Below are 72,089 nucleotides of genomic sequence, written 5' to 3'. Positions count from 1 at the left end.
GACTTATTTTTTTCAAGCTTAATTTCTTTCTTAATGTATGATTTTTAAGGGGCTACATACTTACAAACCTTCCCAAAGCCTTGTCTTTTTGGTCTAGATGTTGATGTATCAAGCAATGAAAATGACAAACACTGGACACATCCATGTATGGTTTGTAACTTGTAAGTATTTGAAGATACTAGAACTTTTTGAAGAAAATTCTAGAATTTTATTTTTGTTATTTTATATACAAATGATGCCCCATGTATTCATCACAACACACACATTTAAATTTCTAATAGGTCATATCCGAACAAAAAAATTCAACGCTCCTTTGTAATTACTGTTACTTTCATGGAAAGTTGGTTCCCCATGTTCCATTGTCGATTTCAATAGAGCTTTAGATTGAATAAAATCAAAAACTCTTTTCGTTTCCAAGTGTGATTGCAATGTCATATATTTAAATAGTAAGTATCGTCATCGAGATAATTAAATGGGACAGATTAATCTCAAGACAGAATGCACTAAAGACAAAAAAAAAGTTAAACTTTTTTTCTTTTTTTTTTCCATATTCACGAAAATGTAGTCATTTTTTTCCAATTTTTTTGTTGTTTTCAACTACAAACAATGTAGATCATAAAGATCAAATTCTGAAATTTTTAGAAAAACCCATAATAATTTTTGAATTTTTTGAAAATTGATCAAAAGTTTATAGGGAGGATAGTCATGTCCTGTTTAAATAGCTTATTGAGACAAATAAACTATAATCTAATCGCATAGACAACTTTTAGTTACCTTTATCGTCGGCTCTAATGAATTGGTCCTACCATTTCACCTAAAGAATTTGTAAATTATTTGTTGAACCCACTTTTACCTTAAACATGGTTCATTGCAACAAAATAATCTTCACCGCCATGACTGGCTTTATCTTACTAGGATTTTCATGCTCTTTTTTACCATTTGTTCATTCACCTCCTTCAAGAAGCTATAAATTGCCTATTTCGAGAAAGGAGGGCCCACCAAATTAATTGGTGGGGAAGATTTGTTTCATCCTCTCAACCAATGTCAAATGCAATCTTTAGAAAATGATACAAATATCCACTCCATGAATATTTTCACATGTTGTAGTTATAATACCCTTGTATACATGTAGTTACAATACCCTTGCATACATGTATAAAAATATATAGGCATTGATATGAAAATCTTGGAACCATAGATAAGGCACCTCAATTATTGGGAAAAAAATGCCTCAAGGATAATTATTCTCTTGATTGTAAGATTATTTTGAAAAGGTCTAAGAAATGTGCAACCAAATGTAGTAACTTTACAACATTTGCTAACAACCTACTAATCTTTATTAGTTCATGTCAAAGGCATGAAACAATTGGAATCATTCAATCTAATTCTATAATTAAATCAACCAATTATATTAAAGAATTAAAACAACTTCTATAGTTCATATTTATTTTTAATTTTTAATGAATGTATAAATCTTATTTACTTTTCATTTGATTGGTCAATCCTATTTTTTGCAAGGAAAATTTTCAATTTTCTCTTACAAAAAATCTAGTTTTTTACAAAGTGTACTATACAAATGTGACAAGAAATAAATTTGATGAGACAATGGTCACTAATAACTTATCAATTAATAAATGTGACTAGACAAATGTGACAAGAAATAAATTCAATGAGATTAATAACCCTCAACTAATAAACATGACAAGAACTAATTTACATACAATTTCTTGGATTTTGCGGGATTATTATGTTTACTTTAGAACAATTGTTATTTTTTGGCACTTTTCCAAATTAGGTAGATTTGTTGGCTTTCAAGTGTGGATGTGAAATGATGATGAATCAATGATTTTTATTTTTATTAAGGTTTTTTTAATGATTTTATGAATTTTTTTAAAATATTAAATATTTTGTGTTATAAAAAAATCAGTTACTATTATTTAAATGGTTAATAATAATTGAATATTTATCAATAATTGTATTATTTAATTTTTTAAAAATTTAATTTATATTGATGAGTGATATTATGTCTTTTTTTATAATGGTTTTTTTTATCAATAAACGACCGAAGCCTTATGTTATATTGAATAAATTAAATTGAAATATAGAATTCTCCATTCAAATGAACACTGGTAGGAAAGAACAAAGCAAAAAAACCTTCAGTCTTGTATGGGACCGAAGTCCTATATTATACGATTTAAAAGGGGCATACCCCAGTTTTTAAATAAATAAAAAATATGATGAGACATGAAAATTAACACGAATTCTACCATGAAGAATTAATCTCCTTTCAATATTTGGTTTGTCTACTCACAACTTCTTATATCTTTTGCAATAATCCTTCTATTAGCTTGCAATCACATATATCTTTCTTTCCACAAATATTAATTTTGAATAATTGTTAATATAAGTTAGTGATATCATGTTAATCTTTCATGAATATATTTTTTTTGTAATCTTGATAGAGTTAGTTTTTGATTTTTTATTATTTCTTTCTATCATACAAAAAAAAGTTTGAAGAAAGGCATGAACTAACTTATGAGTATCTGGGAGGTTGGGGTTCGAGTCTAGTTGAGCTTAACATATAAACTTTTCTTTTGTCATGTTATTTTTGTGACAAAAATACATGCAATCAAATTAAAAAGAACAATGATTACAATTTAAAACAAAATAAAGACTAATAGATCAATATATTGAACAAAATGGAAGTAATTTGGCGGTGAACCTTTTATATTAATAATTTTAAATTCTCTATTACTTTAATTCATTCAAACTACCTTTCAAATCAGCATTTTTTTTCCCCTTGTTTTAAATTGGACATTATCAATCCTTACATTAGCCCATGCCATTCATCTATCACACCATATACTTATAATATAAAATTAAAGTTTGTCAAGTATACATATTTAATAATTTAATTCATAAAAAATATCAATTAGCTTATTATTTTAATATTTCATATAATTTATTTTAGATTTATTTGTAAAGTTATTTTATTTAAACAATACAATCATACTAATTTCACCAAATCTAAATTCAGACTATTGGCATGAACTTTGATGTTTTGTGTCTCTTGTTAAATGTGAGATTTCGAATAGGCTATGAGAATCCATCAAAGTATGAAGGATGAAGGATTTTTCTCAAAAAGTAGTTACTTCTATCAAATGTAATTGCATTTGTCTTCGTACAAATGTTGTAAATTATAATTATAATTCTAAGTCATCATAGATATTAGTGAAGATAAATGAAATTAATGAGTTAATGCAAGTTTAGGTAAGGTAAGTGTTTAGATCAAAACATATTGTGCTAATGATTCATGGATTCATATTATCTGTACTAGTACAACAAACCATGTTCATGTTAGAGTTATCAATGTGGTTGGTATGTGAATATGTCATTTTAATTTCTTTAAATCATAAATCTTATGGTCCTATGTCTAGTTTGGGATCCTTATATACAAGTTTTATTTAATATAAATGTGATTGAGTAGACAAGGAGGACTTTATAGCCTAAATTGTTAACGAATCTTTCAAGCCTTAATGAAGTTATATAGTATTCATTTTATAGGGATAATTAATCCATGATCATTCATCAATTTAAGACCAATGCACTTACAAGACCAACAAAATGAAAAGTCTTATAGGAATGTGATCTTACAGCTCAATAGGTCCAATATTAAATATTTGTTATGGAAATAAAACTATGTTGATAAAGAAATGTAACAAGTATACTTCAACTAATGATGACTGCCATTTTCAAAATGATACATATTAGATAGGTCATGTAGAATGAATAGCTTATATCATAGCAAAGGGATTAAACTAACCATGAGAAGTGAAGTGTAATTATTGGAGACTTTAAAGAAGATGCACTTAAGGTTGAATAATTTTAATCCATTAGATTGGTTTCAGCTCTAAGACCTTAGGAACTCCAGGAAAAATCATGTTTCACCAAATATAAGAGAAAAGCATTTTGAATATATGGTTTAAATGTGACCAACCATTTCCATATACAAGACCATATCCATCCATGAAATAGAAGGTTGCATAATAACCAAATGAGAGATGTGGACAACTATATTAGATGATGGGAGCTACTATGAATTTAGTGACATGTAACAACGGCATGGATAGTGGTAATTACAAATTGAAAGATTTATTGGAAATATGAGAATTATAGTAAAATAAAGTTCTAAAATCAAATAGAGTAGAGGATGCAAACTAAGCTAAGCAAATCATGAAGATAATAGTATGATATTTGCATACAAGAGGCATTTTTATTGATTGAAAATAACAAATAAAACATATGAACTTTATAGAGTTCTCTTAAATCTCTATTGTTTCCCACAATCTTGCTAGAAAGTAAAGTCAACTAATAAAACTAGGCGGGGGTGAATTAGTTATGCACTTTAAGCAACTTAAACAAAAACTATCAAATATATAACATATAACCAAAATATATAACAATCAAAAGATGATAACCATGCAAAGTGACATGAGACATGCTAACTAGGGAAACCCTTGATTAGTGATGATGTACTTCAATATAAAAGCTCCTTGTGAAAGAATGTGACCCTATTAAGAGTCAAATGAATACAATGAGTACATATGAGGGCCTGTTAGGAGACTTTGAATTCCTATCAGGAGGTTCCAACCTTGTTAGGAGCTATTCCAACCCTATTAGGAGTTGATAGGAAGTCAATTAAACCCACTATCCAAATAGCTTCAAAACTATTGTCACTAAATAATTCAAGATAATGTATCCAAGAAATTGAAGTAACGAAAGCAACAACTGATCTTTCTCATACAATTCCTTTGAAGTCCTCAATACATACTTAACATCATCCTTTGTGCTAATTTCATTAAATTTACATCTAAGTTCACATAACATTGCATTATATCGTATATGACCGCATATGGTAATTTACAGCCAAGGAAACATCATTCCTTTATACCAAGTCCTAAAAACTAATTGAGTTATCCTTGAGGCTTCCTTGATGTACAATGAATAATATAGGACCATCATAAGATATTACAATTAAGTTCCATACTATAATACAAATTACATCAATTACATAACACAACCGACCTCCAAGGAATAATTTGCACATTATCCTTCAGAAATCTTCATAGAATGAAAGCCAGATTCTGCCACCTTGAACATAGCATATTGAACATGTCACTAACAAGAACCCAAGCCTATTGAACAAGATTTAACCTTGCCAAAAACATACAAATCAATCTGCAACAAACTATACTCTATTTACAAGTATGTAGCCAATCCTCTACAAAAAAATTGTAACTCATATATAACTTCATAACTCTTTCCATGAACATAGATAAGTTATCTATAAACATGCGAGAACATACTTATAACCTTCCTGAGCATAATTCTACATCCATGAACAATGTTCAACAAAATTGTCTCTACTACTCTACCTGAACCATCTAGAAAGATGATAAGTTGACATCAATGAAAAACTAAGTCATGAATACAAAAATAAGCACTCGATAATCTTCCAAAGCATGCTAGCAATCCCCCCTAAGGAATTCATGGCAACAAATCCAATTACAAGGTAAGTTTTCTACAAGAACATAATCTTCACTAGTTATATATTTCAAAGACATTGGTTTAAGAAACTCTACATAGCTCTCCCAATTTGTTAAATTACACACCTTCTAACATTACATATTGTCTTCTTTCTCTTTATAACCATACTCAAGTGACTACATTACAAAAGTTGTATACATAAATGGGAAGATGAGGATAGAACATGATCAAATAATTTTCTCTCATTCTCTGCAAAGATAATGATACGAGTAAATATTAGAAACTAGATAATATTGGATTGGTAGTATAGAAGTTCAGTTGTGGAATTAAATGAAGCGAGGAAATTGAGTGAATCTATTATGTTGAAAAGTTGGTTAGTGGGAGAAATTACTTCCAACACTCCCACTTGATCTCATCCATGAATGCTTCAACATTTACAAAGTCCATGACTCTTGATAATTGTTTTTCATTTGTTTCTTCCCATTACCAAGTCTTCACACTTTCACAAATCCTTTCCCTATTTGATACATTCAAACAACCTATATAAACTTTAGATCTTTTCTAAACAATTATTCCTTTCTCTAGTTTTCAACCAATTATAGCAATATTTCTTGCAAAATGTCAAAGCTATGTTGTAGAGCTTCCTTCACTTTTTGTAGATGTTATCCTAGAAAATTCTTTCTTTGAACAAAAATATTTTCTATGCCTTTCAAACATTCAAATCTTCCACTTTATCATGCCAATAATCATTTGCCAACTCAATCCAAAATTCCATTCATAATTCATTTGCATGTATAATTTGTGAGATCAAAATGATTATATAAATTACATATATGCTACAACATTTAATATAGCAACACATTTATTTTTTGTGGCAATGTGGAGATTATATTATTTGAACTATTTTATTTGATTTTGCAGTGTCTATGGCAATATTTATACTCAACCTCACATTAAAAAAATACAAAAGCCTTATTCTTTGGTTTCATCACTAGATCAATTGGCTCTCTAATTCCTTCCCAATCCTTTACTTTTATAATTAGACCAATTTTACCATCAAAATAATTTGTATCTTTGTAATGCCGTACCAGGGAACCCAAAAAAAATTAACCTAAAGTTTAACAAAGTTTGTAAAACATTTTTTTTTTGAAAGATAATGACATCAACAGATAATATAGTGGAAACAATAACTCACATACATACAACCATCATAAATAGATTACATCTCTTAAGGGCCTCATGACATTGAATCACACACACACACACACACACACACACACACACACACACACACATAAATATAAGTACATTAATATTAAATCTAACACAACCAAAATCCACACCATGGAATAACCACAAGTATGAATTTAATTAAATAATATACAATTACATAAGATGCCACTTGGCATAACTAGAATGCATAATCATCCACTTGTTGAAAATATAAGAGTAACTAAGAGGGGAGGGGTGAATCAGTTACTACAAAAATAAATCCCAAATCCCTTCTGATGCCAGTACAAAATGCAAACAAATAACTAAATATTGTTGAAGCTCGGTAAACACATAGAGTGTTGTAACTTGGTAGTAACTGGATTAGCTTGGTAAAAGATTAACATAAGAACCATTAGATGTTATCTATGATTACCATTATTTTAACTTAGTTGAAAACACATAAAGAAAATAACATGAAGACATTTGACACCAGGATTTGACATGGAAACCCAATTTGGGAAAAACCACCAATAGCAACTAGTTATTGATTTTCACTCTTCTGAAGTGAGCCCTATTAGGAACCAACTCTATTAAAGGTTACAAAACACACTATTAGGTGTGACCCTATTAACAAATCTAATCACCTTGTTAGGAATGGTCTTGTTAGAGGTCTTGAGAATAATTCAATGGAATTGCCACCTTGTTAGAGGATTTGCAAATAGCTATTAAGCCAACTCTATTAGGAGATTTTAGATCACTGCTACAATAGTTAGAGAGTAACAATGAAATGACCTAATTTGAATACAACTTAATTCTGATTTTAGATCTCTCATCTGGCTTGTACTTGATCCTTCTTGATCAAATATGACTTTGTTGTACCTCAAGGATATTTTTCTTATCCTTCAAATTTGCTTCTTTTTCTTACCAATAGACCTTCAGTCACATCACCATAATTCACACATTCTCTTGCACTCACACTTGCACACTTTCTTGCACACTTTGAAATCACAACTTGACTTTATACTTATACCTTCCATTTGTCAAGTTGGCTCAAATACAACTTACAATAATCAATATTTGTCACCTTAGTCTGCTGGAATCAATAGATAATTCGATTAAACTCAATACAAAAAAATAGGAAAATCCTTTGCTAGCCGACCCTTCTCAATAGAAACTAACTCTAAAACAATTTCCTTCATTAACCAACAGAAGATTAGTTAACATTGCAAACTTAGGAAAATCTTTTGGCAACTGAGTGAGCTTGGTTAACACTGATTCGATCCAACTTTCCTTCATTACTTGAGTGAGCTCAGTCAACACTCGCTTTCTGCAACTTTTCGTTCAGTGCTTGAGTGAACTCGATAGACACTACCTTTTGAACTAGGAAAACACAGGAACGCTCAGTAGACACTAAGAACTGTCTTCACTACTTGAGTGAGCTCAACATATACTGACTAATAATGATTATGAAATTTGTGTAACATCAAAGACAACACACAATTAATCAATTGTATCGAACAATCTCCCTCTTTGGCATTGATGGCAACACATCATGTCATAACACAATAAAATTTTGGATTTGAGAACTCCCTCTATTAGTATGAGCTTTTCTTTTTCACTGATTCTGTCTGCAATAGCTATTACCAAGTTCATTCAGAACATTCTCCCTCTTTTAGCATACTTCATCTTTTAGAAGACTTCTCCCTCTCTAGTTTCTAACTTTATTCTGGTTCCAAAAATTTCTAAGAGATATGGCAATAAACTTCTCCCTCTTTGACAACACATGCCAAAGACAATAATTGCATAAATTCCAATGTACCTTAAGTACTTATTCATCTGAAATATGCCCTTGCCAATTCTGCACCAACTAATTGATCTTCAATAGGTTCTAGTTGATGCATTTAGTAAACTTCATTTAGTGAATTTCAGATAGGGGAATGACCCTTAGCTTACCTCTTAGTTATAGAAATGCATCCTTAGGTAATGGATTGGTGAATATGTCTGCAATTTTTTCCTTTGTATTCACATATTCCAATGTGACTTCTTTGTCTTGCACCAATTCACTTAAGAAGTGATATTTTTAGCAATATGCTTTATTTTGGAATGCATTACTGGATTCTTTGATATGTTGATTGCACTAGTGTTATCACAATATATAACAACTGGATCTTTGATTTCTACCTTCATTCCTTCCAATAGTTGTTTGAACCAAACAATGTTAGAGCAATTGACTGGTGCTGCTACATATTCTGCCTTTGCCATGGATTGAGAAGTACAATTTTGCTTCTTGCTTGTCCAAGATACTAGTCTTTTACCAAGAAAGAATGCTCGACCACTAGTGCTTTTTCTATCATCAAGACTTCATGCCCAATCAGCATTAGTAAATACTTTTTAGTCCACATTGCCTCCAAGTTTGTACCATAAACCATAGTCTTCAATACATTTCAGATACCTTGTGATTCTCTTGATTGCCATCATGTGATTTTCTTTGGGATTTGCTAAGAATCTTGCCACTATTCTGTCATGCCCTAAATTTAACAGGACACAAACACAACTAATAATTATTTTTTTAAGGGAAAGATAATAGACAAGTTTATGATATACTAACATCGAAAACTTGGTGGGAAGATGACATCTAAGTGTCGTTGAACATAATACATCTTAATTTTATCCTCTACAAAACAAGGTTCATCCTATATTATTTGAGATGACATTTACTCATTGCATATTATGTTGTTGAGATTCAAAAAAGTTCCATAGTATAAGTAATAACAAATCACTAGCACATAAGTTGAAGGACTCCTAATATATCTAAAGGCTAATTCAAGAACTAACTCAATGATCATGTATTATAAAGTGTTCACAATTTAATGTTTTTAAAGCATCCTAATACATCTTATGTATTAAGGGTGTTGGTTAAGATTTGTTAGATGAATTATTATATAAAGATTAGGTGCATGAATTATAGGATGATTATATATAACATACTTTGTCAATCTGATATATGAATACAACTAACATAGCGAAATGTGGTATCCATTAACATTTTATTACTACACAATTCAATACCATATGCTATTGTTAACACATTAAGAAAGTCTCATTCTAATTACCTTTAATTTCTGTTAAATTAAACCATAAGAACAATTATTAACATCTTCATTTTATTGAAAACTAAGCACTCATAAGTGAAGTAGAACTACTCAAACTAGATTTAAACATTTATTTAAAACTAACATTAAACCTTCTTGTAAAAATTTAAACTATCAATAACTAATGCAAGATCATAACGCATTCTTTAAACATAACTGTATTATCAAATAAGATTTTTAGATTATACCACATCTAACTTACATACTACCTAACTACTAACTAGAAGATTAAATCTAAAATAAAATCTTACTAATTAACTTTATTATTATTAGTAGAAAGGAACTAATTAAACTTACCCCTATCACATTAATTCTAAAATTCTATATAATACTTACTAACCCACTTTATTCAATTGCTCCTCACAAATTTCTCTCCTAGATACTCTATACTTATGTTACCATTTTTCCTACAAATCATATTTCCTAACATTATTTAATTAAATTCTACTTACTCCCTTTATTATCTTAACTCCTATTTACCTTGCCTTGAGCCACCTAAGACTTAACCCCTTTCCAATGCATATTTACTTTTCCCATGTCCTAAACTCCACTAACATAACTTAAACAAGCTATCCCTAAATACTAGCACTAAACAAAATGACCACCTGGCATATACAAAAACAAAATCTGCAATTTACCTTTTTGCTTTATTCCTACACTATCCCATTAGGGGAGAGGACCTAGTAGTTGAACACCCTAACTTCACGTTTATCAAAACCCTACGTAAAGATTTCAAATCGCTCCCAATTTTTTATAGTAGCTTACTTAGCGAGTCGCCTACTTATAACTAAGGTTTCAAGTCCACGTCACTTGTTATGATGCCACATCAGCATGCTTTTTGCCAAGTTGTCCAAAATAGGCCAAAAAAAATGTGAGACCAATAATAGCACATAAGCCCATGGCTATACAGCCACGAAAATGCACTTCCTTTACATTTCTTTTTGTAACTTTTCAAAAAAAATTCTAAGTCCTCTCCTTCGTAAGAAAGTGTATTTTCATGGCTGTATAGACGTTGCCAGCGCATAAAGGGTACCCATAGTTGAATAGTTGATGTGGCATCACATCATTGGTTACTTTTTAAAACAAAAGGTACATTTTCATTCAATTTTGGGTAATCATCATTGTACTAACAACTTTAAAATCACAAGTATTGGTACAATTTTTTCAAAAAAATTGGACATTAAGTGAACAATTACTATCACAACAATTGAAACCCGTTCAACTACTAGGTCCTCTCCCCTATCCCCTAAGTCCACACAACATTTTCATGTGTTAAATCTCCACATTCCCTCCCACGCGAATTTCTAGCTACATAAAGCCACGTGCCCACTTTTTCATTCCTCCCAAAATGTTTAAAATAAGAGCTACGCTACTTTTCTACAAAAATACCCAACTAATGTTTTGAGGACATTAATACATACAAATAATATGGATGACTTTACCTTTAAGGAGGCCTTAAAAGAACAGCAACTATGACACGTGGGACCTTTCCAAGTCATCCCATCTGCTCTCCCCAAGGCAAGGTACTTGGATCATGATAAGACATTAACCATTTCATGTTCCCCAACATTGGCCACCTCAGAAGGAGAGTTTTGACCTTGGTCAAATCAAGGGAAAAAAAAAATTCAATTACATCTCCTTGCGTCTAAGATGGAACAAGGGAGTATGGACGCATAGGAAAATTGGGAAAAGTGTTATGACAAAACTCTTTCCAAGGCAACGGCTACCCAACCAGTTTGATCGACATGGCTGGGTATGCCCATGACCATGGTAATATAAACCCAGTACTGTTAGAAACTGCACATCAATGTACTATTGGTAAAATAATCAGTGATGATGATGACAGTTGGGTACGGTGGTTTATGTCAGCTTTGCCTACCTTATGGGACGTTAATGTAAGTTAGAGACAAATATAATGATATTAAATGATATTTTAAAGTAACTTTTTTTTGTGCAAGTAATTTATTTTGTTTGAAATAATAAAGTAGTAGAGAGTAGAATATTATTTTGTAGATTACTTTTAATAATAAAATTTATTAATTACCTTACTTAGTTACTAATAAATATATTATATATTCAATATACATTCAAAATGTACAATATATAATATATTAAATTTTATAAAATAAGTTAGATTTTATTATTATTATCATGATTATCAACATTATTATCCAATCTATTTCTTATCTACTTTCTAATAAGCGACTTTAAAATAATCAAAATGATTATGTCAATATATGAAAAATAAAATGTTAATACAAATGATTAATTAAAAGAATTGTCTATTAAAATTGTTAAATATATAATTTAAACGATAAATATTTTTACCAAAAAACTTACTATTATATAGATATAGGGGAGAGGACCCAGTAGTTGTGCATGTATCAATTGTTGTGACAGTTGTTATGATCTTTTGATCCAATTATTGTAACAATACAACTTATTGATTGAGCAAAAAAAAATGACTTTCATGTCTTTATTTATCAGTATTTAACAGACATTAAATCATTGCAAATTTACAAAGCATATATCATTGATTTACTAAATTTGAAACAAGTTCTGCACAAGGTACATTCTTTATATACTTCACATCAAACAATGTAAAATGATAGTTTTCAAAAATAAAATTACTTTATACACAATATAAAGAAACAAGTTCAAAATATTATATTTAAATGTGTTCAGTTTTACAAAAAAAAATGCCCAAACATATGGACAAGACATAACTGATAACTTTCTTATAAGTATTAAGCAATGTTCTTTTTTTTATAACTTCCAATACCATTATAGATATAATCATATAAATCAATGTACAACTTATAGTCTTCCAAAAGTAAACTTGGAGTGTATGACAAGCAAACTGGAGTACTTGCGTTCAAAATATGGAGTACCTGCATTCAATATATGGAGTGGTGTGAGCTCATCAATCTAGTCAAATCAAGCAATGAATGAAACACATTTAAAAAAATTCTGACTCATATCAAACAATTAATGCTAACAAATCAAAATTCAAACAGAAGGTCATGGATCAAGCAAATTTTGCACCCAATCAAAATGTAGACTGAGAATGCCATAGATCAAGCAATTTCCAAAATCCAAACCATTAATGCAAATTTCTACAAAATCCAAACCATTAATGCAGATTTCTACAAAAAAGACATCGATGAAAGCTCTTTCCAAAATTCAAATTCAAATTCAAATTCTTGGAGGGAATAAAAAATCTATTAATATGGCATTTCATGAACGAGATATTTTACAATGCCAATTACAATCTCTGTGACCAAAAAGACTTGCAATGACATTTGTTGTGAGCAATTTGTGAGCACAGAATCCTTGTTTTAACACTGTTTATTCTCTCTGTGTCAACATTCTCTCTGTGGGCTTATTGAGCAATCTCTGAGCACATTTTTGTTAGCATTCTTTGTGTGTCAACATTCTCTCTATGGGCTTATTTTGGAATATCTGAAAAAGACTGCATAGAGGAACTAGATAAAAGAAAATATCCAAGTAGTTGACATATCAGGGCTTAAGATAATAATCCAGGTATTATACCAAATAATCATAGATCTATTTTTCAACGTTGTAGTTACTGAAGTAGTTTATAAGCCACATACTATATAAAATCTGTCATAATCCATAATATAACTTTGTTATAATCCACATATAGTATGCTATTATCTATGAAAATATAATCCATTCTATAAAATGCTATTATCTCTGAGAATATAATTCATTCTATAAAATCTGTTATAATCTATATAGTTTGATGTTATTTCTGAGAACATACTATTGTTATTGCAGCTATGAGTTTTGAATCTCTCAAAAGTGTTTTCAATAATAGAAAATGCTATTATTGCTGCTAAAAATGATATTTCTTCCAAAAATAACAACATACTATATAAATTATGCCACAATCCATTTTATATATTTGTTAAAATTCATAAGCCACATACTATATAAAATTTGTCATAATCGATAATATAACTTTGTTATAATCCACATATAGTATGCTATTATCTCTGAGAATATAATCCATTCTATAAAATCTGTTATAATCTATATAGTTTGTTGTCCATGTACTATATCATTGTATGCATGCTCCAAATTTTGCAAATTTTGCAATAGCATATATGAAAATGCCAACAGACTCCATTTCTGTGAAAAATGATAGCATATTACATTTCTCTGAAAAATGATAGCAAACTACATTTATGTCGACATACTAGATCATTGTATGTACAATCCATTGAATATTTAGATGATTAAGAAGTTTGAGTGCAAAATGGATTATGGAAGATCTATGGATATTAGTGTACTATTGTTCCCAAAAATAATAGCATAATATCTCATGGAATATAACTGAAAAAAATAGCATAATATATGATGGATTATAACTGAGCATATGATGGAATATGATAGAACTGTGAAAATTTCATTTCTAAGAGAGTTATTGAACAATTATCTTCTCTCAAATGCTATGTTAGTTGTGCCATATGGTGTAAGTGTAAACATATCATTTGTATGGAAAAAAAATGTTCAGTCTATCTCTTAGACATGATATTTTCTTTGCAAAACTATATTTAATAATTCAATCAAATATTGAAACTTTCCATAATATTTTTTATGCTAGTTAATATATGATGTTTTGTATTTAGGCATTATGACAGCAGGAAAGGGAAGAAGCAAAAGAACTACTCAAAAATTGAAACCTTGCTATCCAAGAGGTGTTAAATTACATGTGGTTAACTCTGATGATGGGGACCATTCTACCAAGCCAACTCCTATTAACACAAATCATGATCTTGTTGCCAAGAATGTAGATGGTCATAATGGAGCTGTCAAATCTTCTCAATGTCACAAAAATAAGAAAAAGTGCCAAGATAATCACTGGACAAAAGAGGATATGGAGCATGCCATTGAAGATGTTGAAGATAATTGCTTTTCAATAAGAGGGGCAGCAAAGAAGTGGGGTATCCCTATGAGCAGCTTATCATATTGGTTAGCAGGGCTCATAACAACAAGAATTAGGGGACCACCAACGATTCTCTCCTTGGAAGAAGAGCTAGAAGTTGTTCAGTGGTGTAAAGATTTAGCTCAATTGGGTCGTGGATTAGAGGTTATTCATCTTAAGTCACATGTGGCTCACATCTGCCAAACAAGGCCAAATTTATTCAAAAATAGTTTACCAGGTAGATCATGGTGGGTTGGATTCCACAAATGCCATCTAGATTTGACAATAAGGACTGTAAAGGGTCTAGATAGGGATAGAGCAGTGATGCTACAACCAAGTATTGTGGCAGATTTTTATGATAACCTGTCAACATTGTATGATTCTAATCATTATGAACCAACACACATATGGAACTATGATGAAACAAGGGTTCAAGTAGGAATAAACTATGGTATGAAAGTGATTGCAAAGTTGGGAAGTAGAAGTGTGCCTCAAGTCTTATCAAAAAGTAGAGAATGGATCATAGTAATCTACTGTATAAATGCAATAGGTAATAAAATACCAAGTTTCTATATTTTCAAAGCAAAAAGAAAACTTAAAAATTACATTGCAAATTGTGAACCAGGAGCTTGCATGGCAACACAAGAACATGCTTGGATGACAAAGGAGTTATTCTTAAATTGGCTACATCACTTTGCTAAATCTGTTCCAGGTGGTGCTTCACCTACAAATAGGCATCTCCTCATTTTTGATGGACATGGAAGCCATATTGCATTTGCCACAATTCAAGAGGCAAGATCTCTAGGCATTGATCTTCTTACACTGCCTACTCACACTAGTCATTGACTTCAACCTTTAGATATAAGTGTATTTTCTCCATTCAAAGGATATTTCAAATCTAAAAGGTCAAAATGGATGGCCAAACATCCACACATAGAAATAAGGAGAATGAAATTGGTAGAACTTGCAAGCAAAGCTTTCAAACTAGCCCTTGTGCCTGATAATATTATGGTTGGTTTTCAAAGGATTGGAATTTGGCCATTGAATAGAGATGCTCTTTGTAATGACATGAAGCCAAGTGATGCATTCAATGTTGAAGATGAAAATGATGTTGCAAACGATACTGCAAATGATATTGCAAATTATGCTAAAGAAATTGAAAGCATTTTACGAATAGCTGGTTATGAGGGTGATGCCATTGAAAAATGTGTGGCAGAAATGATACAAAAGAAAGAGCATCCAAATGCAGACATAAGTTCAGCAGTAGATGATGTGATGACACAACAGTAAGAGCATCCAAATGCAAACACAAGTTCAACAACAGATGACGTGATGACGCAACAGCAAGAGCATCCAAATGCAAACATAAGTTCAGCAGCAGATGATGTGATGACACAACAGCAAGAGCATCCAAATGCAAACACAAGTTTAGTAGCAGATGACGTGATGACACAACAACAAGAGCATCCAAATGCAAACACAAGTTCAGTAGCAGATGATGTGTTCTCACCAACACATATTAACCAAGCACAAATTGAAAATGATCTACATGATGAAATGAGTTTGCCAACACAGTTTGATCCACCTATTTGGATTAAAGAGGGAGCAAAGGAACTGGGAGTGCAGATTGAATTTCAAAATGAAGACATTTCACTATCCATTCCTTCTCTACCTCCAATGCCAAGAGATGAGGTGGTTCATTATTATGTTGAATTTTTTTTTGGGAAAATTCAGATTTGGAACCTAATGAAGATGAAGATGGCTACACTAAACATAATGTAGATGCATTTAAGACACCTATAGCTTTTGCTATCACAAAATAACAACAAAAAAATTTCAATGAATATTTTACAATTAATACTCTTGTTGGGCAAATAAAAAATGCAAGGATAAAATAACAAGATCTCCATCATGAGAGGATGTGGGATTCTTTTGGAATCAATACTATGTAAAAGCCCTTTCTAATTAATTGTAATAATACTCTTCTGTCTAATCTACATTAGATATTTTAATCATCCTAATTATTTGATTTTGAATTAATGTTCTGGAATCGTATGGCTGTATAAATTTGAAATCAAGTATGCTAGTTTTTCCCCCTAAAACAACCTAGTATATTTGGACTTGCTTCTATCATATAGAGCCTCTGTGAGTTTTTATTGTCATTCTGCCTCATACTAGTAACAAGGGGAGTCATCAAAAACTTGATAAAATTGTAACACAACTACGAAAACAAAGTAGCTTAACCTACAATATGCAACTTGAGCAAATTGGTATCGGTGTGAAGAAAGAAGTAAGAGAAAATTAACACAAAATTACAAGCTTAATAAGCTTAAAAAAAGTTTAAAATGCCAGAAAAAGGAAGCTAAAAATGTCATTCCAGTGCGGCAATGAAACCCTTCTTGGTTTATGAAAAATGCTAAATAGAGACCAAATGCATAGAGAAATGCAGCATCTAACAATTTAGAACCCCCAAAACAAACTAGAATTACTATCTGGAATGAAACCAATGCACTTTCAGTAATGGTTAAACAATCTACCTCATAGCAACTACACCATCGATTTGATGTGAATACCCTCAATCATGGCTAATTCCCACACCAATTCCAATTTATTCGAAATGCTACTCCCGTAGCAGGGGTAATGTTTTTGTAACATCACAACCATTCCTCACACAAACCCTAGTAGCCGGGGTAATGTTTTTGAGGATTTCTTTGCATAGAAAATATTTATCTTGTGTAATGAAATAAAAAACAAAACAAAACATTATGTAATTAAATGTTGAATTGAATAATTCTAGAAAATGAAACATTAAGTGGACAAATTTACTAGTTGTTGTTTCGTAGTGTGATGATGAAGGTGAGGGTGCTGATTTCAATGACTTCGAGCTTAGCACTGGCCAAAAAAAAGTGTTTCATGTCATATCTATGCAGCTTGAAGAAAAAACCAGAACTCTTGTCTTTGATGAACAACATTTCTCCAAAATTTTCCTTCCTTGCGACAAACATGTACATCTCTCATACTCGTGGGAACAACATTTACGAAAGGAAAAAAACCCTTCAAAAAGCCATACATCTATTGTGCCTGTGGTAAGAACATTTAAGAAAGGAAAAAACCCTAAAAAAAGCCATACATCTATTGTGCCCGTGGTAAGAATGTTTAAGAAATGAAAAAACCCTAGGAAAAAGCCACAATGGGAGATATCTGCCCTGAAGCTACATAATAACAAAACCCCAAGATGAAAGACAAGGATTAAATGCAGTCTCAAATACCAGAAGAGGAAAACATGCACTCATCTCACCTGTGATGAGTGGTAACAACTAAGAACGGCTACCACAGATAGCTTCGTTATCAAACGATTAATGGCAGCGGCTATCACCAACGTCATCCTTATCAAATGACCATTAGGAAAATGTATTTAGGGTTAGGTCAACTTCATTCAATTATAAATATTTATATAATTAATTATTACATTAAAAAATGTTAATGTTGGGATAACATATGGTTAATAATTAGATAGTTAGTAATTTAATAATGAATATAGTCATATAAATATAAATGGCAAATTGTACTTTTAATCAATAGTATATGTTCATATATTACTTCTATATGACAAAATTAGCATAATAAAATGTACAAGTATTGGGACGCACTAAACCAAAGATGGGGGGTAGTAATTGACTACGATAGGTAGGGGTTTCAAAAAATGAGATTATGAACCATTTTTACTACTAGACATATAAATAATATCAATTTTGATGGTGACGAGTCCAAACCTTAGTTATAAGTTGTTAACTAGGTGACCAAAATATTTTTAAAAAAAATAGTAAATTTTATGATTGTTATGATAGGATTTGAGAGGTCGGAAGTTAGGGTGCATGACTACTGGGTCCTCTCCTCTATGTATTTGTAAAATTCTAATATAATACCTTAAAACTCTTTAATTATATATTACATATATTGTCATAAAATTATAAGATAAATATGAATTTTAATATTAGAAAAATAATATATGTTTAGTTTTTGATAAATTTATTATTTTATTTTTATAATCTAGCAAATAAGAAATTCAAAATAAATCATTTAAAACATAAAAAACACATTAACATAAGTGAAAATAGTGTATTGAATGAAATATATTTTAAACTTAAATGTTATTATTATTAATTTGGCTGGTTTATTATGCCATTATTATTTTTATTTAGGTTTTTTAGGAGAAAATAAGTATTATAAAAGCACTTGACATTGTCTTTCTAGAAATTGTGAGGCATTAAGTTTGTGAAATTGTGTTTGTTGTCGAAGACTAGAGCATCTAGTATAGGGAGAGCCTGGTAAAGGTCACCACAAAAGATTGTGTCAAGGTTCCCAAAGTATGTAGTGGGCAATTGCTTAATATCCTGTAATCATTTGTCAATGTATCATAGAAATGTAGAGCCCACTAATGAAATTTTGTCTATGAGGAGTACATGTAGTTGAGCATAGTTCTTTGACATTGAGTCCATAATTTCTATGCTAAGTGGGACAAATTCAAATTTGTTGAAAGGTATGTGGAAGGTTGAGTGTAGTGTTGTTCCTCCAATGTTATATGATGCTTTGCCTGTGTATGTAGTTATTAGTCCTTTGGTTTATCTAGATCATTGTTTATGCAATTGCTATATAGATGTATTAGAGCTTCATAAATAACTTTTGCAGTAAATATCTTTCCTATTCTAGCACCTCCTATTAAGTGCAATGGAGTCTTTAAATCTTTCATTTTTTTTCATATTAACATCCTTGACAATTGCTTGTTGTTCTATATTTACCATTGTTCTCAATTTGTAGTAGTCATTATTATCCATTATTTGTGGGCATCGAGCAATTTCAAATCTATTTCGAGATATATTTTGCAGGGTTGTACGGAATGCAGTTGCATATCCTCCTGAATATTATAGTGGTCTTCTTGTTTGTTTAATTTATTTATATAGCGTGTATTTTCAATGTTGGGTTCATTTTCAATTAGTTCATTTATAGCTGTATCAATGTCACCCCATGCAGAATTTGTATTATAGCAGAAATTTGCTTGATTCAATCGAATAGTATTCTCTTGGTGGAAGTATGCCTTTTCCAAGGATTGAAAATTATGTTTCAATGTCTCTTCACTTAGTGTGAATGGCATGTACAATAGTAATTGTTCTCTAAAATCATTTTATGTGTCGATGTGTTTGTTGAAATTAATAAATTGTATAACTCTTGGTTTGTTGTTGAGTTGAATTTTTCTTCCATCTTTTTTGTATTTTGATACAAATTCTGCAAGGCATATGTGTTCAATAGTGTGAGGGTGTTTTAGGTAGTAGTCAATTACAGATTTGTGCATGACATTTTTAGAATGATCAGATTCTTTGTTTAAGTCTTTTGCAGATTTCAATATGAAAGTACAATTATCGTATGATCTTGTGTTAATAAAAATGCACTTTCTAGAGTTGTAATTTCAAGGGAGTGATAGAGCAAGATGTGTTGCTTGTTGAGCTGACATTTGTTGAAAGTTTAGGAAAGTATTTCCAAGCCTTGAAATCATTTTCAATGCATCAATATTGTCTTCTTAGTGGTCTTTACGAATTCAATGAAATGCAGTTGTCATTGTTTTATCAACTTTTATCATGTATGAGCTACAATACATTGCTATTGTGTATGCATTGAGGACAAATTGTGCATCTGTATTTGCCTTCCATATTTGGGGTATTTTTTTGGCAAATCTGTTGTTCCATATATCAGAAGGCTTTTGTTGAAGGTAAATAGTAGGTCGATTGATTGTTGATCTTAGGGCCATTATGTATTCGGGCTCATTGGTTGAGATATCATCCAAGAAATTTTGGAATGTATATGTAGTGTTGCAAGTTGCTTTTTCAATTTTTGTAAGAATGTTTTTTGCAAGTGAACGTGTAGTTTCGTTTGTTTCAAGTAGTGTCTCGAGTATTGTAGTCTTCCTTACTGGTGAAATTGGGAAGTTGAATCTACATTGTGTTTTTTTAATTTTTTGCATTGTTTTGTATGATGGTACTTATGCAATATAGCTATATGTGGCTCTAAATCATCTGTGGCACATGTGATATAGGTGTCTACAAAATGCACAATGCTTGAATTGGGTTGTTCTCCATAGATTGGTGAATCTTTTACCTATATGAGAAAATGGTCATGTTCATTTCCATGATTTTGGAATTCAGTTATAGAGAAATAGTCAATGATATTTCCAAAAATGGAGTTGTCTGCAAAGAGCAATTTTTTTAATGCATTTATCCTATGTCTATAATATCAAGCACAAGTTATTGGGTCTCTTTTAATTAGTCTATATGTATCATTTTGATTTTAGTTATTAATATTTTTTTTTGTTGATAATTGGTAAGAGTTATGAAGTTCTTCAAGCGTGGTGTTCAGAGGTAGCCAATTTTGTTTAGCACTAGTGAATGTGAGGAAAAAGGTGGGTGGCCCCAATTGTCATATCATTGCGAGAACATTTGTTTTTTATTGTTGTGTGTAGTCAGGAGATATTCGTATTTTTTTGAAGTTGACATAGCCAATATTTGATTTGAGTATTTTCTCTAGATTTGGTTTATGTTTGACATCTTTTACTAATAATTTTCTTCTTTTTAATTGTCCTTTTCATATTCTAATCCACATTGTTGATAGTACTTGTTGAATGAGTATCTTTATTGTTTTGAAAAATAGATTTGTTGTATGGTATGCAAAATTTCTATTTGATTGCACAATTTTTTGGTAGCTATAGTTGTTTAGAATATCTTCATTGCATGGCATGCCAAAAAATAGTGTTGGAAAATTCATTTCTTCTGCATATTTGTCTTTAAATATTCCAATGGGTAGTTGTCTTATGCAAGTGCAATCTCTATTACATTGTTTTCCATGTTGTGAATGTTGGATGATTCAGTGAATCCATGGACTAGAGTTTGAGATGGTTCATATTCACTGTCACTTTCAAAATCTGCTTCACTTGTGCTATTTTCTAGGTTTTCTTCAATGTCATTATTGGTTTGAAGAGCTTGTTTCCAGTTATCATTTATTTGTACATTTTGCAATTTGTATAAGTTTGTGGTTGTTAATTGTTGAAGTGCTTGCATGATCAAGGTTGGACACACCATGCCTTTTTGGAAGGCATTTTTGTATTCAATGCGCCTTTTTAGGGACACAACAATTATTGTTGTGGTATTAGTTAATAGAGGCAAAGTTGTTTGTACAATTTTTGTGTTGATCAGGACATTAATAATTGAACCTATCATGATCTCTTGTATCCAAGTTCCCATATTTGTGCAAATGCAATTCATAGTGAAACTAAATGCTCTTCTAATTGTGTTAATTGTTGTACATATTGTAATGGATTGTTCATTTTGATATTATGTGGAGTTGCATATTTAGGTACAGTGGAATGCTTTAATGAAATGTGATAATTTTGACAAATTGAATCTATTAGTAGATTGTCAAATGATTTGACCAATTTGCAATAGGTTTCTTTTTGTTTATTTTTGAATGCTCTAATGTATTTCTTGAAACACAATAGTTGACAAATAGAACACGTATACTTTGGTGTATCTTTAATTATTTCTTCGAACACTTGTATTGGGGATAATGTTTTTTTAATTTTTCTAGGTATGGATTATTTATGTTTTAAGTTAGAAGACGTTTTGATGTGGTATGGTTGGAATTTTTGTTGTTCCGACATTGTATCTAGACATATAGAGTCATGGGAATCAAGTTCATAATTTCCTCATATTTTTTGCTTTAGGTGACGTAGAGATGTATGTTCATTTGGTTTTTAATTTTTGGGCCATGCTAATTTGAGTTTTGATTTTATTAGTGCTTTGTGAATTTGGTTGATTTGTCATTGTTGCATCTTGTATATTTGATTTGAGTCAATTGTTTTCTTAAGCTCTTTGGGTGGCCATTGGATTTTTTTGTGTCATAGCATTTGTTGTAGATTCCATGAGAGGTTCAAAATGTCCAGACAGTGGATTAAGACCACTATTTGAATATTTGTTGAAATGCAAGTACTTTTTCCCTTTTGTTGATGACCAAATAAATATCTGTATATTCAACCACTTTGATAACCAATGTATACAGAATATATCTCTGCAAAGTCTAGTTTCTGTATTTGGTGTTGTTGATTTTGTAGATAATTACATTCTTGATAAATATGTTTGAACATTGTTGACTTTGTGCAACTCATATAGAGTTTGTGGATCTAATTCATGGTTGTAGGAGTCAATGGCTTCTAGTTCATGTCTTTCTAGGCAAGCTAAGAAATAGTGAACAATGCCATTCTGCAATTGTATTGACATATATATGTATTGTTGAACAAGAACTACAGCGAATCAAAAAGGTAGTCTCCTACATTATATCTAAATGTACATAATCTATAAAGTCCTTGTTCCCTAAGTATGTTATCAATGTTACAATCTCGAATTTCTCTATTCTTTTCATAGTTCTCAATGTCTTCAACTTCTATATTTTTCATTTTTAGTTTATGTGTTGTGGTGATACTAGAATAGGATGTGATCTACTTTTGTATAGCCTAAATTGAATAATACAAACAGAATATGTGTGTTTAATTTTTGGAGAACATGTAAGAGTAAGCTAAAGTCAATTGTGTTTTCCTTTCTAGGCAAAATCTAAAGCTATTGTATGCAAGATTGGAATAGTGCCAATGAAGTATATGTCAAACCAATATTTCCACAATAATATAAGCAGTCAAAAGTGAAAATAAAATATATATTTTGTGCAAAACGTAACAAAAAAGTAATTTCATTTATGGAAAAACAATAGGCACAAAATACATGGGAAAATGGAATTCATACCTTAAGTGTCATGTCTTCTTAACTGATTTGTTGACTTTGTTTTCTATGTGTGCTTTATGTTGTTTATATAGGCTACTATGTATCTATACCTGTCAAAAGCATCAAGTGTTATTAGCTAGGATTAGTTTGGAAAATGTGACATAAATAGTTACTGAAAAGATTGATTGACTCCTCATCCTAAAATACAAATATAGTAGTAGATGCAACATCTAACAATAAACTAAAATCAATTGTGTTCTCTTTTCTAGGCAAAATCTAAAGCTATTGCATGCAAAATTCAAATAGTATCAATGAAATGTATGTCAAACCAATATTGCTACAATAATATAAGTAGTAAAAAGTGGAAATGAACTATTTAAACTTATCATTGATGTTTTCATAGTTCATGGTTATATTTCACTATTTATAAAATGTAGTAGACTAACTACAAGTAGTATTTATATGTTCAAAAGCCTGTAGAAAATATCTATTGAATAGAATATGTGGTTGCATGAGTTAGTGTGAAGCCTACTATAATCTATACAAATGAGACAATGGGCTAGTAATACAACGAAAAGATAGGAAAAAGCTAAGACCCATAAACATAGATATCTTAGATAAAGGAGGAGACAATAATAGAAGACAAAATAATAATATGATAAATAAGTATATTTAAGATAGAGTGAATATTTATTACACTAATTTATTGTAATGCAAAATAGAAAATAAAAATGTATATAATTATAATTTTATCTAAGATAATTTTTCATTTTTCATTATATAGAAGGTATCAACATGTGTATTATAAATTTTTACTATCTAAAACAAATCATTTGACCTAAAAATACAATAAAAATATTTCCATTGTAAGTTCCAATATATATTATCTGTTCAAAAGTTGTTGGAAATCTGATTGAAAAGCTTATTGTTGTTGAAGATCAAAGAGGGAGATTCTTGTAAAAGATTGTTTTCAATCATTGTTTTGCCATTGATGTCAAACCTGCTATATGAAGGGATGATATTCTCTTACAAGATCCATGCACTATCACTTAGTTGATTGATGAAGAGGATTTGATCAACAAGATGTAACAAGAGCACCTAAAGGAAGGGTTGAGTTATGATATTGTAATGAAGTCCAAGAATTAGTTAAGACAATGGTCAAGTAATGTATTGATGACATACTCAAAGATATAGAGGTTGGTCACACTTAGATACATTGGAAGAAGAAGTTGTAACAAGGTTGACTACAAAGCTTTAACTTTGATCATCAGAAGATGTTGAGCAAGTTAGTTGAAGCCGAGAAAATTCTTAATGGAAGCCGAGTAACAAAATTTTAGTTAGTGCTGAGTGATCTTCAAGTGCCAAGTAAAAGATCAGGTGTTGAGCATCAGAAAAAATTTCAATTAGTGCCAAGTGATCTTTAGGCGTCGAGCATCAAGAAAAACATAGTTGATGCTGAGTAACATAGTATGTGCCAAGCACTAGTATTTCAATAGTGTCGAGCTGCTACATTATTTCAAATGATTAAGATTTGCCAAATTTGAGCCGACATATTGGTTGCATTGAATTTTGTGAACAAGTTGGAAGATAAGGATGGTGAGTTGTTGGCATAGAATCTTATGTAAACCATTTTTTGGGCAAATTCTAAAAGATTAATCAAGAAGTTTCTAGATGAAATAGAATATGGGATAAATACAATGTATCCTACCTAATCCATGCAAATTGAAATTGAAAAATGGAAGAATTGAGCGGGAAAAGGAACTTCAAGACTTCTATTTAAGAAGTCATAGACCAAGAAGCAAGAAGCATCTGATCCTATTGCTACAGAAGTGCCAAAATCTATGAAGTGATTGAAAGGGGTGTCAAGAAGGAGACATCTAGGAGAAGGAAGAGAACAAAGGCTCTACTTCTACAAGTGGTCATGAAGAGATGATTGTACTGGTACATTGAGTATGGAGACTCAAAAAGACAAAGCTTGAAAGAAGAGGCAAGCAGTTAAGAGTTGCAGAGATAGAAGGCCAGGCAAGAATATGAGCTGAGAAGTGATCTAAAATCTACAAGATAAGTTGTATGTTGTAGTCAGGTCAATATTTTCTAATACTCTCTAGCAATTGTATTAGATTTGAAAGTCCTATGGACTTAGGTTGGCCTAATAGCCATTTGTAAATAATTTAACAGGGTGGCATTCCAAGTGAATGTTCTAAAGTCCTTTTACTAGGCCCACTTCTAATAGGGCGGTTAAATCCTCCAACGAGGTCACATTTAACTGTGTGTGTTATAAGCCTTTACTAGGTTAGGCCTTTCACAAGGCATCACTTCAGAAGGGTGAGAATTGAGTAGCATGTTACTGGTGGTTTTTCCCAAATTGGGTTTCCACATAAATCACTATGTCATGTGTTGATTTCCTATGTGTTTTACTTGCATGTTGATTTATAGTAACTTGCTAATTAGAAAAGTTAAATTTTGCATCAATGAATGATTGAATGGATTTATCACACCCAGGAGAAAATTGGACAAGGGACATCTGGACCTTGAATAACTAATTCACCCCCACTCTTAGTTATTCTAAAGAAATTCTAACAATTGTTATCAGAGCCTCTTGCTGATTTAGTTTCAAGGTACTAGAAGCAAGAAGATCAAGATGTCCAAGAGAGAAGTTCCCAAGCTTAACAAAGACAACTTTGCTGCATGGTAGAGTTTGATGAAGTTGCACCTTGGATCAATAGGTGACTATGCACAAACATCAATTGGAATAGAACATGTAACTCCAGTAGGACCTCTTACTGCAGATGATTTGAACAAAAAGAAGGAGCACAATCAAGCAATGTTGGAGATTGCCTCTGCACTTAGCTATGCCGAATATGATGATGTCAAAGACTGTGACATTGCATTCAAGATGTGGAAAACTCTTTCAAAAATTTATGGAGGAGATCAGAATGTCCAGAGAGCAAAAAGAGAAAGCCTAAGAGGAAAGTTTGATGACATGAAGATGGAGGAAGGTGAGAATGTTGCTTAGTATGCTACAAGAATAAAAGATGTAGTGAGTGCAATAAGAAGTCTAGGTGGTCAATTGGAAGAAGAAACGTCCATCAAAAAATACTTGAGAACTCTGCTTCCTATCTATGCCATAAGAGTTTCAGCCATTTAAGAGCTGAGGTGTGTACAAGGGAACACACTAACTTTTGAAGGAATAGTTGGAAGACTAACTTCATTTGAGCTATCCAATTTTGACAATTATAGACCTGAGAACCTTGAATCTTCTTTCAAGGCCAAAATAACAATAAAAGATACTGAGGAGGATACATCAAGCAAAAAAAGAAGAAAAGGAAAACATGCATCTAGCGATAGCAGCATAGATGAGGAAGATGTGGAACAGTTAGAAGCACTACTGGCCAGGAGATTTCATAGAGGTAAAGATAAATTCAAAGGTAAGCTTCCTATCATATGTTTCAATTGTAATGAAATAGGTCATATAGCTGCAAGATGCCCACAAAAGAAAAACTTTAAAGAAGGAAGCAAGTTCAAGAACAAAAGAGAAGATGATAGCAAAGAGAAAGGCAAGAGATGCTACATTGTTGAAGAAGATTCTGATGAAAATGATGATGAAGTAGTCTATGTAGCCATGAAGGATGAATCAGACAAAGATGAAGATGAAGCAATAGCATTGGTTACTTGTGTGAGCAAGAATGACAAGTGGATCATAGACAGTGGGTGCTCACATTACATGACAGAAGATAAAAGTAAGTTCATTACCTTTACTCAATATAATGGAAATAGCATTAGATTAGGTAATGATGCCCCATGCCAAATCAAAGGAAAAGGCTCTATCAAACTTATAGAGAAAATTTCATGTGACAATGCATACTATGTTGAAGGATTGAACTACAACTTGTTGAGTGTATCTCAGTTAGGAAATGTAGGTTGCAAAGTTGAATTTGGAAACAAAATGGCCAAGATCTATGATATTGATGGAAATCTGATAGGAAAAGGTGAACAGACTAGGAGTAATCAGTTTTACCTAGATACGGAAGAAGTAAAATATCTTATTGTTAGACTTGATGATGTGTGGTTGTGGCATAAAAGGCTATGTCATGTTAATTTTGATAATCTGATCAACATTAGCAGAAAGAAAAAAGTTAGAGGATTGCCCAAGTTTAAGAAACCTAAAAACACAGTGTGTAAACAATGTCAACTAGGGAAGATGACTAAATCTAGTTTTAAAAGTAAAGCATACACTTCCAATGAAGTTCTAGAGTTAGTTCATACAGATTTATGTGGCCCAATAGAAGTACAAAGCTACCTAGGAGACAGATACATAATGCTATTTGTAGATGATTATTCTAGAATGGTGATTGCTATGTTCTTAAAACAAAAATCTGATGCATTTCAAATGTTCAAGTGGTATATAGCTAGAGTTGAGAAGGAAACAAGAAAGAACCTAAAATGCCTAAGGTCAAACAAATGAGGTGAGTTCACATCAAGATAATTTGAAGTATTTTGCAATGACAGAGGTATCAAAAGGAAAATGTTAGCACCAAGAACTCCACAATAGAATGGTATTGCTGAAAGGAGAAATAGGTTAGTGATTGACTATGCCAGAACCTTGATGATGGAGAAAAATGTTGTGCTTAAGTACTGGAGGGAAGTTGTAAGTACTACAGTCTACATACTAAATAGAGTTCAAGTCAAGAAAGGTACAAATGCAACACCCTTTGAATTATGGTATGGTCATTCACCTAATGTTAAACATTTCAAAGTGTTTGGTTGTAAATGCTATATTCTAAAAGACACTAGAAATGGCAAGTTTGATGCAAAAAGTAATGAAGGAATATTTCTTGGGTACTCCACTAAAAGTAAGGCAAATAAATGTTTGAATACCAACACCAACAGAGTTGTTGAGAGTGCAAATGTAAATTTTTATGAGCATGTAGAAGTCCAAGATGATGAGTAAAAGAAAATAGAGGACTATAGATCCTTTTTATACTTCTATGAAGGAATGACAACTGAAGACAATGCTGCAAATCAAGTTGGGAATTAGTAAAAAAAAATTCAGTATCTACCGAGTCTCAACCTATGAATGTCGAGTTACATTTAAAAGTTGAGCCACAAAATGGAGAGAATGAAAAAACTAGTTCTAAAAATAGTATACACGAAAGGAATGATGAATTATCTGATGAAGAAGAATGAAATGACCCTGAAGCTGAAGAATCAAACATGGAAAGAAGGACTAAACCCAAATTAGCTAAGTATGTAAGAAGACATCACCCTATAGATCAAATCATTGGTGATAAGGATGCTAGAACAATGACAAGGAATAGACTTAGAAATGAATCATGTCTATTGAGTAAGGTTGAACCCAAAATAGTCAAAGATGCACTACAAGATGATGAATGGTATAAGGCCATGAAAGAGGAGATAGATCAGATTGAGAAAAATAAAACTTGGTCTTTAGTCCCCAGACCAACTAATAAGAATGTGATTGGTACCAAGTGGGTGTTCAAAAAAAAACTTGATGAGAATGGTGAAATAACAAGAAACAAAGCCAGACTAGTTTGCAAAGGCTATGCACAAGAAGGACTGGATTATGGAGAGACATTTGCTCCTATTGCAAGAATGAAAAGAGTAAGAACATTACTTGCATATGCTACATATAAAGGTTTCAAAGTTTACTAGATGGACGTAAAGTTAGCTTTTCTAAATGGTATACTAGAAGAGGAAGTCTACATAGAACAACCAGAGGGGTTTGTTGATGAGAAGAATGAGAACATGGTCTGCAAACTACACAAAGCACTCTATGGACTGAAGCAAGTGCCAAGAGCATGGTATGAAAGGCTGCACAAATATCTCATGAAGATAGGATTTGAAAGAACAAATGACAACAGTAACTTTTACATCAAAGTTGAGGAAGGTAAAGACATTTTGATTTCAAAAATCTTTGTTGATGACATAATATTTGGAGGAAAAGATGTTTTATGCAAAGATTTTGTTGACCAAATGAAGCATGAATTTGAGATGTCAATATTCAGAGAAATCAAATTCTTTGTTGGATTACAAGTACATCAGTTGAAGCATGGTATATTTGTAACCCAATCCAAATACATCAAGGAAGTACTCAAAACATTTGGGCTAGAAGACTCAAAACCAGTCAGCACACCAATGGCAACTAGACATAAGCTATCCAAAAATGATGAGTCTACTGAAGTAAATTAGACATTGTATAGGTCAATGATTTTATGATTTTATGACATTGTAGCTGTTGGAATAGTGGCTAGATTTTATGCCAATCCAAGAGAAAATGACTTAATGATAGTAAAGAGAATATTGAGATACCTAAAAGGAACTGATGACTTTGGTTTGTACTACAAAAGGAATGAGAAATTTGAATTGAGAGCTTATACTGATGCAGATTGGGGAGGTAATATTGATGATAAAAAAAACACCAGTGGAGGAGCACTTTTCTTAGGAAAAAGGTTGATTACATGGACAAGTAAAAAACAAAGCTGCACCTCACAGTCTACTATTCAAGCTGAATATTTGGTAGCTACTATAAACTGCACTAATATTATGTGAATCAAACATTTGCTGCAAGGTGTGAAGGAAGAGGTAATTGAGCATGTGACTTTATTGTGATAATACAAGTGCTATCAATATATCAAAGAATCTAGTAATGCATGCTAAAACCAAGCATATTGCAATTAAGTATCACTATGTAAGAGAGCTAGTGGGAGATAAACAAGTGAAGATGGAATATGTTAGCTCAGAGGAACATATTGCTGATATCTTCACAAAAGCACTACCTAAAGATGCTTTCGATTATCTTAGAGGTAAGTTAGGGGTGATACCCTAGCTAAAGCTACTTAAAGAAAAAGCAAGGATGCCCTGCATCAAATAAACTAAATGTTGAAGATTTTACACATTGATGCAGAGGATGTTTACTTTGGGATCCATGCCTAAAGTAATACAAGTACTAAAAGCTTCAAATTCGACACAAGCAAGGTGATAGAGGGAGACTGACTAAATCTGTAAAAGCTACATTTGCATATTAAAGATACTAATACGACTTGGACATTGTTGTCAAAGAGGGAGAAGTGAACAATTGATCAACAAGATTGTTAAAGATAAATGATCAAAGAAGTAGAGGGAGATTTTAGAGGTTGATTAGAATAGAAAAAGATGAATAATACAGAGGAAGAAAGATAAAGATAAAGGATACAATAGCAAAGAGAGAGAAGTGAAATGAAGATGTGATGTTACAACTTACTTTTTGGCATTTGACTTGCTGTTCTAACCTAGTAAGCTTTTGATGGAATAGTTTAGTCTGATGGCTAATCAATTTAGTTTGCCATCAATGTGAAAGAGGGAGATTGTTGGAAATTTGATTCAAAAGCTTATTGTTGTTGAAGATCAAAGAGGGAGATTGTTGTAAAAGATTTTTTTCAATCATGGTTTTGCCCTTGATGTCAAACTTGTATATGAAAGGATGATATTCACTTACAAGATCCATGCACTATCACTTAGTTGATTGATGAAGAGGATTTGATCAACAAGATGTAACAAGAGCACCTAAAGGAAGGTTGAGTTATGATATAGTAATGAAGTGCAAGAATCGGTTAAGACAATGGTCAAGTAATGTATTGATGACATACTCAAAGATATAGAGGTTGGTCACACTTAGATACATGGGAAGAAGAAGTTGTAAGAAGGTTGACTGCAAAGCTTTAACTTTTATCATCAAAAGGTGTCGAGCAAGTCAGTTGAAGCCAAAAAAATTCTTAATAGAAGTGGAGTAACAAAATTTTAGTTAGTGCCGAGTGATCTACAAGTGCTGAGTAAAAGATCAGGTGCCGGGCATCGTAAAAAAAGCTAGTTAGTGCCAAGTGATCTTCAAGTGCCGAGCATCAGGAAAAACATAGTTGATGCCGAGTAACATAGTATGTGTCGAGCACTAGTATTTCAATAGTGTCGAGCTGTTGCATTATTTCAAATGATGAAGATTCGCCAAATTTGAGCCGACATAGTGGTTGCATTGAATTTTGTGAGAAAGTTGGAAGATAAGGATGGTGAGTTGTTGGCATAGAATCTTATGTAAACCGTTTTTGGGCAAATTCTAAAAGATTAATCAAGAAGTTTCTAGAGGAAACAGATTATGGGATAGATACAATGTATCCTACCTAATCCATGTGAATTCAAATTGAAAAATGGAAGAATTGAGCAAGAAAAGGAACTTCAAGACTTCTGTTTAAAAAGTCATAGACCAAGACGCAAGAAGCATCTAATCCTGTTGCTAAAGAAGTGCCAAAATCTACGAAGTGATTAAAAGGGGTGTCAAGAAGGAGACATCTAAGAGAAGGAAGAGCACAAAGGCTTTGCTTCTACAAGTGGTCATGAAGAGATGATTGCACTGGTACATTGAGTATGGAGACTCAAAAAGATAAAGTTTGAAAGAAGAGGTAAGCAGTTAAGAGTTGTAGAGATAGAAGGCTAGGCAAGGATATGAGCTGAGAAGTGATCTGAAATTTGCAAGATAAGTTGTATGTTGTAGTCAAGTCAATATTTTCTAATACTCTCTAACAATTGTATTAGATTTGAAAATCCTATGGACTTAGGTTGGGCTAACAACCATTTGTAAATCCTTTAACAGGGTGGCATTCCAAGTGAATGTTCTAAAGTCCTTTTACCATGCCCACTTCTAACAGGGTGGTTAAATCCTCCAACAAGGTCACATTTAATAGTGTGTGTTATAAGCCTTTAATAGGGTAGGCCTTTCATAGGGCATCACTTCAGAAGGGTGAGAATTGAGTAGCATATTACTGGTGGTTTTTCCCAAATTGGGTTTCCACGTAAATCATTGTGTCATGTGTTGATTTCCTGTGTGTTGTATTTGCATGTTGATTTACAATAACTTGCTAATTAGAAAAGTTAAAGTTTGCATGAATGAATGATTGAATGGATTTATCGCACTTAGGAGAAAAGTGTACAAGGGACATCTGGACCTTTAATAATATATTCACCCCCCTAGTTATTCTAAAGCAATTCTAACAAAAGTATATATTAAAAAAAATATTATAAAATAAATTATATTAAAACATTAGAGATCACAAGAAACTAGAATTTCTTTTCCATATGATTAATTTTGCATAAATTCTTTATTTTCCTTTGCTATGTTTATGGTTTCATACCCATGGATTATAGGAATTCACATTTTCTACTAAGAGTAGGGTATGATATAATTTTCTTGTGTAATAGGTAATCAAAGAATACCTTACAATGAGTTGTAAAAGTGATATAATTATGATGTGGAGAACTTTGTAATTATTATTGCACTAAATTTTAATTTAATTTTGTTAAATTAGTATTCGAGAATATAATTCTCATTTCTAATATTATTTATTTAGTAAATGTATAAAATAATTAATAATGAAAATATAATATTATATAACTTAGGTAAGATAATATAATTAGTATAACTAACTATATAATTGAACATAATATACTAACTTGTATAATTGTAACATAAGATACTAACTTGTACATTAATTAAAACTTCAAAATAATATATATAAATATTATTTATTGTATATTATCTTAAATTAAAACTATAATGTATGTAATATATAAAATTATAATTAATAATATATATGTGTATGTATAATAAGTGAATATAAGAAATGTACGAGAATATATAATCATATAATTTGGATAATTCTATATGAAAATATGTAATGACTAAGTATATAGTATGAATGAAGTATAGTTCAATAGTCAATTTTTAAATATATTTATGTATAGAAGAATTTTATAAAATAAAAGAAATTCAATTGAATTAAGAAATAAAAATAATATTTATATTAAAAAATATAAATTACATTTATTTGTACCAAAGGTCTGACTTCTATACAGATGTTAACATTTCTTTTTTTTAATTAAATTACACTAAAAACTTGAAAGCTATTCATAGATTCCTCTATCATGAAATTACATTTTAAGTCACTGCACAAAAACTCCAAGGGTTTTTCATTTTCCATGCTTTATACTTTTGAATATGGTTTTCAAATTCCAAGAATCAAGACTTCAAACTCACCGAAATATGATCATTTCTTGAAACCTCATTAACTTAAAACTAAAAATTTAATATATTCATCCTAACAAAATTTCTTACTCAAAATGAGAATTATTCTTCCCCTAAGTTGAACAATAAGGGTTTAAAAAAAACTAAAACTGGATAACTTTTAGTGAAAGCTCTTCATACAATACCATCAATTACTTAAGTGGCTTGACAAGTTTTATCATTAATGACTGCATATAGTTTAAATTCATCAAAAAAATTCTCTAAGTGTCACACTATCCTTCACCCAAGCAGAGTGAAAGTGATTAAAACACATTTACAACAAAGAGAGGGAAAAAGGTGAACAACTTGCCTAACTTCTTTAGAAAATTTTAACAAAAATTCATAAACTTGCCCCTCGTATCTTCAGTTTCTTTGGCTTGTTCTGCAGTGTTATCTTCGAGTTTAAGGTTTATGTTTCTTGGAATAATGCCAAAAAAAAATTACTTTAAAGAATGAAGAAAACAAGTAAACTTTTAGACAAGTGATTTTTCACAAAATAAAAACACTATACCTAGTAAAATGAGCTCCGGGAAATAGGGAAAAATTGAATGATATTCAGAAGAAAAAAACAGTAAGACACTACTATCTAGCTAAATTTCACGAGCAAACAAAGCAGAACCTTACACACAATTTTCACTATTATGATTTTCCAAAAAAAAAAAATTGTTTGTATTTCCATTCATTTGCGGTGGTACGTCTTCGAAGCCTAACGTATCTAAAGCCTCGATAAAACAAGGCAACGAGGCTCAAAGAATACTTTTTGTCTAGTTGGAAGCGGAGATGCTAAAAATAAAATGAAGAGAAATAGATGGATGGATATGCACTAGGTGGAGGTGACCAAAGAGTCCAGGACAATTTATAGTGACCATCGTGGTGAATTAGTTTAATGGGCAGGTATAAATCCTCAGAGTTTGACTTGGGCATCTGCTAGATTTTTGGTATTTTTTTTCCCTATTTCCCTCTATACATATATTTGATATATACACTTGTATATACTACATATTTTTTTTTCCCTATATACATATATCCATATATTTTATTGTAGCAGGAGAAGGAAAATTGTGAAATGGAGCCCCTAAATACTGGAACTTCTACTCAAAACTCGAGGATTTAGCTGGGAGACTATGGCGACACAAGCGTAAGCTTAATGATGGCGTTAATAGCCCAGGGGGAAAACCAAAGTGCACCTCTTCATAGCTACTTTAACTCATTTTATCACAGAGGGGGAAAACTAAAGTGCGCCTCTTGATAGCTGCTTTAACTCATTTTATCACAGAGGGGGAATATTTGAGGCAGAACTGCCACAAAAGTAGTATTTTCTTCTTTACTAAACAATGAAAGTACAGGAGCTAGCATCATTTGTTTGATGCCTTTGGTAAAGATGGAGAAATATTTCCATGATATTTCAACCCTGGTTAAATTTCATAGAGAAACACTAAAATTCTAGGGCATCTGTGGCATCCTTGCATCTTGGAAGCTTATGTCAATGGTCAAAAGCTAAATAATCTTGTTTCTTTGACCTTCTAATGGAGATTTCTGGCCTTTTAATGCTTCTGGAAAGCATTCAAACTCATGAGGAGGTACAGCAGGGTGTCCTCTGGCTACAACTCTCTCACAACATTACTCTATTTTGCTGTTGGAAAGGGGAGATTCCCCTTATGGAAATCCTGATACCGCACACATAAAGGGTGTTTTCAAGGTTCTTGGGGATCCCAAAGATTTTCCCTATGTGATGCAACCATTTCAGTCAGAAGAGGGAGTGTAGTTGGTAAGGGAAAGAGTTATGGGAGGTGAAATGACCATTAATGGTGGCTTCTACAGAAGAGCAAGCTTAGAAAATCAGCTCATCTGAGATCAACTATACATCTTGAAATGGGTATGGCTCCCAAAGATTTTTTAAAATAGGAAATGTTACCTAGCGGCTTCACATAAAAATCAAACTTCATACAAAAATAATAAATTCATACAACAATGGTAAAGAAAATGGATTAGAGTAAAAGTACCTTCCGAAGATATTGACAGTGAAAAAGAGTTACCGAGACGAAATTGTTGATGTGAAAATCTTTGATGGTAGATGATGGAATTGCCACCTTTCTGTCGCAGAGAGTAGAGGAGAAAATCACTAGAGAGAATCATCACCTTTCAAACTACCTTTCCAACGTGTAGGAAGGATTGTAAAATAAGTAACATCCCATCATTTTAATAGAAGTACAAGCTAAAGTTATAGTAACTGTCACACATTAATTTTTTTGGACACATATTGAAGCATATATTTATTGCACTCGAATATGGTAACTTAGCTTTCATGAACACTATATAATTAAGTATTTTTTGGAAAGTAAATACAATTTAATACATTGCCTTTTACAATGCACGCCAATAACTTTTTAGTTTAATCATATTTTGTTTGTTTATCAAATAAAATGAAAATCTAAACTTTATAACAAATTTTGATCTTAGAATAATTCAGAAATCCTATTGCACAAATTAATTAGTTCTAGAAATTGAAGAGATCCGATAGTTTTCCAGCCTTTGGCAAGAATTAATAAGGAAATGGATAAGAAATGGCTAAGAACATGAAATAAGGAACATGTCGTGAATCAACGTACGAGAGACATGAATCATTTATTATTATTAGGCATGGACACCTATTAATTAATGGAGTCAATTTACTCAATGGCTCCCACACATAGAGTACAAATTGCATCCATCGATTACGGAACAAGGTATGGGCACCACGCAGTGATGGGTATGGCACCCATCTTTTCAAACATAATTGTATAGTAGTTAATTAGGAAGCCATGAGGAAGAAAGAAAAAAATTAAGAATTGTTTAGAGTAGCAATTGTTTAGTTGAAGTTGTGGCATCTAATATTCTTTCTTGATGCTCTTTATATAATTTTTCTATGTTTCATTACATTATTATTAGCACTTGTACCTTAGAGGTCTAAGAGTCATGTCAATTTCTGATGACACAATCTTGATTTTGATTATTTGTTTTTATTCACTTTTAATCTATAATTTCTTGAAACTCAAATAAACTTTTCATCCTCCTCTTGACACAATATTGATTTTGATTATTCATTTTTAGTCACTTTTAATTTACAACTATTTCAAACCCAACTAAACTTTTCACCCTCATCTGCTACATGTGTCAATCCTTCAACCAAACTGTCATTGGAGGAGTCTAGACCTTGTCAATTGTTAGGTATTAACTTTACTTTTGTTATTACAGAATGATATAATTTGAAATTAGCAAATAACTTAGAGGACAGAGTGAAGGTTTGAATTTTCCTATCCAATTGATCTGATGAACGGATCTAGACTATTTGCAGTAATGAATGCTTAATAAAATCAAATTAAATAAATCACAACTTAGCGGAACTCTTAATTCATTTACTATCAATGAAATCAAAGCTTAAGATGAGAAACAGAATTGAGAGAGAAGATAAGAAGATGCAAACAGAGTTTGATTTCGGAGTTCGCCACAAACGTGACTACGTCTCCGGGTCGGCTCCAATAGAGTACGACTGATCCGATTAATCTCCAAAATAACTTACAAATGCACCAAGATTATTCCCTTAAACACATCAGCATAGCATGCCCTCGACGTGCAGAATAGCCTTCAAAAATCTCTTAAACATTCTCTTGTTCTCACCACCTGAATGCCCTTCCAAAAGGCCTAACACCCCCCTTTTATACATAATTTTAGCCAAAATTAGGCTAAAACCAATTAATGTAAATATAGGGTCTTTAACAAAATTTATCTTTGAAATACTCCTTTTACAAGTTTAGGAGTTCGGCACCTTACACTTATGGGGCTAGAAATAACACTCACATAACTAATTACCTTATTTAAAATAAGGTTAGGTGTCGATTACTTTACACTATATAGAAAATACGCACCGGTTGTTATCTATTTTATGAGGGCACCGGTCGGCGGTTCAAACCCCGCCGGCGGCCCTTTTTATTCCTCGATTTTCGGCAATTAAAGTTTAATTAGCATTTGCACCGATTTGTTTATAAAGACCTCATGTGACGCAACGGCCACTAGTTCAAGTTTGGGATCGGGTGGTCATGGGTTGGACTTTTGATCTTTTGTTCATTTTCTTTGTTTAAACTGCCCCATGAAATCATGGTGATGTCATCAAAAGTCAAATAACATTTTTACTTCCAAAATTCAAACTGCTGTAACTTCTTCATACGAGCTCCGTTTTTTATGAAAAAAATACCGTTGGAAAGCTCTCATCAAGCTCTTTATTTTGAAATCCATTGTTGACCACTTTCAAGATGGTCTGATTTTGCCTCCTATCTAGCCCTTTGGTTTGCTTGTTGACCAAAACTTTGACCACGCATAACTTGCACAAACAGACTCCTTTTCGCTCCGTTCAAGTTGCGTTAGAATCAGGATGCTGAGATCTTTCTAATGGTGCAAAAATTTGGAGATTTGAAGACACTTCAAATTTCACTAAGATTGTCCACCGGATCAAGCCTCCCCACTGAAGACCTTTTGGACCTCCAAAAGTGACATTTATTCTTACATAAAGTGAGAACTTGGCCTCCCCACTTGTCCTGTATCATCTGTACATTTGAATACCTGGCTCACAAGCACAATAAAGACTGCAACAACATTGTTGATCATAAACATTATTCTATCACTTCCATAAGCATCTACATCAGTTGTCGTAGCTCTAGTATGTTAACCAAGTTCTACTGTATCTGCCGAGCTCACAGTGTTAACGATGTGAATCTAGTGTTGACTGACTTATGCAATGTCAACCGAGTGATTTAGTGGCTACCAAGTTTCCTAGTGTTCGTTGAGTCACATAATATTGACTAAGTTTGAGCTACTTAGAAGTGATTAGTATGGACTAAGTGTTGATAGTGATTGTCCTGTATCAAAACATCATTGAGTTTGTCTTCAGAACTCGAGTTATAACAGTTGGATTGACTTTGTGAATTATGATGAAATTGGTATAGTAGCCAACTCTAGTAAGTTGTTATTTGGATTGGTATATATATGTAATGCATTGTATCATATCCAAACATGTAATTGAAGAAGATTATAAAGTACATGAGTGAGAATTGAAGAAGGCTACAAGCAATATAAGGGACAACAGAGATTTATCTATCACAGTCAGGTGATCCTTACAATACAAGCAATCTCAACCAACAAATCTGAGTTACAGATCAGAGATTAACCATTGATTCATCCTAATAGGTGCATTAGTCAAATCTTTTAATAGGGTAGACTTAACAGTCTTTTTGCTAAATCTCTTAACCAAGTGCATACTTCATTGTATGTTTGTAAATCCTTTAACAAGGTGGACCTCACAGTCCTTATTGCTCCTAATAGGGAAGATCACCAAAAGTGGTCAATTGTAAGCCTTGGGTAAAAGCACAGATCTGTGTCACTGTTTGTGATACAAAAACTTGTTTTGGTCAAATCTCATTTCTCTATCAAAACTCAATTTTTTTCAAAAACTAAAAATACCCTTTTATAGATCTTGGATTCAATATCATCATTATATAAATTTTTGAGTGTTTTGATTAGTTATAATATGTTATAATCTCAAAATATTATAAGTCGATATTTCAACATTTCAGAATATGCTCTCTCGAAAAATGAAAAAAAATAGTAAATCATATCAAAAAAATAAAAAAATGATATTTATCACTAGAAGAGAGAATCTTCTTCACGAATATGTAATTTTTTTTCAAGAAGGTATAGATTTGATAGGGAAGTTTTGACGGGAGGAAAAAACTGTTGGATTCTGACAAGGTCGAACTTCAGTACTTATAAAAAAGAAAATATACATCAAAAATAATTATTTCTTTTTTTGTTCACTAGCTATACATGTCATCTATAAAATATTTTCAAATCAGAACAAAAAAAGATGATTTGCACATACTTGTTTGATAGGAACTACATCCTATATTTTTTATAGTTAAAAAAGGGACTTCAAAATAAAATAAAATGAATAAATTCTTAGTCAAAAAAATTATAAAAATTATAGGCATAAAATTCATACAATTCTACACATTTCATCAGTTTACATCATCTTCATATTTTAAACACAAATACCATTTTTTTTGTCATTAATGTTGAACTGTCACATTCTGATATCATGTTTCTTTATAAAAGGTGACATAGGTTTGTGCTTTTACCCCCTTAACAGGTCAACTTTATATAGAAATACTAAAGCTTGTAGGTATCATCCCCAACCCAATTTTACTTTCTAATTGAAAGGTTCCAAGTGTATCCATAGCTAGTGCAATGAGAGTTGACAACCGGTCTCAACCGAGTACTAAAGTCTTAGATAAGAGTAAACAAATTGTTTCTACCATTCTAAAAGAAAAGGGTAAAGAAGAAAAAATTTAGATGAGGACATAGTTATTCCAAATTGGGATATCTCTACCCTCACCCCTGATCAAATGAATACCTGGGGTGAACTATTATAGAAGAGAGCTAAGCAACATAATCTTAGAGAAGAAAAGTAGATAAATCAAGTCTTTGAGGACATAAAGAGCATATTTGTTGATGCTCTAAGTATTGAGGTTGATAGTGCACAACCTATTCTTGATCAACTAACTAAAATTATCTAGAAATTCAATGAATATCTAAATGGACAAGATAAACTACTACAAAGAGCTGAAAGAGAATTTGAGAATAGAATATTGGAACAAGTTGCATAAAAATTTGCAATAGATCAAGTAGAGTTATCTACTATTTTTGTTTCACTGAAAACATTTGTAAGTGATGTTATTTTACTATTTGTCAAATTGAGTGGTACATCTATCTTCACAAAGGAGATCAAGGATAAACTATCCAAGATAGATGAATATATGAAGACAAGTGCACACCAATTGTCACTTGACCCAAGTTATAGTTTTGCACACCTCATAAAGATAAGATATCTAACAAATTTGTAGGCATAATTATTAAGGGAAGAAGCTAGAATTAGGGCTACACTTGTGGAAATTCAAGGCATGATTCTTCTAAACATGGATGCATTGCAGAGACACATTGCACATGCAAAGACTCTTATCCATGACAACAACTTTTCCATAGTTGATCACATGATGGAATTATCAGTAGAGGTTTAAACTTCCTTACATGCAAGTAAGCTATTACAATAGAATTGGGACAAGACTATGGTACTAATTTTGAAGGTAGATTCTGATTTCTCGTCACATTTTGTTATTAACATATAAATATTATACACCATTAGCATTTATGTCAAAATGGGGGAGTAGTATACTATTATGTAGACCCTTTTATATTATTGTATAAAGAGGGAGAAGATATTGTTACCATACTCTAAAGGTATGTATATAAGATATATATATATATATATATATATATATATATATGGAGGAGTAGTATAGTATTATGTAGATACTTGTATAGATAAATAGAAAGTGTCTTTACAAAAGTAATTTTCAAAAATCAGAAAAATAGAGTATGCTACCGAGCTACAATAGTAGGAAGTCAAAACTAAGTTTAGGACTCTAAATAATGATAAATGAAGTTTTTGTCTTATATAAATGAAGTTTTTGTCTTATACTTTTAGAATGGTCAAATTTTTTGGTTTGATAAGTGTTTTTGTCACTAATTCTAAAGGGGGAGATTGTTGACACTTAGGTCAATTTGTCTATCAGTGACTCAACACTTAGTCAATTGGTTACATTGCTACTAACATATATAGTGTTACTAAGCTTATCTAACCAACTATTTCAGTTGCTTCTGAGCCGAATAGTCATAATACAATGTCTATCAAGCCCCTGAGTCAGTTTACAGTGTTTTCCAAGCCACACAGTGTTTACTGGGCTTCAAAGACTATGTATAGTGCAAACTAAGCATAGCAGAGGCTATCAAGCTATTTAGTAGAATTAAAGAAGATCATAGCATTAATTGAGTTTTGGTATGTTAACCAAGTTCTACTGTATCTACCAAGCTCACAGTGTTAATGATGTGAATCTAGTGTTGACCAAGTCATGCAGTGTCAACCAAGTGATTCAATAGCTACCGAGTTTCTCAATTTTCACTAAGTCACACAATGTTCACTAGTTCAAGCTACTTGGAAGTGATTAGTATGGACCAAGCTTTAAGTTCAATCGAGTGCCAAATTTTGTCGAGCGTTGACAGTGTTTTATGTGTATCAGAACATCACTGAGTTTGTCTTTAGAATCCAAGTTACAATAGTTGGGTTGACTTTATGAATTATGATGAATGATGAAATTGGTATTGTAGCTTACTCTAGTAAGTTGTTATTTGGATTGGTATACATGTAATGCATTGTATCATATCCAAACATGTAAATGATGAAGATTATAAAGTACATGAGTGAGAATTGAAGAAGGCTACAAGCAGTATAAGGGATAATAGAGATTTATCTATCACAGTCAGGTGATCATTGCAATACAAGAAATCTCAACTAGAAAATTAGAGTTGCAGATCAAAGATCAGCTACTGATTCATCCTAACAGATGCACTAGTCAAATCCTTTAATAGGGTAGACTTAATAGTCATTTTTCTTAATCTCCTAACTAGGTGCATACTTCATTGTATGTTTGTAAATCCTTCAACAAGGTGGACATCACAATCCTTATTGCTCCTAATAGGGCAGATCACCAGAAGTGGTCAAGTGTAAGCCTTAACAAGTTAACTTTATACTGCAGTACTAAAGCTTGTGGGTATCATCCCCACCCTAGTTTTGCTTTCTAATTGGAAGGTCTCTAGGTCACCATATCTTGTGTCAAAATTTTATAAATGTTTTAATGCTTTCATTCTTTCATGCATGCAATTAGATAAGAATATTATATGATGGATTAATTGGTGAAGTAACATAAATTTTTATTGGTTCTTGATTCACCCCTCCCCTTTTAGTAACTTAGCCTACCTTATATTTGCAACAATAAAATTGTATTCAGAGGTGCTTCTACTCATAACACTATTGTTTGGGCTCCTACTGATATGATAATCAAGCATGTGACTCCTTGAGATTGAACTATCATGTTCCATATTTCTATAGCTATGGAGATCGTGCTCACACATTATGGAACTAATAACAAAATTAGTGGTTTCATTAGAAAGCATGGAAATATACATATCATTTGGAGGGTTTTTAGGGAAAGGGATATTTGAAAAAGAGTTTACAAAATTGATTGTATTGTTGACACATTCCTTGGAATTTGCCTCACTAGAGCTAAGAAGCTAGATGTATGGAAACTATAGTTTTTTGGCACCTTACATCCAAATTCTTTCAGAGCTAGGCATGACAGGCACATAAGAGGAATTTGTATGTGATCCTATGATCATGTCTTGCTCACCATCATTGGTTCTATGATTTCCTTAAGGAAAAAAAATTCAATGCATTATTACATGCAGGTTCATAATCTCCATATAATGCGAAAAAAAATTTAGAAGTTGGATGTAGAGACTTTAGGGGTTTCATGTGTTGGAAATAACAATTGGAAAGTAGGTTCTATGGAGGAGGGAGTGAATCAACACTTAAGACTTTTACCTCTAAAACATTTCACCATACATCCATCTCATAACTTAACATGTAAATTGAAATATGTAACCATTCATCACATCTAAAACATGAAATAAATTGACACATAACACATGAGATTTGGTTACCTAGAAACCCTCCAAGGAGAAGGCAAAACTGGGGTGGGGATGACACCCACAAATCTTCACTACTAAAGTTGTAAAATGTGATGTATTATGGCTACAATATTTTGATCATAAACTATGATCTACCCTATGAGAGGTCTACCATGTTAAAGACTTACATAAGACTATTAGGTTTCACCTTGCTAGAGGATTTAAACTCACAATAAAGTAAGCACACGGCTAAGAGATTTACAAGAGCATGTTAAGACTACTCTGTTAAGAGATTTACTCTATATCACCTATTAGAAAGATCCAACACCTAATCCTTCAGTTAGTACCCTACTACTTGATCTTAGATCTCATCTTTACTGGTTATCTCTTGATTCTCCTGATTAGATCTATCTTCTCTAACCTTTCGCTATTTGTCGAGATGTTCCTCTCAAACTAATTCTTCATTGCAAAAATCTATGTTAGCTATCTTCTCCATGCTTCCTTTGCACTAGATACTCTCCTTAGTATCCTTATTCGCAACATTAGGTTACCCTTAGGTTTTCCTTATTTTATAAACATCATGGAGATGAAATTAGGTTATAATAAATGGTTGTGTTTAATCCATATTGCCACCTCAAGCTTCCCTTAATCTGATTATTTGTATGCATAATATGACTCCATACTTATCTCTTATAATCATAAATTCATGATTATGTTGGCCAAAAATGGTTATATACAAGTTTGTTTCATTGCAAACATCTACATGACAAAAATTGTTCACTCGACATCAATAGGCTCTAATGCTCGGCCTTCACTGTGCTCTATTTACTGATATTTAGCTTCTAAATAGCTCAACATACTCAATTTTCTAGGCACTTGAATCACTCAACACACTTTGATTACTCAGTACCTAAGTGACTCAACAGACACTTTCTACTGAGCACATACTAGTGCTTAGCATTACTTCTCATATTATTCAGCATGTATTTTTTGGAGACTTATGCTTTGTTTTCTCCATTCACTTAGCTTTCATTGATCACTCGTCTCCATCTGTTCACTTGGCATGCACTATGTATTTGACCTGCATTGTTCTCTGTTGAATAATGACTAAGTGTTTTGTCACTGCCTTGTCAAAACCAAAATGATATTAACAATCTCCCCATTGTACATGAGTGGAAAAAACACTATTTCATATCATATACAAACTTGTTTCATGCATAAGTCAGACAATGTATCTTCTTTGCTCATCTCGTATGCAAAAACTTCAAATTTTCAAAATTTGCAAAAATGTTGAAGTGATCATAACAATTTTACTCCCCCTGAGTAAATACTTCACTTATGTTATGTGACTCCTCCTGAGTAGTTATCTACCTTGACAAAAAAAGCTTCAAAATTGTAAAATCCCTCTTTTTCACACTATGTCATGTGGGTGGTACACTTACAGTGTGTTTGTCCAAAAATGGCTTGTATAACTCCAAAATAATCTTCAAAGTTACATCCCAATTATCTTTTGTTGCATCTAGAGATTGAACTTGGATTTATAGCTGTGCAGGCAGATCAACTAAGCCTTCATGAGTAGAAAGATGGGAATCTTTCTTCATCAATGTTTCTGCATAGGCTAGGTCCTTTTGCAAAACTTCCATGTGAGGTCTCAGCATAGACTAAATATTGATCAAAGTCAAAATAATATTTTCATATTCGACTTGCAACTCAGCAAGCCTACTCTGTGTAGTCAGTAACCTCTAAAAGTGTAATTGACTATTGCCCAAAGATTGGTTCAATGTAGTACCTGTGAGTTGCAAATCTCCTTTTAGCTAGTCAATGGTTTATTGAGTCTCCTTTGTGAATAGTTTGATGTTGCAAAGCTTTGTGTATAGAGAGAAAAGGTTCTCTAACACCTTCTTTACATTCTCCATCTTGGTTTCTAGATCAGCTTGTCTAAATGCAATAGCACTAGATATATTTTCCAAAACCTTTGTGTGAAATTTTCTTTCAGACAATTCTAGCAATTTTAGATTGGTTTCTAGGTCCTCATCCTTAATCTTGTCCACTATGGTAACAAGTTGATCTATGATAGGTGTATCTGCATGTGTATCTAGGAGGCTGAAAGCATCAATAAAAATATCTTTAATTTCACGAAAAACTTGCTTTTTCTTGTGCTCCCTTGTTAAGATTTCTTTCCTTTTCTTCCATTGTAGAGCATCTTGAAAAATGCTAATTTTTTCAATTGTGGTTGTTGTCAAATCAAAATTGGGTAAAAAAATCACCTCATCTAATTTGACATCCTCAAATGATGTAGCATCAGTGCTCTTGGTTGTGTTGGGACTCAACCTTGGTATTTGCAACAGAGTAGCTTGTGTACTCAACCTCTAAAGAGGCTGACTGTTGGGAGGAGGTGTAGAGACTAGTAAGGTAACCAATGTTTGTATGGAAATTTGTTCCTTAGGTGTAGCAATCAACGTGTCCTCTTATGAATTCTTTCCCTCTTTTTGTTCTTTACCATGTGATGATGGAGTGGGTCCATGACTAACTTTCTTACCCTTGTTCACTTCATTTCCATCCTTATCAATGATTGCAATGGCTGGTAAACCTAAACTATTTAGACTTGGCAAATATGTAACTGATGGTTGTGCCTCAATCTCTTTCATGTGAATGACTATTGTAGGCATTGCAGATGGTGTCTTTGAAGTTTCATCTTGCTCTTCAATTTTTACACTTTGATCTATTTGTAGATCCTATGATTCTTTCTCCTTTACTTTTGTAGTTGATGGGGGCACATTTGGTGTAGTTTGTTGGTTCTCACCTGAAGATGCAATTTTTGTCTCTTGAATCTCATCTACTCTCACTAGTATTGGTTTATTGCATAGTGTTGTTACATTGGTAGACTCTTGTTGCAATTTCTTCAAATCATCCTTAGTCAATGGATTAACATTCTGAGATGTAGTATCAAGAACATCCTTGATAATCATTGAATCCTACTGACTCTCTTGGTCTTCATGTGGGGGACTGGCGCTCAACAATTGAACATCTTGAGAATCCTAAAGTTCTTCCTCTATTGCTTCTTATGTTTTTTCTACAATACCTTGCTTGAATGTCTCATCAGTTCCTTGATCTCCTTTTCCTTCCTCTACTAATGCGGTCAACCCATAGATAATTTTCCATAATAAGGTGCACCTTTGGGTTACCAACTCCTCTACTTGTTTCTTCAAAATATGAAATGCTTGGTATTTGGGAGAAAATGTCCCTTTGTATTTTTCCATTTCCTTATCAATCATTTTCTTATCCAAAGCATGCATAACTTGGGCTAATGTAGCCTCTTTGATTTGTCTTTCAGTGGTTAAACTAAATTATCGCTTCTTCTCAACTCTATCATAGAGGATTTTTGGTATATAGTTATCAATCTCTATTGGAGTGGTCTTAAAAGTGGCCATCATATCATAAATAGCCTCTTCTAGATTATGTTTATCCTCGCTCCCTAACTTATCAAAATCAATATGTGAAAAACCAGATAAATCTACATTGATCTTTACATTTCCACATAAATTGTCAATGTCAGATGAGAGATTGTGGCTTACTAATTGGAATTGACTTAAGTTGTCTGACTCGGTCTTCTCTCTATCTAAGTCCTCTTGAGGTATGTACTTCCTTGACTTCTTGGTAGGATGACTTGGCTCTCTTGTGGCACTCTCTCTTTTGCCTTTATCATTTGTCTCTTTGGCTTTTGTAGTGGCAACCCTTGTGCTTGACCTTGTCAAAGGTACAATTGGATTTTCTTGAGACTTCTTTGCAATCTTCTTTGGTTTCTCCACTACCTTTTGTTGTGCTTTTCTCTTTTTCTCTTTTCTGTTGGATGCTTGCTTGGAATCATCTTCATCATCACCTTTATCTTCTCCCGATCATTGTGTTAGTTCCAAAGATCCTTGACCTTCTTTCTCTTCTTCTTCTTCTTCTTCTATCCCTTCACTAAATTTCTCCTTAAGCTTCTTCACCATCTTGTTTTTATTTCTAATAATTGTGGCAATCTTCAAGTCTATGGTGATCCTTGACTTGGCTTCATCATAATTTATAAATTGTGTAGCATCTTTATCAACTACTTCTACCAATAATATAGTAATTATTGTTGAAGTGTCATCAACATTGATTTCATATGGTAAGGGTTTTAACCGTCTAGCTCTTGGTACTGGAACTTGTACATATGTGTAGTTGGCATCAACTAGAAGACATACATCATTATAATGTTGTTCAACTAGTGAGATAGGAATTCTTAATCTTTCCTTCATAGAATTCTTAAAATCTTCAAAGTAACTAGTTATTACAAACTCAAAATTATCACCTAATTGCTTAATGAGCTCGCCTAACTATTGAGTAATAGATATGTTTGTCTTCCATTAAATCTTTCCAAATGTAGGAAAAGCATTTTGCACATAAAACAATATGCACATGATGAATGAGCCAAACTTACACTAAGAGTTCTTGGCCTTCCTAATAGCTTCCAAATTTTTTGATAGATGTTGTAGTTGTAACTCGGCTAGGTCATAGGAATGATCACACTTCACAATCTTGTAACCCAGGTCAACCACCATACAAGATACACTATTCACTCAACTAGACTGAAAGAACTTGTGTGCAATCATTCTTACTAAAAACACTATAGTAGGATCTTTGATTGTGTCAATAGACATCCATCATTTTTTCCACATGACTCAAATCTTCTTGTTGATTGTTTCCTTTGCATCACTCGTCGTACTTTTCGACCTGTCAAGGGTAGGATGCCCTAATACCCTATGAATGATTCTCTTAGAGATTATGATAGGTCCACCTTCCAACCATATTTGATTGTCATGTATTATGCTCAACACAATCCTTATCCATTCAGTTTTAAATACTTGCGAGAAATCTAGGGCACGCGTCAATCCTTTCTACTCTACAATCTTGTTTTCTTCCCTCAACACATCATTCTCACATAACTTCTAATAAGTTTCTCTAATTTCCAAATCACCAACCTCACCTACCTTGCAAGTATAACAACATCACACACCCTAGATCATTAAAAGCTTTGGTGTTATCATAGATAACACACTAGACGAGTCTCCTTTATAAGCAATCTTAGGGATGACATAGAATGGAGGGGTTCTCACATCATTGCTAATTAATTGAACATTGAAAACTTTCTTCCCTTCTTTCTTAACCATTTTTGAAGAACTCGCTACCATTTCAATTTGCTAGGGTTTGAAAAACATGAAATAATGTAACTTAGCACAAGTTAAATACCTCTCAAATCCACTAAATGTTGTTGCGTTGTAGTAGAACCCATTTAAAAATGCTTGAATCTCCTTTTGCAAATTGTCTTTGTGCTCTTCAACCTCTGGTAAGTGCAAATGACTATATAGCCATAAAAACCTTGCATTAATTTATCAGTGCTTATATAGTTGTAAGCTTGGTTGATAAAAGGTTTCTAGTATGGTTGGCTAACATAGCGAACTCGACTATCACTAACATTTCTCTTCTTCTTGGTAGTCATTGCAATACCTCAAATGCTTAGCAACACTACACAAAAGAGTATAACGATAGATTGTCTCATACTTCTAATCACTTCAATGCATCTAGATTCATGCTAATATTATATTTTCATACCATAGATACTTGGAACTAATGCAAAATATATCTTTTCAAGTGTTAGTTCCACACATACCTTTAATTTCCTAGTTAGGGGTGATGTGATCACTTGATCCATTGGATGAAGTGACCTCATCTTGGGGTGAAGTGTTGCAACCTTCCTTCTTTTTCCATGTCATTTTCATCTATATCTTCATCTTTTCAACATCTACCTTTGCTTTACCTTTATTGAATTCACTACTCAGTGCAGGTGACCGAGTTGGACATTTTTTTCTCACATGACTAGTCTTAAGACAACTAAAGCATACAACCTCAATCAACCATTTATTGTAATTTCCCCTGAAATGTGTCCTTATGCAATTTTTAGGAACATGACCATACTCACTACAATAATGACAAATGTACCTTGTGTTATAATCCCAATCATAAGTATTCCCATGATGATGTACCTTGGTTTGCTTGTTTAATGTCCACTTAGGTTTAGATCTACATTCATATCCCTTGTGTCCATACTTCTAACAGTTGTAATGATATCCTTCAAATCTTTGAGAATTGATGGTCTTGGTCTTGCATTCATTGTCTTGATGTCCTTGCTTTTTGCATTTATGGCAATTTCCCTTGAATTTCTACTTAGGATTTTGATTTCCAGCATTGCTCTTGTAGGCATTTGCTATATGACCCAATTTTCCATAGTGATGACAAGTGGGCTTGATTTTCTTTCCCTTATACTTCCTTTGTTCACCACTTCTAGATGATTCACCTTTATCAATAGTAGAATATCCAAAACCAACAATGTCATTGTTTGACCTTGGTGCTTCCATCAGTTTTTCAAAATACTTTATGACTTCACTAGGCTTGTTAAGCTTTTCTTTCCTGTTTTCAATTCATTCTGCAGTAGGGTATTCTATGTTTCCAAAGTTTTAATCTCAATGTCTTTCCTATTCATTTCTTGATTTGTAATCATTAGCTGATTCAACAAATCTAATTGAATGCTTGATAATTTTGCACATCTGATGACTTCTCCTCAAGCCTATTAGCTAGTAGTCTTTTTTCTTCTTCAATCATGACTCTATCTTCTTCAGCTTTCTTTTTCATTCTAGTTGTCTCACATAACAATACTAACTAAGTTTCTTGTTCCCTTTTCGCATTCATAATTTCTTCATTTAGAGCATTGTTCTTTTCCATAGAATTTGCAATAGCTGCATCAAATTCATTTGAGTTTCTATTCTCAAACAATATAGTAGTGTCAACTTCTTGATATTGAGTGTCATTTTGTTGAATGGACAATTCCTTTCTTCTTTTCAATAAATATTGCAATTCATCTCTTGCCTCCTTGAGTTGATGTGGAACAAGTTGTATTTCAATAGTGATGTATGGCTTCTGAAAAGCTCAGGATACTCAGTATGCTCGACACTTGAATCACTCAACACACTCTGATTACTTGGCACCTAAGTGACTCAACACACACTATTTTCTCAACACTACTTGTCATATTACTTGGCATGTATTGTCTGGAGACTTATGCTCAACATGCTCTGTTTGCTTGGCTTGCATTGATCACTCGGCTCGCTCTGTTCACTCGGCATGCACTATGCATTCGACCTACATTATTCTCTACTGAATAATGACTAAGTGTTTTGTCACTACCTTGTCAAAACCAAAATGATATTAACATCATGAATGCAGAATTATTTATATTCTTAATTGAAGAGACTTTTTGACCGTTCAAATTACACCTAGGAGATGCTAGATCCTTAGACTCATAAAATGAACTTGCTAAATCAAGTTCATCTTTTTGAGTCAAAATAATAAAAAAATGGAGAGTTGCATTTATCCGGTGGCTCGTAGTCTTCTTTATGGCCAGCTCTCCACAGTGCATTATCTGGCACTTTCATAAGCTATCATAAATAGAAGTGTAATATAAATATATATAATTATAGTAATTCACTTATATGATTAATGCAATTCAACTTTTCCTTCTCAGGAATTGTTATAAACTACTTCACATATACATAAAACTTTAATAAACAAATGATTTTTTTGATTGAACTTCCACCTAACAATCCCACATTATGCAAACATTCTTGCACAATGGTCTTAATTAGGTTTGTGCACCCTTAATACAATAAAAGATCTGCTACAAATCCCTTGCTCTACTACTGTGAAATAAATAATATTCCTAATCATCTTGGCTAAGGTACAAAATAACCTTGCCAATTGGTTTCAATGAAGTTACAAACTATAAAAACATTAAACACATTAAAAAATACTTTCTTAGATGTCCCTAAATAAGAATAGGCATGTAGTAAGAGCCATTTCTACTATCGAGCCTTCTTCTTATGATAGTTAAAAGATCCAAGAAAGGATACAACAAAGATTCTTCTCAATTATATTTATAAGAAAAAAGTTAACTATATTTTCATGTGATCTTTAAAAAAATGATTGCCCTCCTACTAAGCTAGTTAGAAAAAGTGGTTTTCCCCTCTCCATCTTAGTGATAGATTATCTCAACTTTGCTAGAAATAAACAAAAAGGAAACCAAACTCTCAAACAAGTTAGAAATTTCTAACAAAGGTGACATTAATATTTTTTCAAAATATAACTATTATATAAAGTGTAAGGAATCTCATTTTCATTCCAATTCTCTTTATTTACAATATTGCAATGTTTGTGTTGCAATATTTGTGTTACATGGTTACATATGTGTGTTACATGCTTACTTATGAATGAAATACATATTGAATTACATGCAAATTATCTCTTTGGGAAAGTTAAAAATAATATTTTCTAGTATACCTTTAAAAATAACACTTTTAAGTATACCTTTCTAAATATTTTAGTATTTTATTTATGAATCTCACATCATGAGTATATAAAGAATATTCCTTGACTCTATCTATACTCTTGTTGTGTGAGTGAAGTGGTGAAATTAAAGTATTGTTTTCAGTGAATGAGGCCATGCTTTGACGCCCTTTTGCTATATATGATGTCAAAATTCTTTTTTCTCTCGATAACTTATTTGATAAAAACCCATTTACATTAAAAAGTAAATTATATTTTTACTCTTTATGTCTTATAATATTTGATAATATATAATATAGGTATTCTAAAAAGCTAGAACTTTATTTTATTTATTGGGTTTGAAATTTAAACTTAATTTTTTTAATCGATAACATATTATTATTCTAATAGAATTAAATTTGTGATTTTACTAGATGGTATGGATTATAGTTCTAGTGAGAAGGTGAGAATGTGTTGCATTACATCAAAATACTCTGGTAATGTGAGGAATACCTTAGCTGAGGTCATTATGGTAGATGAAAATGTGTTGAAATGATTAGTTTCACAATGATTCTGACACATATGTCAAAGCCAAAGATTAATAATGGATTTATTATTTTTACAAAATTTGTTTCATTTAAATATTTCTTTAGACGATTAATATGGCTAGATATATAATATTTGGTAGACTCCCCAATAGTTTCTAACTTCGTTTCAAAATATTTTTAACTTTAATAATTTCTTCTTTGTAATTTCAATTTAAATATCAGACCCTATGTATCTAAATTTATTGAATCTAGATACCCAGTCTATAATTGCCCTTGAATTTAGTAGTAAAAGAATTTACAAATAGTTTTATTTTAAAAAATCACTAACAAATAACTGTATAATTTCTATAGTGAAATCTTCTCTATATAGTTTCTACATTGAAATCATCTCAAGCAAGTTTATGAGAGATTCAAGAAACACTCCAAAAATCTAGAATTTGCATACATTATTTCATAAAATCTATCCATAATTAGTTTTCTTAGTTAGCATGTTAATTTTTCTGATTTAAATCGTTTTAGTTAGCTTTTTTTTTGGTTGCAATGGTAAGTAGTTTACATTACTATTCAACTTAAATAAATGTGTCCTTACTAAGTTTTGTCTTTTAGTTAGATTTTAATAAGATTTAGTTGAACTTCTTAAAATAATTTTTTATTTAGGCAATTCAATTGTAGATTTTACTAATTTAATTGATTTAGTTTTTTATTTGATTTCTATTCATTTTTACTTTAAGTTTAGTATAATTGGATTTAAGTAATTTAGATTATATTTTAGTTTTCTTAAATTACATTGGTTTTGTTATTAATTACAGTAAGTAACTTTTAATTAGATTAGATTTTAATTTAGTTTACGATAATTTTGTTAATTTAGTTTTATAGATTAGATTAATTTAGCATGATTAACATTGTTATAATTAGTCATAAAATTAATGTTATAATTTAACTACTAATGTTATCTAATTTGTTAAATTTATTGATCTTCAAGAAATTATAATCACATAATACATTTAAATAATCAAACACATTATATAGAAATTATGATCACATTCCATATAGATATATTTTATTTAAAAGAAAATTAGATCATTAGAGAGATTTCAACTTTAACTTTAAAAAGCAATATGTAGCTTAAGCATATTTTGAATTTGTTCAACATTCATACTAATAACCTTTAGAAAGCTCAAACTTTAGTTTCTTAACTTTACAAAATTTTCACTCCTAGATACAAAATGTTATAAAATGGAAGGTGATGTTGGAATATAATAATGAAAGATTTGTGTGAATGTAGTTTATCCAAAACTTATTTCTCCTATTCAAATTCAATGAAAATTAATATGGAATTGACAATGAATTGGTTCAAATTCTATTAATGAACTTGAGCCATTTGGAAATAAAGAAATAAAAAACCACAATTTTTTTGTGAGAGTGACTTTATTAGTCATAGTAACTACAAATATTGAAATGTTCCTCTTCTTTAAATTTATAAAAAAAAATTGAAATAAAAGCTGAATTGGTATAAAATTTCATTGATTCAACTTGAAGCATTTGGAAAAAGAAGAAGACAAAAAACTATTGTGAGAGTGTATTTTTTAGTCATGGTAAATATAGACACTAAAATGTTACTCCTATTCAAAATTAATATGAATTGGTTCAACTTCTATTAATACAACTTGAGCCATTTGGAAATAAAAATAGAATAAGACACAAAATTGTTGTGAGAGTGACTTTGTTAGCCATGTTAACTATAGATACTAAAATGTTCCTCCTATTCAAAATTAATATAAAATTGAATGAATTAGTTCACATTCCATTAATACAACTTAAGACATTTGGAAATAAAAATGGCAACCACAAATTGTTTTTGAGAGTGACTTCATTAGTAATGGTAAATATACATACTCAATTATTATCCACTTTTCAAAAACTCTATATAATAGAATATGTTTCTCATCTCTAAGTCCTCTTCATTGGTTTAGTTCGGGTTATTTGATTTCTCAATATCTAGTAGATTGACTTCATTGCTTTTATTACTATTCATAAATCTTTTTTCTAATATGGTTAATGGATTTTGTGTGTTACTCTAATGTAGTCTATGATATAAATGCAAATAGATAACTGCATAGGGATCTTAGCAAGAGAGGTAAGGTGGCATAGATAAAGAGAGATAGAAGGGATGGTAAATATAGTGAGATATACATATGAAAAATGAAATATGGGGAGGAAGGTTGAAGAGATACAAAGCTAGAGATTAAGATAGAGATGGCAAGATAAAGTCAATTTTGAATTATTGATTTTGAAAAGTCAAGTTGTCCATTTCATATAGAAAATGATAGTTAGATGGATAGAGAGATGTAGGAAGAGATGAAGGGAGAGTGAGAAAAATGAATAATAGAAAGTGATAAGAGAGAAAATACAGGTCTAGGGGGGAGCGCGCCCGCATGTGTGTGTGTGTGTGTGTGTGTGTGTGTGTGTGTGTGAGAGAGAGAGAGAGAGAGAGAGAGAGAGAGAGAGAGAGAGAGAGAGAGAGAGAGAGAGATCTTTTAATATAAATATATTGATGTGGTAACTTGTCATGCCCAACATATAAGGGCAAAAACACACAAATTTTTTTTTTTTAGTGTAATAATAAAATTCACTAAGTTCGATAGGTTTGATTCACAGTTATAGTATAGGTTCATTACATTCATCTTAAGATTTTTAAAAAAATATATCAAGAGTAGGAATAAATCGTTAAATTTGATATCTCGTTATTAAAGTGATATTGACATTTGTTTCAGGTACATTACCTTTACAATGTTATATTTTAAAATTATTGAATAACTATTTAAATAATCATCAACAAACTATTTTGAAACATTTGAACTCAAGAAGATCTTCTAATTAAAATATCATTACATCGTCTGATAAACTTTAATTAACATTTCAGTATAATATAAATCTATATTATAATAGCATTAAAAAAATTTCCCAATTATAACACAAAATTAATTATACTAAATATGATAATACCATAAGACGAAACAAACTAGATTACCTATTAATTCAACATATATTCACAAAAAAAAAAAAAAACTAAATTAATCTATAACAATAATAACCTTTATTTCATAACATCTTAATTTATCTTAAACTAACTTAATATTTAAACTAACTTAATATTTAAACAAACCTTAATTTAAAACTAAATTAATGCAACCTTAATCTTAAAATAAATATTAACTAAAACAAAACTTAACTAAGTAATAAAACAACTAACTTAAAAATAAACTATTAACTAAGACAAAACTTAACAAAATTAAATACTAATAAAACATCTAACTAAATAACTTAACATTAAAACTAAACTAACATTCTTCATACAACATTGCAAAACTAAGTTTTAAATATCCACTTATTTAAATCGATGATTTACTAAGCAACTATAATTTATACTAAAATTTCAACTTAATAAACACTAATCCCTATCACCATGATATTAAATAAAACTAAATTTAAAAGCAATTCTAACTTAAACCAAATTTCTAACAATCAACTTAACAATCCTTTACCAATACTACTTTCCTTAACAAATTAACTACATAATACTAATACTTCAAAAAGACACAAATAACTTAATCTATATAAAATAGCCATACTCCAAAACTAACCCACAACAAAATCTAAACTAACTATTACTAACTAATACTAACTGTGCAACAATCTACAACTACCTACACCCAACTACTTGGCCACTTGGCCACTCAACTCTCCCACATCCCAATGAATCTTGGGCGGACCCCAAGACCTTGGCGCTATCTCCAGGCAACGGCTACCCAGCCAGTTATTTCGACTGGCTGGGTATGCCATGCCGCCCAAGCCCATACGACACTGGATGCCATGCCCATGCCTGTGGTGTACATACACACTGTTCAAGGGGACAGACAATAGTCAAATACCTGCCATTCTTTATTGATTGCCTCGTTCTTTATTATAACAGAATCATGTTATTTAAAATGGTTTAATTGTAAATATTTAAATATTTGAGGCGGTCTATTGTGAGCTTAAAGTTTATTAATGAGAATATCATTTATTAATTTTTATTTTTATTTTAAATGTAAGTAGATTAGTTTAGATTTGTATATATTATTAAAATTAAAATTTAATATTATAAGTATGTCTTCTTGATATTATAATTATTATTTTAAGATATATTTTTTTAATATAAATTTAGAAAATAAATTTAAAATAATTTTAATAAATTTTATTTATTACTTTTTAAACCTAGTATTAAATATTACATTTAAAGTTATCTAGTGATCTATGTATTTACTATTATTTTTAAAATTAACATGTTATATTACATTTAATAACATGTTATATTATTTACACTTAATCACATATTATAAAAGTAAGAATAATAGTAAATACATAGATCACTAGATAACTTTATATGTGATTAAGTGTATTTACTATTATTTTTACTTTTTTTTAACTTGCATCTAACCTCTCTTAACTATCTACTATTACATAAAATAATAAATAACTTAATATTATTATTTGAAATAATAAGTTATTTAAATTTAAAGATATATTAATCAATCTTTCTTAAATTTGAAATGTAATATAATTGAAAATCAATTTTTTAAGTTCATATAACTTCTCTTAACTAATTAATTAAATCTTAAATTTACAAAAACATTTAGTTATTTGTTTGGCTATCAATACTATTGATATACATATAAATTTTATTTAATATTATTATTTAAAATCATAAGTTACTAAATTTGAAAACATATTAATCACTCTTTTATAAAATTCTTGTAATATTATTAAAAATCATTTTAAAAACTTGTATATAACTTCTCTGGACTAATTAATTAAAACTCAAATTTACATTTTTTAGAAAAATATTTAATTATTTATTTACCTATAATACTAGTAATAATTTTATTAATTTTATTTTGTGTTCGCTATTAAGTAGTTAAGTAGTTTGGATAATTATATTATAGTTTCAAAAAAGTAATAATCTAACATTGCTCTACTATTAATAAAATTATAAATAACTTAGTATTATTATTTGAAGTCATAAGTTATTAAATTTAAAAACATATTAATCATTCTTTCATAAATTTTGTTCTTGTAATATAATTGAAAATATTTTTTTTTAACTTGTATATAACTTCTAGTATAACTTCTCTTAACTAATTAATTAAAACTCAAACTTACATTTTTTTACAAACCACTCTTTCATAAATTTTAAATGTAATATTTAATACTAGGTTAAAAAAGTAATAAATAAAATTTATTAAAATTATTTTAAAATTATTTTTTAAATTTATAAAAAAAAATCTTAAAAGAATAATTATAATATCAAGAAGACATACCTATAATATTAAATTTTAATTTTAATAATATATACAAATCTAAACTAATCTACTTACATTTAAAAAAAAAAAAAACTAAACTTTAATAAATGATATTCTCATTAATAAACTTTAAGCTCACAATAGACCGCCTCAAATATTTAAATATTTACAACTAAACCATTTTAAATAACTTGATTCAGTTATAGTAAAGTACAGGGCAATCAATAAAGAATGGCAGGTATTTGACTGTTGTCCGTCTCCTTGAACAGTGTGTATGTACACTACAGGCATGGCATGGCATTTGGTGTTGTATGGGCTTGGGTAGCATGGCATACCTAGCCAGTCGAAATAACTGGCTGGGTAGCTGTTGCCCTATCTCCAAGTCTGTACTGGCGCAAACTGCTTCCCCATTACCAATGCAAGAGAGCCTCAAAGTTGAGCACCCAGGGCAAAGAGTAGGGATGCATTAAACAAGGATTGGATATGCATGCAAGGCAACTAACATGCCACTAGATCTGACGCCATCCCAGGAGGATCTCACACTGGCCAAGGATTGCATGGGGAAAATTTTTGCATGGGGGAAATTGCTAGAGGTGGTTGGGGATGCCAAGTCAACAATTAAAGCTCTGACTGCTTGCTCCTCTGGCCTGCGTCCCCAGTCCAATCAGCCGCCTAGAAGAAAGAGGGGGGGGAGTGTTAATGAACAACATAATAATTTATTGGTCTACTCCTTCAGATTTCCCATGCGCTAGAATCATGGGGTAGGTGAGAGGTTTAGGAGAAGGGAAGGGTAATTATGGTTAAAAGTTTTCTTGGTGAGTTTTAGGATAGAGGTATGCACACACACACACACACACACACACACACACACACACACACACATATATATCTTTTATATTATTATTATTTTTTAACAATGCTTTTTTTTTCCTTATATACTTAAAGAATTTTATAATGAAATTTTAAGGAATCAAATGAGAATATACCTCTGTTGCTCCAATAAGTTATATTTTGTCTCCCATACATATTCCAGAGAGCAAAATGCTCTTGGGAGTGTTCATTTTTTTGTCAAGCCATTTTTTCCTTTCTAAGTGTCAACTTTTTGTCTTGCAACTGATTTTATACAAGAGGGGTATTTTTCTTTTAATTTTGGATTTACCATTTGCATAGATTAACAAGATGATTGAACAATTTGTTTCATCAACAATGAGAGATTTATTGTATCTCCTAATACTCATGAAATTGGATTGAAATTTCAACTTAGCAAAATTCCTTTTTCTTAACATAATTGAAATTTGAAGATTGTATAATTTCAAATAACTCATCATTTAATCTATTTTCCACACACCTATACATGAATTGAAATAACACATGATACAATGCAAGGAGGCTTTCTCAATCCTTTCTCTCTATTAACTAACCTGGTTCAAGGCTCCATTGGGAAAGAACCAATAAGAAAACTTGACATCTTTGCCAAATACATCAAAATTTAAAATACATTTTTACATAATGTTACAATTCAATTGAATTCTCTTCTAAGTCTTTTCACAAGAGATCTTTTCCAATGTCTTCAATGCATCAAGGGAACCATGGGAAAGACAAGAGCTAACCCGGAGGTAAAACAACACATATGATGAACTATTCTAGCATGCATTCCCAACCCGATTTTGCACAATAGGTTCAACATTGAACCAAAATAGGGGGGAGGTGGATTTTCTCAATAGGAGACGTCAATCACCATACCATAACATAGCCCTTTTAGGCTAAAATTCAAGAACTTCTATTCTTCTACAAATGCCCTTTCGAGGCCAATATAACAAGGGTTTTCATTCATTCCCTTCTTCAAGAGTTCAAATTTTTATACAAGGTATGTGATGAAAAGTAGGGGCCCATACACCCTACCCTCTTTCCCTCCTCTCACCATGAGAGGAGACTCTACACTATTGAGGTCCAACTAAGGCCCTTCCCCCATACATGGCCACTTCTTCTCTATCCAAGGGTGAGTGATGCCAAAACAATCCCCATGAAATCCCCTCAAAATTTCAAAGCAAAACATAAGAATGACATCCAAGAACAAGTCAAGATCCCTCCCAAAACAACCTCCACATACATGCAAGCAATACAAAACAACACAATGCCTTATGCATGAATCAAGTATGAACAATATGAATAACATGATCAAGAGAGTGAAGAACCCTAGCTTCACAAAAAAAGTTATGGTAAAATGACAAGTTGAGAAGAGCTTATCCTTGCTTTTCTTCCATCTTCAAACTTCTCTCTCTAAAACTAGAGATTGGGTAACTATTAACCAAAACTTCTCCAAAATGCCTCTAAATATGGCCCTAACTCAACTAGACTTTAGGTAAGCCCAAGGTGGAGTTTGAGTCACCAACTCATGGAGGAGACAAATCAATTTTTGCAATCAACCAAAAGTAGGGTTTTTGAGTGACCCTAAAAGTCAACCAAGGAGGCTAAGGGTGTGGAAAGTACTCCCAACTCATACCTTTACCCCTAGGGTACTTAAATTTAATATTTTTAGGCCTTAAAGATTTAATAGAACCCAAACAAAAGCTAGGAGAATTTTAAGACCAATTAACAACCTTCAAAGAAAGACAATGCAAAGATAGCACAAATTAACAAGGGGTTTAGTTCCATCTTTCCATGGGGTTTCCCAGCTATATTTCCTATACACTCATTGCACACATTAGTAGTTCAAGAAACACATGTATATATATGTAAGAATACGTATCAAAAAATTTATGTAAATTAAAATATCCATTTTTTTACAAATCAATTGTTTATCTCATTCTATTCATTAAAATTGGAAAAATCAAAGTGTTAGTTTTGCATTCATTCACTTCATCATCGTACATGTTCATAAATCATTAAATGATGAAATCAAATATCTAAAAGTGAAGCATCACACATCATAAATAGCATAATAATGTTCAGTGCATCAAATAATGTTCTGACATATCGAGTCATGAGTATCAAAATAATAATGTATCATAGATGCTAGGATGGGTCGAGGTGAGGCCTCACATAACTAGCATTGAAAACCCATCTCTTCAAATAGATACAATGAAATTGAGGAGGATGTAGGATGTTTGAATTAACTTATGGCTTATTTTGAACAAGGGTTAGTCAGCTTTTGCATGTTCAAGTTTTCCACATAAACAACATACTCACTATATATATATATATATATATATATAACACTATTGGTGTAATATTTGCATTCTTCAAAGATACAAGTACTAGTTAGTGGCTTTTGTAAATAACATACAGTATCATCATAACTAACAACATGACCATTTTATATTAACAATATTTATCAACGACATCTCACTTGTTAAATTATATATATATATATATATATATAACACTATCGATGTAATCCTTGCATTCTTCAAAGATACAAGTACTAGTTAGTGGCTTTTGTAAATAACATGTAGTATCATCATAACTAACAACATGACCATTTTATATTAACAATATTTATCAACGACATCTCACTTATTAAATGACGAACACAAATCTTCTATATTGCATGACAATTCTTAAACCAAAGGCTTTGACTTTAGATAGTCATTCTCTTCATTAAATTTTGATAATTCCCTCCAAAAAAAACCATACTTAAGTGATTACATTACAAAACTTGCAAGTACACATAACCAAGATCAGATAAGTTTCTCTCATTCTCTGTAGAGATAATGATAAGGATAAATGGGAAACATTGGATAAGATTGCACTGATAAGTATACATCCAACTAAGCCCAACCCAAAATTTCCACCATATGTTGTTAGCCATAATTTGCAGTGGAAACTTGGGCATTCAAAGGTCAATTCAAACTCCTCACACATAGCTCATTATGACCACTTGTCCACCTTACGTATTTGTCATATCGCAATTAGTTCAAAATTAGATTGTCCCTATTAATGCATATTATTGTCCCCAAAACACACTATTGATAACCGGAAATGAAAAAAGTTTGTTAATTCACATAATTTGTTTTGCTTGTTAAAAAAATTGCTAACATGGACTTTTACAATCTGTTGGATTTCATTTCATTCAACCAAAATTAATCAACACATTCTATAAGCATTTGACACATTATGCAATTGGATCGATGTCGGTTCCATTTAACTCATCTTTCGTTATTTTTGTTGCATTTTTAAAAATGTAATTCAAGTCTTCTTTCCCATGTATTCCACCATTATTGTTGCATTTTCCATGTAAAGAGGATTCCACCATTTGCAAACTATGAAATATATTAGGTTTTTACAACTAAGAATAGATTGGCATTAGCCTATTCTATTTTATCCATTCCCTCATTATGGTCTAACATCACAATGAATCAAAACAAGGGACTTGATGTGTCACAGTTCCTGCCATATGCTCTAAAGCTAATGGACTAAGAGTTAAAGGTAATGAACCAGTTAATGAGGAACAGTAATGAAAACAAATTTATGAAGAGATAGATATCATAGAAAATGGTGGGCATTAATTGTTGTTACAAGAACAATCCAATTAATGTTACATTTGCTACACTCAATACATTTCACAGCCTACCATCCAGTTTCATTTAACAATCAAATATTAAGAATGAGTTGTAGCTGAATAGTTAGGTTGTAATACTATCAATTTAACACATCTTGATGTAATTCATAATGGAAAGCTCAACAGTCAGGTTATATAGAAAGTAGTTATCTCACAGTGAAAAAAATTAACAAGAATTTTGGGTTACAACTTCAGATTTGCATAGCTTAACACAAGAAATTGGTGGAGAAACATTAACAGTTAGTAAAACTCTTAGATGTGTTTTCTGGGTAGATTGTGTTACAATTTTTGCATCAATTGTTACGATGCAAAAATTGTAACACAATCTACCCAGAAAACACATCTAAGAATTCTAATGGATTGTGGAAAACTACTATCTACAGTTAGTAAAACATTACTATATTTTGATGAGTTTAAAACAAATCAAATATGACAAAACCCACAATTCACAATGAATTTAGATTGGGAATAGCTAATGACTAAACTGCAGAAGTTATATTGACTAGGTATTTTTTCAAAATACAAGGCTTATTGGCTTGATTCTGTACATACACATGTGGTTACTTTAGAAGTAGTATATACACATATAATTGAGTGAAGTATTTCGACTATACAAAACTTTGATGTAGTGGAAGATATATACAAGAAACTGTTACATTGAATGTAATAGTGAGGTGTATTTTTTTTGTTGCCCAAATGTGATACTTGCAAAATTGGTAACATTATTAGTGCACTATAAATAATGCTCAACAGAGAAGAAGTAGTTGATTTTTATAGTTTAAAATAAGCAAGTATTAAGAATAAGTACATTTGTTGTTTGATGCCTAGTTTATCTATTCGTAAGGACTGCACGTGTGATGGTATTGTACTGGTTGAGAGTGTATGTACCAGTTGCTGAAAAGTCTCAAAGCATAAATATTACTTCTAATTTGTCATCAATGTATTGTTGATAATTTATGTTTGTAAGAGTAGGAAGTAATTGTTGTATAATTTTGTTTTCGATGGAGTAATGAACTGGTTGCTGGTTATCATTTGTGATAATTTCTTTTAGATACAATGAATATTTGTATGAGACATGTTCATTACATCGGTTACAATATCTGTTTTCTCCATGTAGTGTTCCATAGCTTTCAAATCTGTAATTGTATTTTGAGCAAGAAGCCTAGAATGGACTTGAATATACATTCTCTATAGTCAAATTTCCCATAACCTGTTTACAATGTGCTAGTATTAGTATGCTTTAAAATATGAAAGATAAAAAGATAAAGTAGAATGACAAAGCAACTTAAATCACTTACCTCGATTGAAGTTTGCAGTAGACCATGGAGTGCATCTAATGTTCTTTTGTTATGTAGTTTGCAAATAAATGTTGTTGGAGTTGTTCTTAGAGCTAGTTTTTTATCATTTTTTTTAGCTATGTTCCTAAAGAGCAGTGATGGTATTTCATTTCTTTCAAGTTGGCGGTGTATCTGAATATATTGAGGCGTGAAAGATGGATGCATGTATAGATGAATACAAGTAGCAGAGTTAGTTTTTAAGTTTTAGAAGTTGACATAGTAAAATCATAAAATGTAATAGAAAGAAGGAAATAAAGAATTATTTTCATAGATTTATCAATGAAGTTGTTTGTATAAGCTTACCAGTGCTTTGCTCATGTCGTTGTTTCCATCTTTGATTTCAAGCACATTTTGAGTGCTTTTTTTGTATGCTGCTAAAACGATAGCACCAATTGTTCCAGTGGTGTAATCAGTTGTGATTGTCAGTAATTGCTTTATAGTTATACCAGGAATGAATTTATATTCATGTAATATATAGTCGGTATTGTTTCAACTATGCTGGACTCTTTTAGAATTAGTATACAATCACTATCTCCTCGATCAAAATCTAATTTTGGTTCTATTTCAAAGTCTATTATTCTTAATGCCATGCCTAGGATTATTTTACTTTCATGCCTGCTAAGAAGATTGTTGTCACTGATATTTAATGTTATAGTGAACTCTCCTTTGGAGTCTGTAAGATCAGCACGTAGAACTTCACGTGTCCTGGTTACTTTGTCCAAGAAAGCTTTGTAAACCACCAAGACATCACCTTTGAAAGTTTGGCCTACCTTTTTTGCATTTAGATCTTCTATTAATGTACATGATTCATTGTCTTCTTTTGTCCTGCAATAGTTAAAGGTAAAATTTATTAATTTTCAAATATTTGGAAGCATAAAAAGATTGTAAGAATGAAGAGTTCTCAAAGTTTAGATTCAAAATACCTTTTGATGGGCTTCTATTGATCTTGTGGTGGCTAACTTGCTAGTCGCTTTAGTGGAGTCATTGTTGTTATAGACATAACCCAAGTTAGAATTAAATTGCATATAGTTGAATAAATGTTGCAAGATGGTCTGTCATGCTTTAGTTTTGTTAACAGAGCATGTACTTGCTAGTGAATTTGTCTATACATGGTCAATGAGTGGTTTTTTATGTTATGTGTTTGATTTAGCATGAATTGAATATTGTATTTTTGTATATGTTTTATGAGTGTTGTTGCAGTTATGTGTTGTGTGGACATGTCTACGTTGAAATCTCAAACAATGTAAAACTTGTTTTTTGATATGTAGCTTGTAGCTATTTCTATAATTAGTGTTTTAATTTTGACAATTGTTGTATGTGGTCGTATGTAAACATTAGAAACACTGAGTTGAGAATCTATTTGTTTGAGGATAATTGTTATAGCTTTGATATTTTTTTATCTATGTTCTATTGAATTGGTTACGAGGAGATTGCTTGAAGTAAGTATTGCTATACCGTGTATATGATACATTTAATGGTTATTGTATTTTCCAAAAAGAATATCAGTGTTGCGTGGGAGGGAAAATAGTTCCTATAGACATATGATATCAGTTGACATGATATCCCAATCATTTGAAATGTCATCTGCATGAGCATGTAGGCTACGTGTGTTCAATGTGCATAGCAATATGTGTTCATTGTGAGCTGTGCAACACAGTTGATTTTTGAGTTTCCATGTTGCATTTGAGTACATCTGAGACATTTCATGATGGATTTTTTGTGGATTTTGAAATTTGTTCGAATCAAAGGTTTTACGAGGTACAATGAATTAATTGTTCTTGTTCTTGAAAGTGTTGTATATGTCAAGCCATGTTGTGTTATGTCACTAGGATCAAATGCAAGACCATCCATTGTAAGGCCTTGGGCTCTATGTACTGTCCTGGCACATGCTACTTGTATTGAAATTTTTTTTCTAATTCAAAATTTTCTAATAGTTGATATTTTGGGAATGGGTCTTTCAATTTGGAGAATTGGAACCCAGTCTTTTTGAATGCCTCGAACGTAATACTGGCATAATTTATTTCTTTGTTCCTAGCCTATTTTTGCATTGTTGAATTGTATCCAAACTATGTCAACTTCTTGTTGTTTGGTATATGCCTTAAATATTTCATCTAACCCATTTACTAGTCCATCCTTTGTGTTGTAGTTTCCTACAAAAATTTCGATAAGGATATTTGGCTTTACAAATATTTGGGTTGGTAGAATCATTGCTTGTGTATATAGTCGCATTGTATTAAAATTTTCATCTTCGAAGTCTACTGCATCTAATATAATATAGTCTCTAAGAACTCTAGAAAGCATGTTGTTGTTGTGTGTGGCCACATCTTTTTTCTTGTAAAATAGATATGGATACGTTGGACCGATAGGTGGTGGTTGAAGATAGGTTTCATTGAGATAGTCTATATCATCTTGTGTATGTTGCCCTAAACGTATGCTATTTAGAATCGAAACAAACTTCTCATCTTTCTGGCGCATTGTACTGTTTAGTGAATAGCAATTCACATTATCACTCCAAAAATTATAAGGCATTAATTCAAGTGTTGATGGTTTTTTATCAAAAATAGCCGAGTCAGGTACTAGAAGTGCTTGATAGAATCTCCACAGAAAATTGTGTCTAGATTACCAAAGTATGTTGTTGGCAATTGCATTATGTCGCGCAATTGTTTATCAATGTAACGTAGGAAGGTGGAACCTACGAGTGAAATTTCATCTATGAAAAGCACATGTAATTGACTATAGTTCTTTGACATTGTATCTAATATTTTTGTATTGAGTGGAATGAAATCTGATTTGTTAAAAGGTATGTGAAAAGTTGAATGCAATGTACTTCCACCTATATTATATGCTGCTTTTCCTATATATGCAGTTATTAAACCTTTAGGTTTGTCTAGATCATTCTCAATGAGATTACTATAAATGCGAATAAGCACCTAGAAAATGATTTTTGTTGTAAATGTTTTTTTGATTCTAGCTCCTCCGGTTAGGAAAACATGCATAGGAGTTTTTATGTCCTTAAGCTTTTTCATCACAATATCTTTGATAATTGTTTGTTGCTCTCTATTCAGCTTTCTCCTTAAGTTATAGTACTATATATTGCTCATTATTTTAGGGAGTTGTATGAGTTCAAAAGGTTTTGGACTTGTATTTTTGGAGTTGTCAAAAATTTTGGTTCTTATATCTTCATGCATGTCATACTATTCGTCAAGCTTTTTAATTATTGGTTGTTGGCAAATATTATCTTTGTCTTCTTCGCTATTATCTATTTCATTAATAGCACAATCAATATCACCCCACGTTGAATTTTTGTTGTGTGAAAACTTTTCTTGATTGTGCTGAATTATATTTTCATTATGCATGTAAGCTTTTTCCCCGAGTCGTAATTTTGTTTGAATGTATCTTCAATTACAATGAATGGAACATATAGCAGTAATTGTTCTCTACAATAGTTTTCTAGTTGTAAATGTTTATTGAAATTAATGAAATGTATGATGTTTGGTTTAGCTTTTGGTTCGAGCTTAGTTTCATCTTTTTAATAACTTGACACAAATTCTGCAAAACATAAATTAGCAATAGCTTGCGGGCGACATAGGTAATATTCAATTAATGATTTGCACATCACATTTTTAGAGTTATCGTGTTCTTTCTTTAACTTCTCTATTGGTTTCAATAGAAATGTACGATCATTATGTGACCGTGTGTCAATAAAAATGCATTTCCTAGAACTAGAGTGTAGTGGTAGTGCTAAAGCTAGATGAGCTACTTATTGTGTGGACATTTGTTGTAAGTTTAGCAAAGCATTTCCAAGTTTGCCTATCATTTTGAGTGCATCTATATTGTCCTATTGATGATCATCAAGTATTTTCTTGAAAGCATTTGTCATAGACCTATCAAATTTTACTATGTATGAACTACAATACATTGCAGCTACATACACATTGAGAATAAACTATGCATCTGTATTGGCTTTCCATAGAAGAGGTAGTTTTTTGGCAAAGCTATTATTCCAAATTTGTGAAGGCTTTCTTTGGAGAATTATTGTTGGTCTTTGGATTGTTGACCTTAAAGCAACAATGTAATTTTCCTCAGTTATGTTTATTTCATTTAGGAAGTTGTCAAATGTGAAAGATGTGTCATACATTGCAACTTCAAGTTTGCATAGAATTTTGTTGGCTATTGAGCTTATTCTTTTGTCTTTTTTAGGCAAGGGCTCAAGTATTGTCATTTTTTTGATTGGTGGAAATGAAAATTTCTATCTACAGTGTTTGTTTCTTGATCTTTTGCATTGCTTTATATGATGATGTCTATGGAGAATAGCAATATCTGGATCAAAATTTTCTGTTTCGCATGTAAGAAATTTATCAATGAAATTTTTAATAGTTTCATTGCTTTGCTTTCCATAGACAGATGCATCCTTCACCCATATGAGAAAGTGATCATGTTCATTTCCACGATTCTGGAATTTTGTCACTAAAAAAAATCTACTATATTTTCAAAAAAAGTTTGGTTTGAAAGTATCATTTTCTTTAGGGCATTTCTCTGGTGTCTATAGTACTGCACACAAGTTATTGGATCCTTTTTAATTAGTTCATATGTAGTAATTTCTTCTGCCATATTTGATTTTCTTTGTGTTGTTGATTAGTGATTGTTGTATAGTTTTTTGAGTGTATTCATTAAGGCCTCCCAGTTTTGTTCAGCACTTGCAAATGTGAGGAAAAATGTTGGAGGTCCTAGTTGTCATATCATAGTGAAGACATCTTTTTTTAGTTGATGTGCATAGTCTGGAGATATATGAATTCTTTTTAAGTCAACGTACCCTATATTTGATTTCAGTATTTTTTCTAGGTTTGGTTTTTGTTTAACATCTCTTGCTAATAGCTTCCTTTCTTTTAGCTATCCTTTATGAATTCTTATCCACATTGTGGACATGACTTGATCTATGAGTATTTTTATTGTTTTGAAGAAAATATTTGTTGTGTGATATGGAAAATGTCTTAGTGAGTGCAGCAATTCCCACTTTGCAATTTTTTGATATGCTAGTTTTTGGTCAATGTCATGGTCATGTAGATCACCAAAAAATAGTGTTGGGAAATTCATTTCTTTTGCATATTTATCTTTGAATATTCCAATCGGGCATTGGTTTTTTGCAGGTGAAATTTCCACTAATTTGTCTTGTATTTTATGTATGTTTATAGATTCTATGAATCCATGTACCAAAGTTTCACAAGGGTCATTCTCAACATCACTTTCACAATAAGTTTCAATCAATGCTATTTACTTCATTTTTTTCAACAGCCTCACTATTTGATTCTAGAACTTGTTTCCAATTTCTATTAAGTTTGACATGCTGCATTTTGTACAGTGTTCTTGTTATTAGTTGTTGAAGAGCTTGCATCATAATTTTTGGTCACACCATTCCCTTTTGAAATGCATTTTTGTATTTTAGTCTTCTTTTGAAAGACACAACAATTGTTGTTGTATCGGTAATTAATAAAGGAAAAGCTCTTTGTGTAACATTACTGTCTATAGGGACATTGATTATTGAACTAGTTAAGCCAACCTGAGATATTTTGTGTCCCAATTTTCAAATCTGTGCAAATGCAATTCGTAATGAAACAAGATGTTCTTCTAATTGTTTCAGCGTTTGCACATATTGCATTGGCTTGTAGCGTATTTAGGAATCTTGTACTTCTTTAATGCATTATCACATTGACAACAAATGGAATTTGACAATGTGTTGCAATTTGATTTGACTAATCTGCAAAAAGTTTTCTTTTGTTCAAGCTAAAAAAAAATTATGTCTTTCCTAAAATTTAATGTTTGACAAAAACTGCACATGTGTATTGGTGTGTGTTCAATTGCATTTTGGAATACCTCAATTGCAGATAATGTTCTTTTCCTTTTCTTGAAGAGTTGTTCTGGATTATTGTTTCAAATGCTCTTTTTCAACCTTTGAAGAGAAGTTTTTTTTTTGTAGGCTATTTTTGTTGTTTAGTATTTTGAATACCAGTTTTTACTTTTTGGAGGCGAGTGTTCTATTTTACGAGCTCCTTTTGAGTATTGTCTAATTGTCTATGGCTTTCATCTATAGTGGTCATAGTTTTCATATTCACATTTCTTGTTACTTGATTTTGTGCAGTATTTCTAATTAATTTTTTTAATTGAGATAATCTTAGCTGCTGTTGGTTCTGCAAACTTGGTGTCATTATTTCTACTAGTGGTTCAAAATGGCCAGAAAGTGGGTTAACATCATGGAAAAGAAGTGAGTATGGTTTAGCTGCTAAAGATTCGTTGAAATGCAAGTATTATTTTCTCGTTGCAGATGACCAAATACTTATTCCTATATTCAACCATTTTGACAACCATCGCATGCAAAATATATCTCCCCAAAGACCTAGTTCATTATTACTTATGTTAGGATTTGCAATTTCTTGCATTCTTCACAAATATGTCTCACGGTCCCTAACTTTATGTAATTCGTAAAGTATCTCTAGGTATAATTCATGGTTATAAGAATCAATTGCCTCTAGTCCTTGTTTTTTTAGACTATTCAAAAAGTGTTGAATAGTTCATTTGCGAAGATTAGTTGATGTATACTGATTCTTAAGCAGAAGTTGTAATGAATCAAATAAGAAGTCTCCTACATTATATGTAAATGTTGGAATCCTAGACAATCCTTGTTGCTTAAGTGCATCGTCAATGTCGAAGAATGGCTTTAAGCTTTTGTTTTTATAGTTCTCTACATCTACAGTTTCAATATTTTCTATTTTCCTTTTTTCTGGTGCCACCATCCTGTGTAATTATTTCACCTATGGTCACATAACCTAACTCTAACTATTATCTTAAGGAAAACAAAACACTACATTGCTTATATCATAAAAATGTAGATATGACTAGTAGATTTAGTATACATGACAAAACAATGATTTAAAATTTGAAGCAATCAAGCATTTTAATTACGACTTCCTACATGTGATAAAGAAACCAATAGTTTACCTGGTGCTTGTGTATTTGTAATCAACTGCTCTAGATGATTTGCAATCTGTTGCAAGGGTAAACAATATCAATTATCAATTTTGTACAAGATTAGATATTTAATCAACAACATAAAACATTTGTATTAGTATCAAGTCATATAAAATAGTCAAAATTAAACATCAATGTAGAATGAACAATAAATCTATTTAAAATTAGAAATTAGAAATATTTAAGTCTATATTTGAACTCGGTAAGAAGAAATGGTATTTTTGTTGAAGAAATTCAATTTTCTCCCATACCGAAAAAATAAAAAAATAAAATTTACTGCCAAATAGAATTCGCACATAGATTACTCTTAGAGGTGAAGCACCCAAACTTTTCACCCATCTCGGTACTACTCTAGCTTGAGCATGCTTCAACATGGGTGCTCTCATGTATTGTCAAAATGACTTGAATATTATACAATATAATTTTATATAATACATTAAAAATACCTTATATAAATGATTAATTTTTTCAATATGTTATAACTTGATGTATACTTAAAAGAATTATCCTTACCCAATGTTAAGCCATATAATTTTTATCAGCAAAGAAAAGATTGACTTTAGTTTGTACTTTAGAAGAATATAGGAAATCTTTCTCATCGCTCTCATTTAATGAAAAAAAATCATTGTAAAATAAAAAATTATAATTATATAATTACAACTTCATGATTTAGCATCTATAGTACAAATCATTTTTTAATTTAATTAATATTTATGATTGGGCATTTAATTGCTAGTAATGGCAATATAGGTCGATCCCAAGACTATTTTATATTTTATATTTTAAATATCATTGAACTCACACTTATTAAATATTAGAAAAAATATTTCTCATATACAATATATTTAAATTATTGGGGTTAGCAATGAGATGGTTGAAATATGGTACTATTAATAGTCTCAATAAGTTCAAGTCCCCTCTAATGGCCGCCTGACGTTTAAGAAAATAAAAAAAATCATTTTTAAGTTATTTATTTGTGTGAGCACTCTCATGTATTCTCAAAATGACTTGCATATTATACAATATAAGGTTATTAATGCATTAAAAATACCTTATATAAACGATTAAATTTCTCAATATGTTATAACTTTATGTATAGTTAAAAGAATTAGGAACTAATAAAACTTAGCAATAAAGTTACTAACATATATACATATTACAAAATTAATCTAGGAAAAATAGGTGATGTAGACTATATCTAAATTATTGGGGTTAGCAATGAGATGGTTGAAATACGGTACTATTAATGGTGTCAATATATTCAAGCCTCCCCTAATGGCCACTTGGCATTTAAGATAATATAAAAATATTTTAAAATTATTTATTTGTGTGAGTGCTCTCATTTATTGTCAAAATGACTTAAATATTATACAATATAATTTTATATAATAGATTAAAAATACCTTATATAAATGATTAAAATTTTCAATATGTTATAACTTTATGTATGCTTAAAAGAATTATCCTTACCCAATGTTAAGCC

The sequence above is a fragment of the Cupressus sempervirens genome, chromosome 10, assembly GCF_028749045.1.
Source record: "Cupressus sempervirens isolate cs-2001-9-10 chromosome 10, ASM2874904v1, whole genome shotgun sequence".
NCBI lineage: Eukaryota > Viridiplantae > Streptophyta > Pinopsida > Cupressales > Cupressaceae > Cupressus > Cupressus sempervirens.
This window is presented reverse-complemented; position numbering follows the sequence as displayed.